Consider the following 63018-nt stretch of genomic DNA (forward strand, 5'->3'; position numbering starts at 1 on the left):
GTTCAAGCCCCACAATCAACAGAAAAGAAAAAAAAGAAAATGAAACCCTCTTGTTTCCATTCCCTCTTGATGGAAACAGATCACGCAGCCCGGGCCCTGCCTGGGAGCTCCGGGCTCCTGGTGGAAAGCTGGCCAAAGCGAATTCCTCCACCAGCTGCCTGGGCTCTGAGGCCAGCTCCCCAAGGCTTTCTCTGCCTCTCCACAGGCCACCGTGGGGAGCTGGGATTTCATTGCCTCGCGTTTTGGCAGCTCCCCCAACCCTGCCGGTGCCTCCACGGACCTCCGTGGGTGAGCAAAACCCTGTCCTCCGTAAAAAGCCAGTGACCCCTCTTTCATGGTAGTTCCTGCCTAGAGCTGACTGCTCAGAGGACAAAGGACTCAGTCTGACTTCCTCTCCCAGCCCGACAGCTTGAGGATGAGACAGGGGGCAGCTAGTCTTGACACCTGTCTGCCCAGTCTCCAAAAAAAAGGGGGGGGCACTGATCCTCGATACTCACCATCCCTCTCCCCAGATAACAGCAGCAGTAGCAGCTCATCCAGAAGAGTCCTGGTGTCTGGGCCAAGATCTGGGCCACCTGGTGTCTAGTCTGATTCCACCCAGAGAGAGCTATGATTCTGGGCACCCTGAGAGTCCTGAGAGCCACCTCCAACTCACAGGCAGGAAAGGGGCTGAAAGGCCCCACGGCCCCCATCCCCTGCCCAAGTCCCTGGCAGAGTTGCCAAGCAACTTGGAATCCACCTGACTCCGTGGCCATGGCCCAAGGTTCTGGGGGTCTCTTGACAAATGCCCTGGGCCCCCAAAGAGCTTCAAGATGGCCAGGATGGTGGGCATATGGGAGGCAGCCCGGTTGGCTGCCCTCTGAGTGGAGGATTTATGGATCTCAGTGCAGCTACAGAACAGTTCACAGCTGGAGAGTTACTAAACAAGAAAGCCCAGTGGGGGGGGGGGGGGGGTCGGTACTGATTTATGAGATGCGTGGAATCACGCCAGGCAAGCCAATCAACGGGCGGACATTTGCATATTAATGAGACCTCATAAATAAGGCAGAGAATGACAATGGAAGTTTATGCTTGCCATCCAGCAGTCCTCTATAAAGGGGGTGGGAAAGGGGTGGGGGGGGGGTGTCTCCAAACAGAGGGAACATCAGAATGGCTCCTCTTAGGAGGTCGGTGGAGAGGGGGTGGCGGCTTCGAGGTTGCATTTATAATCGGTCGCCAGCTGCTGCTGCTGCTGCTGCCGCTGCCCCAGGGACCACACCTCGAACTCACTTCCGCTGCCCCCCCCCTTCCCTGTCCAGCCTCTCCGCCAGGAAGGGCACTGACCATCCGGGATGCCAGCTGGGGTCCCACCAGCTGGGTTGCTCCCAGCAAGTTTCGTAAGCTCTCTGATCCTCAGTTCCCTTGTCCGCAGAGTGAGGGGACAACCACCCCTCACAAGACGCTCTTGAGATGACATGATCCCCCCCCCACAATGTGCCCACTGAGCACGTGAATCGTGACCAGGTGAACCCTAAAGGTCATCCATGTGTCCTTACATAAGAGGAAGGTTATGGTCAGAAAGGATCACGGGGGCAGAGATCGGAGTGACGCTGTCCCAAGCCAAGCAGAAGTGATGCCAGCAGCCACCGTCTGGATTAAACACAAAGACTGCTTAGACCCCAGTGGCGCTGAGAGACACGCACCCTCCTCACCAGACTCTCCAGCCATCATCCGCCACCGCTGCCTGACTCCCGAGACCTGTCATCCAGCGGCCAGATTAGCCAGGAGATGGATGATTCCGTGTCCAGTGCTCTTGAAACCCGTGCCTTATGGAGGACCCAAAAAGACCTGCCTTCCATCATTGTGAGATCTTGAACTCATCCACTAGCAGGATGAGAAGAGAATTCGCTGGCCCCTTGGCCTGCTGGGTAAGGCTCCCGCTGTCCCTGTCTGGTCACCGTCCAAGCTTTCAGTGAAAATTACTCTGCTCTTCCACTAATCTGCTTCAGTGGGCTGTGATTATGGCTGTGCCATCTTCAATCAGTGTTGTGTGCCTAGGGGAAACTGCATATGCAGAGTACCTCACACACAGGTGCTCTGGGCTAAGTACTCCCCAAGAAGCAGTTACATTATCACACATGATCACCACGCCTGCCTAGTTCCAGAGCCCATCCCCCTTATTCCATTAGAACCCAAGGCCTCGGCCAAGGGTTAGCCCCTCTTCTAGGTGTGTGTGTGTGTGTTACTATGGTAACAGGCACAGGGAGTTTCAGGCCATCACCCAGAGTTGCCCAGCTAACAGCGGTGGTTCAGGGCTCGAGTACCACAATCCCTTGCTGTCTGGTCTTGGAGCCCCGCCTTCAATGTTGTGTCTCCAGGTTACCACAGGAAGAACTGAGACCACCAAGGAAATCAACAGAGAGGAAAATTGCTTCTCATGGCTGGAGAAGGAAAAGAGGGAATTATCTGGTCCAGTGCTCCCGGATTCCATCTTGAACATGTCCATCACCCATCACCTCCCTGAGTATGTGCCCACGTGGTCACTGAGATGTGGCTCACGTGAGATACCACAGCCTGCATTTGAGAAATGGAACAATTCACCTGCTAAACTTGTGGGTGTGCAAATCCAGTCCCACATAGGGTCCAGGACTGAAAGAACACTATTCCTCTGACAGATTATGATGAGGCATTTATGTATATATAATATAATATACATGTATATATATTGTGTGTACGTATGCACACAGAAGCACACATACCAGTCCTGGGTCTCCAACTCAGGGCCTGGTTACTGTCCCTGAGCCTTTGTACTCAAAGCTAGTACTCTACTACCTTGAGCTCCATTTCTGGCTTTTTTTTTTTTTTTTGGTAGTTAATTAAAGATTAGAATCTCATGAACTTTCCTGCCAAGGCTGGACTTAAATCTCGATCCTCAGATCTCAGCCTCCTGAGTAGCTAGGATTACAGGCGTGAGCTTATAACACAATGAAAGCCCCACCACCACCACCAGCAGCAGAAATCTAGCAAAGGGAAGACCAGGCATATCAGAGATCTCAAATTCCAATGTCACAGAGGCCAGGCAAATGCATGGAGGAGGACAGACAGGCCCTGCGGTGAACTGGACACCTGCCTGAGCTAAAAGAGAAAGCCACTATTCATGGCCAGTCAATAGTCACCACATGGGTATATGGGCCCAGGATTGCCAGTCCCAGCTCCATCACTTACCAGCTGTGTGGCCTCAGGCAAGTTACTTCACCTCTCTGTTCGTCAATGTTCCATAAGAAGACAATAATACTGTGCATCTCTCAGAGTGGTGGTGAGGGCTAAATGAATCATATATTAGCTGCTCAGAACATTGATGATCTCATTGTAAGAATGCAATAACTGTTAGCTATTATCATGACATCTGTAGTTTGGTGAAAAGTCCCCCCGGAGCCAATGGAGACAAAGATATTTAAATTATTCCCACTTATCAATGGGCTAATGGTATTGGATAAGACCAAATTAACTGCAAAGTCCTCTGCTTTGGTAGGAATGCCGGCATTGTAATTTGTCTGCAGATCACAGCCTTAGTGTCTTTATTAAAAATTGGGACAACTAAACCTTAATTTATGCAGTAGAGATAGCATTTTCAATGAAGGAGTCCTAGGAATAAAAGAAATGGAGTAATGCCAAAACCAGAATGTGCAGGGTGTACGGTTTGTTATCAAATTTGCTTCAATACTTGATCTCATTAGCCTAAGGAAAAGGAAACTGGTTGGCCACAAGGTTTATGTTATAGTCAGCCAGGCACTGGTGGCTCATGCCTATAATCCAAGCTGCTCAGAAGACTGAGCTCTGAGGATCGCGGTTCAAAGCCAGCCCAGGAAGGAAAGTCCATGAGCCTCATCTCCAAGTAACTACCCAAAAGACAGAAATGGTGCTGAGTCAAAGCGATAGAGCACTAGCCATGAGCACAAAGGCCCCGGGCCAGCGCTTAGCTGCTGAGTTTAAACTCCAGAACCCACACTAGGAAAAAGCAAAACAACATCAACAATTCATCAGTGAAAGGAAAGCAGCGGGCAATTATTCTGCCATTTCTAGAAAAACCTGTACAATCAATAGATTTAGGTCCTAGGCCTCAATTGCTTTGACTATCACAAAATGTACACTGCAGGCTATGAAGCAGCCTTCCAAGCAGACATAATGCTCTTAAGTCTGACTAGATCCCGTTGCCAATTTGCAAGAATACAAAGAGCAGAACATTACAGAAACCATGAGAATACAAAAAAGCACAAACTGGAGGGATCCTCCAGGGAAATTGTCCCCATGGTTCAGCAGCGCAGTTATATGTCTACAAATGAGAAGAGAAGGAAGAGAGAAACTCGGTATGACGGGTGGGGGAGGGGGTGGCTGGGAGGGGGGAGCATGGAGGGAGGCACTGGACACAGATAGAGACATGTTAAATTGCCAACCCCCTTGTACAACCATTTAAAAGATGAAAGAATCATTACAGGCTCAGGCCTGTAATCTTAGCTATTCAGGAGGCTGAGATCTGAGGATCGAGGTTCAAAGCCAGCCGGGGCAGGAAAGTCTATGAGATTCTTATCTCCAATTAACTAGCAAAAAAGAGCCAGAAGTGGACCTGGGGCTCAAGTAGGAGAGCACCAGCCTTGAACAAAAAAGCTCAGGGATAGCACCTAGGCCCTAAATTCAAGCCCCAAGACTGGCTCGTGTCTCTGTCTCTCTCTGTCTCTCTCTCTCTCCTCTCTCTCTCTCTCTCACACACACACACACAGAAAGATAAAATAATTTTTTAGAAAAACAGACCTACCAGCCAGATGTCAGAGGCTCACACTTGTAATCCTAGCAATAGAGGAGGCTGAGGTCTGAGGATCATGGTTTGAAGCCAGCCCAGGCGGGAAAGTCTCTGAGGCTCTCATAAACTGTCCAATAAATTACTCAAAAAAGCCAGAAGTAGTGCTGTGGCTCAAGTGGTAGAGTGCTAGCCTTAAGCACAAAGAGGCTCAGGGACAGCATCTAGGCCCTGAGTTCAAGCCCCAGGACCAGAAAAAACAAAAAACCTGCCTATGACTTTTCATAGCTGTATTACTAACTTCTTCTTTCTGACCCCGTTTCCTCCTGTCTAAAACTGAGCACACTCCTTCCGGTCTCTTTAGACTGCAGGAAGGTTTCCAGAGGTCAATGCTGTCCCCAGCTTGACAGAGCATAAATTGGGAAGTGTCAGAGGTCACCTGTGTTTCTCTTATCTCCCCTTCTCAACTGTGAGGAACCATCTGTGTGTCCCCTACACACACACACACACACACACACACACACACACACACACACACACACACACACAGTGTGCCTCCAAAATTCCCAGCCCCTGAGGGTCTCCAACTGTGTCCTTATTCAGAAACAGGGTGTTATGGGCAGCTACCCAGTGAGAATTGGAGCATCTGAATCTGGTGACTCCTGTCCTTAGAAGACACCAATGCATGGGGAACAGGCCCAGAGGTTAAGAGGCAGAAGGTGAAACAGGCCGGTAAGATGTTTGCAGGAGCAGGCCTGGGCCATACTTACCACCAGAAGCTTGTAAGAATAAATCTCTGCTGCTTTAAGCCAACTACTTCATGGTTAAAAAAAAAATAAAAGTTTAGGACAGCCCTGGGAAACCAAGAGAGTGTTTTGTTTAATACAGTACCTTCTACAAGGTTCATTCTCAATCAGCATTTGGCAGGGGAGGGAATAAATGAAGGAATGAATGAACTGGCCTGGCATCTGCTGCTAAATGGCTGCTCCAGCCTTCACCATCCATGGTGAATGCTTCCTGGTCTCCCCTCTTCATTCATTCATTCATTCATTCATTCATTCATTCATCATTGCTCCTGTGTTTTTGTTGAGTTGCTGCTTTGGGCTAGGGCCAGCTACTCACACTGGCTAATAATCTCTTCTGGGCTAGAGAGAGACTTGGGGTGTTGATCTCTTTTTCCGTTCCTCCCGTCCCTACATACCTGTGTTCTGATGGATGTCTTCCCCCTTCCCACAGTTCCGGCATGGTGCTTACTCAATCACAAGAGAGGAAAACAGCCTTCCTTTGAATTCCACTGACTTCCTCCAGGGTGTACGTAGCTCACCCCTGCGGCCCCTTGTCTCTTGCCCTCACCTCCCCCACCTTCTCTTCTAACGAATGAATTCTAGATTGTCATGTACCGGGGGTGGCGTGGAAAGCTTCGTTATTTGCGACTTCCAGCCAGCCAGCCCAGCCCCGCAGAGAGCCCCTGCGTGAGTAACCTGTGATACAGAAACCACGGGGCCGTTCTTCAGCCAACGCTCTGCACCTGCCGCTGAGAATTCCAAAGGTTTTTTTAAAGGCCTTATAAATCAACACAATTCTGCAAGAACTCGACATCATTCGCCAAGGTGCTGGTGAAGCCTTCCCTTTACCTTTGGACCTGGTTTGGTTTTGTGGGGCAGGGGGAGGGAGGAGAGGGGGTTGTTGGGGGGAGGACACCAGGAAGAAGAGGCTGGGGGGAGGGAGTGAAGCAGCAAAAAGAAACTGATTTTTCTCTTTAATCCTAATGACTTGTGACACATCTGCTCGGTGTGTGGATCTCATTTAGCTGTGATTACTTGTCTGGCTTAAATTTCTTTTTCTTTTTTCTTTTTGTTGATCGCCAGGTGATGGTTTCCACGTCTCACCCAGGCAGGCAGAAATGGGGCATGCACCGCTAAGCTTGCCCGGCAGCAGGGACTCCATCCCAGTGGCTAGCAGTTGAACGTCAGGAAGCCCAGGGACCCTGCTTGCCCCGAGACCTTTGAAGCACAACAGTTCATAAACGGAGCTCCCATCTGGGTTCTTCTGCTTCCTCCGCCTGCCATTTTTCTGCCCTGGCTACGACAGGTGAACAGGATTTTCTGTGACATTTCCCTAATGGCCTTGGAATGTCTCCAACATCCATCTCCCTGTTTGCTTCCTGGTGCTGATACAAAATCAACTTTAGACTTTATAAATTGCCTCCGGGGGGGGCAGGGTGAAGACTCACGTCAGCTGGCTGGTGAGCAAAACCTCCGTGTCTGGACAGCAGGGATGATTTCCACTCAACTTTTACTTCTCCATCCCTCGTGGCCTCTCCCCTCAACTCCCCACTTCCTGGAAGCCTTGAGGAGCCAACAGAGCCTCCATCCAACCAACCTAGGATCCCGCTCCTCTTCCCCTTCCCTGCCCTCCTCTTCAGATGAGTCTAGTCCATGCCGAGTCCTAATTTCTCCTCTGCTCTTCTTCCTAAATCTCTCTGCCTGGCGTCACTGCGGCCTCCCCCTAACTGGCCACCCACTTTCCTTCTTGCCTCCCTTCCTCATGCCTGTGTTTAAGATCCTTCCATGCCTTCCATTGATTTAGGGAGGGAGGGCAATTTCCTGATTGCCCATGACGCACCCACAGGCCCACTGGCCCTCCTCTGCAGCCGCACCTGCTTTCCTCCTCTTTCTCGGGCTGTTCCTTCCTCCATCGTAGGCTTTGTACACGCTGTTTCCCTGCCTGGAAGACCCTTGCACGCACACGCACACACACACACACACACACACACATCCTCTTCTCTTCACTCAGCCCTAATTGTCTCTGTCTCTGCTGCATTCCTCTCCTGTTCCCAGATAGCTACGTTCAGGGAATTTATTGGATGGTCTTGAAGAGCTCTGCTTTTTTTTTTTTCTTGTCACACTTATCGAAAATATAAGTAGGCTTTTTTTGGTAGCACTGCTTCTTTACAACCCGATGGTAAGCACCCGGAGGCCGGGCCCATCTCTTGCGATCAGCAGGGGCAGAGATAAGAGCTCACATACAGGTCTATTCGCAGAGTGAGGCGGGCGCTGGCTGCCCCGATGAAGAGCCGCTTCTTCCCAAGCACCGACGGAGCCGTCTCCCAAGTAGAAGGAAGCGGTGAGCAGCTTCCGTGCTGTTCACACCTCTGGGACCCCAGCTGCCTCCGCTTCACCGCATGAAAGGAACCCACAAGGCTTCCTCCACACACCTGGGCGTGGAAAGGAACTGTAGGTTTGAGGGTGGAAGGAAGTGGGAGTGTCCCCAAAAAAAGAAGTCATTTGAGGGTTAGAAAACTCAAGGAAATTCAAATTAAAGCAAAGAAAGGATAGCTCTTTGCCAATCCGATTAGCACAAAGCCAAGTGCCCTCTCTGGACAAGGCAGAGAGTAACAGGAACTCATAACTCATCTCAAGAAAGAACAAACTAGGGTTGGTGCCAGTGGCTCCTGCCCAGAATACTAGCTACTCGGGAGAATGAGATCTGAGGGTTGAGGTTCAAAGCCAGCCCAGGCAGGAAAGTCCGCGAGACTCTTATCTCCAATGAACCACCAGAAAACCAGAAGTGGTGTTGTGGTTCAAGTGGTAGAGTGCTTGCCTTGAGCTGAAATGCTGAGGGACAGCGCCCAGGCCCAGAGTTCAAGCCCCACAACCAACAACTAAAAAAAAAAGAGCTACTGTGAAACTATGGGCAGGGAGAAGGGCCAGATGGTCCTCCAGGATAGCTCTGCTGTGTGACTTAGAAACTCCACTCAACCTTTATGCATCTTCATCTGCTAAGCAGAGATGAGATCTTCCCATATTGAGTCGTTATGATGCTGAGATTGTGTCAATAAAGGTTCAGTTTCACCCAAGTCTGTCTAGATTCTCACTGCTGCATCGGCAGATTAGAAAAGGGATTTAAAAGTTGGGGGGGCGGGGATCTCAAGCTCACTTTTCATTTATTTGCTTGGCTCCTAATACTCATTCTGGTTTGGCTGGCTTCGGTCACATGTCCACCCCGCAGCCAATCCCTGTGTTCAGAGAAGTGGGATATGCTGATGGGCTTGAGCCAATCAAAATGCACCTCTGATGGCTGGGGGTGAAGTAAGCCCTCCCACCCCTTCCCCTTCCACCCCCCCATCCCCCAGCACAGGGGGATACATGGATGGAGTAGAAGGAAAACCAGGCCCTGTAAGGAAAGGGTGAAAGACGGTACTGGAAGCCAGAGTTACCTGCCCCTCTGGACCCATCCAGCCTTTTGTTTTTGTAATGACTTTGTTGTTTTGTTTTTGTATCGGTCCTGGGGCTTGATCTCAAAACCTGGGTGCTGTCTCTTAGGCTCGAGCCCTACCACTTTAGCCACAGCTCCACTTCCAACCTTTTGGTAGTTAATTGTAGATCAGAGTTGCACAGGATTTTCCTGCCTGGGCTGGCCTCAAACTGCGATCCTCATATCTCAGCCTCCCAAGCAGCTAGGATTACAGGTGTGAGCCACCAGCAGCCCAGCTTGTAAATAAGTTTTTTTTTTTGGTCTTGTTTTGTGTTTAAAAATTTTTTAATGCCTTACCTAGGCCTGCTTGAGGGGGTAACTACAAAGCAGAGCATGCGTGCCCCATATCCAGACCTTTCCAGACAACATTGGCAGAGCCTTGGGTACAAGCAAATGTGAACCTCATCGCAAAAGTACCCCAAAACTCCTTCTTCCCATTTCTGCTCTGTGGAGGGGCATCCTGACAGACCAGCAGAGCAGAAGAGTCCTCCCAGAATGCATCAGTGCCCCAGCTCCCACCCTGGACTGCCAGCCAGGAAACACAAAGTCTGAGACTTCGCAGCAGGCCCTGGAGCTGGGCGTTGGCAGCCGCTGAGAGGGGGCACCCAAGGCCCTTCTCACATAGTTCTTTCTCTTCTCCTTACCACCCAGGGGCAGGGTTCCACCTTGGGAGTGGCCTATAGACGCTATTCTCTCCACCCTTCCATTGGTTAGCTCAGGGTCTATTTAAACCACCTGGGCCTGGGTCTGGTGGGATGGCTGCTTTCCAGTTTGTAGCACAGCAGGGATCTTGTAGATCATGCTGTCCTTGCAGATACTAGAAATGCCAGTGTGGGGGATTTAAAAGAAGATTCTGCAGCCATGCTTTGTGCTGCAGCATTCAGAACAGACTGAACAGACTTCAAACTCCAACTCTGCAATTCACCTCTTATGACAGACAAACACCACACATGGGGATAACTTTCAGGTCAAGTGTGGCGGCTGATACCTGTAACAGCCCAGCTATCCAGGGGGTTGAGGATCAAAGACAGCCTGGGAAGGAAAGACCATGAGATTCTTTATCGCCAATAAATCACTAAAAAGCTGGGGGGGGGGGGAGGGTTAATGGCTCAAGGGGTAGAGTGCCAGCCTTAAGCAGAAAAAAGCTATGCAAAAGTGAGAGGCCCTAGCTGGGCGCCAGTGGCTCACCCCTGTCATCCTAGCTACACAGGAGGCTGAGATCTGAGGCTCACAGTTCAAAGGCAGCCCAGGCCGGAAAGTCCATGAGACTCTTATCTCCAATGAACCCCCAGAAAACCAGAAGTGGAGCTGTGGCTCAAAGCAGTAGAGCGCTCTCCTTGAGCTGAAGAGCTACGGGAAAGCGCCCAGGCCCAGAGTTCAAACCCCAGTCAGCAGAAATGTATAATTCAGCTCATGCTGATTATTTCAATCACCTCTGAGTCCTCATCTTGAGCAGATGACCAGAAATTCAACCCTGTGGGTTTGGGGGCTGAGAGGCTTAGTGAGGAGCTTGGGAAGCAGAGGAAGTTTCTTCAGCTCCTGGCAGGGAGACATTCTGTCCAGCTCTGCAGGCTCCGGGGAGGCTGGAGTGCCGGGGGCTAGAACCCAGCTTGCTCCAGTGTACCTCCACCATTCCACTTCCCCATCCAGCAAGGGTCTGGCTTCTCCCCAGCACCCCGGATGCTCTAGATCAAAGCCCCTGCAGACCTCCAACCCCTCCACTGTGGAGGGCTGGCCCTCCCTCACCCTGCCTTCCCGTCCTGGGAAGCACTGTCTCCTTCTCCTCCCCTTTGAGCCATCCGCCACCGGCTGCAGGGTGGACATTGAGGTCAGTTTCCTGACATGACGCAGCACCTGGCTCCAAAGTGCGTGAGCAGTGAGCTAGTATCCTTCAGGGTACACACTGCCAACCTTTAGGTAGGGCCATTCCCACACTCCTGTGGTACCGGCTCCTAGACTGCTGCGTGACTACGGGCTGCACACTGAGGCCAGTAGCCCTGGACAGGGTTTTGATGGACACTGGGAGAATCCTGCTGCTGAAAGTCTACTCTCGGCCCTTGCGATGTTCTAGCAAGAACACCTGCCGCAGGAGAAGAGCGAGAGGATGAAGCAGATGATCACGGGTATCAATGGCAGCTGACCCTGCGTGCTGACCACCGGCATCCCTCCTCCCTTCTTCCTGACCAGCTCCAGCCCAGACGAGCCTTTACAAATCACTCTCATCCGTTCTGACTTCTCTTCCTGTTGCAAAACAAAACACAAATTAATACCTCAATGAATTATGCTGTCACACAAAATTTCACGCTAAATCAACTATCCGCTCATTCCACACTCTAACAGAAAGCCAGAAGCAAGAGCCAATGAGCTACTGGAAAACGGATGGAAGGAAAAGTCATCGATTCTATTCACCCAGGATCTGGTTAAATTCTGCCCCCAGCCCCCACCGCCTTGTCATTGGAAACAACTTAATTGGGGTAGAATGTCTCGCGGCATTTGGTACAAACGCAGCTGCACCACGCTGACGTGCGGGTCTCAAGCCATAAGCACACTTGGAGAAACAGAGTTTGTGATTCTCAAAGGTGGTGGCCAAATGTCTAGCTTCTCAAAAAAAAAAAAACCATCACTTTGGGCTGGGCCCAGTGGCTCATGCCTTTAATCCTAGCTACTTGGGAAGCAGAAAGCTGGAGGGTCTCCTTCAAGGCCAGCTAGCCAAATGTTATCAAGACTGCTCCCCCCAACTCAACGATAAAAATCTAGGTGTGGTGTTGCATACTTATCATCCTATGCAGGAAACACATAAATAAGAGGATTATGGTCCCTGCCAACCCAAACCTACACGCAAGACCCCATTCAAAAAAATAAGGAAAGCAAACAGGACCAGGGGTGTGGCTCAAGTCATACAGCACTTGTTTCTAGAAGCTTCTGCAAGATCATCAGGCACAAGCAACCACCCAGGTATTCCCTAACTCCCTGAGTAACTTACATCTGGTTCAAGCTGGGAGCCACCCCAGGCCTGGAGGTCCCAGCTGTGTCTAGACAGTGACCTGGGCGCCCCCTAGGGGATCTGAGACGCAAAACACAATCATAACCCCCCCCCCCACACACACACACACACAAGGCTGTGCCGTATTTTGTGACACAGGCAATTCCACAGTGCATCAGATAGGTTTTATAGTTAGTATTATCATATGACAACCCAGAGTTTCGGGGTGTGTTTTGTTTTGTTTTTTGCCGGTCCTAGACTTTTCTACCTGGGCTGGCTTTGAACCGCGATCCTCAGCTCTCAGCCTCCTGAGCAGCTAGGATGACAGGTGTGAGCCTGGTGACAGCCCAGGTTTTTGAAGTAACAGTCGTGTAACCGTCGAGGAAGAGGGTCCCCATTACAACTTACTTCCTCCACTGCCCTCCCTAGAGAAGCAGCAATGTCCATGCTCACGTGCTAGAACACCTAAACAGACAAACCAAGTCTGACCCCCCACCGTGACCCAGCACACAACCCATCAGCCAGCCCGGCCTCCTCTACCCACTATGCACCCCATCCAGCACACCTGCACACCTGTGGTCGCTGCTCCCCACTCCCCCACACCCCACACCCACCTGCCACCAGCTACTGGCACGAAGAAGTTAGGGTGTGTGTGTGTGTGTGTGTGTGTGTGTGTGTGTGTGTGTTGTCAGTCATGGGGCCTGAACTCTGGGCCTGGGTGCTGTCCCTCAGCTCTTCAGCTCAAGGCTAGTGCTCTGCCACTTCCGGCTTTTTATTCTTATGTGGTGCTGAGGAATTGAACCAGGGCCTCATGCTTGCAAGGCAAGCACTCTACCACTGAGCCATCTTCCCATCCCAAGTATGTCTTTTAAAATACATATTGGAACCTGTAATCCTAGATACTCAGGAGGCTGAGATCTAAGGATCATGGTTTGAAGCCAGCTAGAGCCAAAAAGTCTGTGAGACTCTTATTTCCAATAAACCACCAGAAAACCCCAAAGTGGAGCTGAGGCTCAATGGTAGAGAGTTAGCCGTAAAAGAAGCTCAGGGACAGTGCCCAGGCCATGAGTTCAAGCCCCAGGACCAGCACCAAAAAGATAAAAATAAAATACAAAAAAGATTATATGTGGGGCTGGGAAGGTGGCTCAGTGGTAGAGCAGTTGCCTTGCATGCTCGAGGCCCTGGGTTCGATTCCTCAGCACCACATAAGAAAAAAGCCGGAAGTGGCGCTGTGGCTCAAGTGGTAGAGTGCTAGCCTTGAGCTGAAGAGCTGAGGGACAGCACCCAGGCCCAGAGTTCAGGCCCCATGACTGACAAAAAAAAAAAAAAAGATTATATGTGTGCCTCCCAGCGTGGTGCCTCTTCAGAATGACTTCTGGCCACACTTGAAATAAAAGCTTTCTTTTTTTTCTTTTTTGCAACAACATTTGTATTTGCATAAATTAAAGATATTTGTATGAGCATAAGTTAGTTACATAAATGGGAGTTTCATTGTGATGTTTGCCCTCACTCACCCTATGTATAAATTTGTATTTCGTGTGTGTGTGTGTGTGTGTGTGTGTGTGTGTGTGTGTGTGTGTGTCTGCCTCGATGTGTTTTGTGTGTTTTGGTGTGTATGTTTGTGTTTCTGGCTGGGCTATGTCTTCCCAGTGTATTTCAATATCCCTTTCCAATGGCCTCTTAGAAGTTTGCAAGCCTCCCTCCCCGCTGTGGTAGAGGGCATCTTCCTTCTCTGAGGTACTTTCTCTCCTGCTGACCACACAGAAAATCCAGGACCGGCCCTAGGCCTCTAGCTGAGGACATAAAAGTCTGTAGTAGAGACACGCTAACAAAGTAAGTTAGATGACCAAGTGCCTGCCGCTGAAGGTAAACGCACTCTTCCTTCTTATTCTTTTGTTTGTTTCTTTCTTTCTTTCCAGTCCTGGGGCTTGAACCCAGGGCTTGAGCTCTGTGATTAATTAGTAAATTAATTCATCAATTACAGATAAGAATCCCACAGACTCTCCTGCCCCAGCTGGCTCCGAACGATGATCTTCAGCTCTCAGCCTTGGGAATAGCTAGGATGGTGGGCCGAAGCCACACCTTGTCCTTTGGCTTTGGACTTGCAGCTGGGTGTGCAGCACTGTCTCCTGAGGTGGCCCTGAGGCCCTCGGCTCTGATTGGCTCCTCCAGTGTGTCACTGTGCTCCGGAGGGGGCGGGGGGGGGGGGTCCCACTGCTGAGAGTTACGGCTTAGACAGCGTTCCAGAAGGCAGGTCCCTTGGAGAGGAGTCCCAGGCACCTGGGCCCCCCCTGCTCAGAGCATTCTGTGGAGGGTCCAAACAGCCACAGAGATCGTAAAATGGGGAGACCCTGCCCTCACCACCGCCACCACTGTGCACTCTCCCCCCCCCCAACCCCCTCCCCGCCATGAGCAGCCCTTCCACCCCATGTCAACCCCTTCCTGGAACTTTGTACTCTTACGGCCAAATGGATTAAAAGGGAAAAAGCGGGTGGAGGGAAACTGTCCAATTTCCAGGGCCCTCAAGGGGACGGCTTTCCACCCCAGCTCTGCTGTCATGGAAACTAGTGTGTTGGCAACCTGACAGGGGAGGAAAACATGGCTGTCTTCCTCTACCAGGCAGAGAGGCTGGGAGCTCGCAGGCAGGAAGAGGAGGCAATCCTGTTCCTTTGTCAGAAACTGTGGGTTGGGGGGCGGGGGGGGGGGGGGGGAGAAATAACCAATTTCAGGACTGTGGACAGTTCCCCACAGACCTAAGGAGAGGAGGGGAGGGGAGGAGGGAGGAGGGGAAAGAAAGAGAGAAGGGGAGGAGGAGAGAAGAGGCAGGAAAGGAGCTGGGTGCTGGTGGCTCACACCTGTAACACTAGCTACTCAGGAGATTGAGATCTAAGCACTTAGTTCTAAGCCAGCTAGCGCAGGAAAGTCTCTGAGACTCTTATCTCTAGTGAGCCACTAGAAAACTGGAAGTGATGCTGTAGCTCCAAGTGGTAGAGTGGTAGCCTTGAGTAAATGAGCTCAGGGATCCAGGCACCGGTGGCTCACGCCTGTCATCCTAGCTACTCAGTAGGATGAGATCTGAGGATTGTGGACCAAAGCCAGCCCAGGCAGGAAAGTCCGTGAGATTCTTACCTCCAAAGAACCACCTGGACACTGGAAGTGGTGCTGTGGCTCAAGTGGTAGAGCTCCCCTTGAGCTGAAGAGCTGAGGGATAGTGCTCAGGCCCAGAGTTTAAGCCCCATACCTACCAAAAAAAAAAGCTCATAGATTGCACCCAAGTGAGTTCAAGAGCCATTACTGACAAGAAAGAAAGAAAGAAAGAAAGAAAGAAAGAAAGAAAGAAAGAAAGAAAGAAAGAAAGAAAGAAAGAAAGAAAGAAAGAAAGAAAGAAAGAAAGAAAGAAAGAAAGAAAGAAGAGAAAGGAGAGAAAGGAGGGAGGGAAGGAAGGAAGGAGGATTGGGTGAGTGGCTATACCATAACTTCAAGTTCTACAGAAACTGTGATATCAGTGCTGGAGCTGTGTTATGTTTGGGTTCTGACATCAGCTGGGCACAGTGGGTCACGTCTGTAATCCTAGCCACTTGTGGATGATGAAGACTGGGGGATCCCAGTTAGCCCAGGACCAAAAGAAAATAAGGTTAACAAAACTCCATTTTGACCATTGACCAGACATAGTAGCACATACTGTCACCCCAAGCTGTGAGGGCAGCTCACTTGCTGGGGGCAGTGGCCCCGCCTGCCATCCCAGGGACACAGGAGAAGCACAAATAGGAGGATCACAGGCCAGGCCAGTTTGGGACTAACCTGAAGCGCTGCCTTGAGAATCACGAAAAGGGCACAAGTGGTAGAGGGCCTGGCTTCACCAGAAAGGCCAAGAGAGAGCGTGAGGCTCTGAGTTCAAGCCCCTGTTTACACACACACACACACACACACACACACACACAATGTTCCTGTTCTAATGTTGGGTAGTGACGAGTTCGAGGAAGGCGCAGTGGGTAAGGGAGTAAGGATGAGCCACTCTGCTGTGCACCAATGGCGGCCAGAATGGCTGATGTCAGAGGCTGGTCCCCAGCAGCAGGCTGGGAAATGAGGTATCAGCCACCCTGCGTGTGCAGCCAACTTGCAGAGCTTGCAAAGTGATTTTCTCCACAGCACTGCTCTTATTCTGTCTTGCTCTTCTTGTTATCACAGAGCCGTCTGTCTGTGGGCAGATGGGAAGAGAGCCTGGGGGCTGGAGGCCATGACAGATACACCCTTCCCTCCTAGCCTGTGCAGCCGGGAGCACAAAGCAAAAAGCCTCATCAGGCTGCAGCAGTAACAGAGGCCTGTCCTGGGACAACTGTATTAGCTGAGACTTCCTGGATGCAGTGCAGTCCCCAAACTAAGATCAGAAACAGAAGGGGAAAGCCGGGTGCCAGTGGCTCAGGCCTGCAATCCTGGCCACCTCGGAGGCTGAGATCTGGTAGACTGTGGTTCAAAGTCAGCCCAGGCAGAAAGTCCATTAGATTCTTATCTCCAATTTAGCACCAAAAAACTGTAAGTGGAGCTCTGGCTCTAGTGGTAGAGCACTAGTCTTGAGCAAAAGGCTTAGGGACAGCCCTTAGGGCCCTAGAACAAGTCCCAGAACTGGCAGGAAAGGAAGAAAGGAAGAGAAAGGAAGAAAGAAAGGAAGAAAGAAAGAAAGAAAGAAAGAAAGAAAGAAAGAAAGAAAGAAAGAAAGAAAGAAAGAAAGAAAGAAAGAAAGAAAGAAAGGAGAAAGAGAGAGAGAGAGAGAAAAGAAAGAGAAGAGAGAGAAAGAGAAAGAGAAATAGAGAAAGAAAGGAGAAAGAGAAAGAGAGAAAGAGGGGGAGGAAGGGAGAGAAGGAAAAAAGGAAGGAAGGAAGGAAGAGCAGGAAGGAGGGAGGGTAGGGAGAGAGGAGAAAGGGATGGAGGAAAGGAGGAGGATGGGGAGGGAAGGAAGAGGAAGGGAAAGAGGGAAGAAGAGCAGAAGGGAGGGCTCTTCTTCATGATGAGGATGCAGTGGTGATCCCAGGACCCTGCTGGGCACAGGAGAGACCTGAACCGACACACAGGGGGTGCTCAGGACGCCCGCGCCCCCCACACCCGCCCCTCAGCTGTGTCTGTGTGCATGGCTGTCCTGCGTGGGTGAAAGTGGGCGTGACTGCCCACGCTCTACACCTGGCATTTTGCTCAGACGCAGTGCACCAGCATTACAGGGCCTCCACCCCAGCCCCCATCTCCAGAGGATAGACACGCCCCCTTTGGCCAGCGCACTGGCTGGGGACGTGGACTCGAGTGACCAGCCGTACACAGGGCCCACGTCCCAGAGTCTCTGTAGACCAGGGCGGGAGGCCGGCAGACAGGGGACGGCTCTTTCCAAGGAGGCAAGGCTCCATGGCAATGACATCTCCTGGGCTCTAAAGCCAGGGCAAGTGCCCCCTCTAAAGGCTGAGAGACCTGATCGAGGGGGCAGGGGGCGTGGGGTCCAGGGCCCGTCCTGCACGGAGCTAGGGTAGAGCTGAGCGTGAATTCAGCTTGTGACTGTTGCAAACCGTCCAGAACCCCCAACAGCCCCTGGGGCAGCCTCCCTGAAAGCACTGAGTCGGAATGATACATCATCATTTTAATGGAGTGAAATTGGCTAGACATTAATATTCATGATTATTAGAGCAGCTAATTTCCCTCTTTATAGAGAGCGAGCGGAGATGTGTCAGCGCTGCTCACTTCCTGTCCCTTCCATTTCTCTGGGGGAAGAGAAGAGGACAAAAGAAAGACTGGACACTCTGAACACTCACTAATTAGCCAGAGCCTTTAAAATCGCTGTGCCCTCTTAAAGAGATCTGGGTAGCAGCTGTCTATGCATATTATAAAAAAAAAAAAAAAACAGAGCTGGGCACTGGTGGCTGATGCATGTAATCCTAGCTACTCAGGAGGCTGAGATCTGAGGATCACAGTTCGAAGCCAGACCAGGCAGGAAAGTCCCAGTGAGACTCTTATCTCCACTGAACCACCAGAAAACCAGAAATGGAACTGTGGCTCAAGTGGTAGAAGTGGGTAGCACTGAGTGGCAAAGCTCAGGGACAGTGCCCAGGCCCCAAGTTCAAGCCTGGGACCAGCAAACATGCAAGCACACACGCACACGCACACACACACACACACACACACACACACACACACAAGAAATAAAGGGAATGGCTGAACCTGCTGGTCCCTGAGTTCCCAAATATTACAGTCAACCCCAAAGACAATTGCGCCACCAGTCATCAGAGCTTGGGCTGTACACAATGAGATGTTTGTTCCCAGCCTCATCCCTATAGGCTGTACTTGCTGCTATAATTACAGATTTTAGTTAAGTAGTGTGTTGTAGGATACAATATTAGGAGGAAAGAAAGTTGTTTCTATAAACAACTAATAGCTAACTCAGGAGACTGAGATCAGAGGATCACCGTTTGTAGCCAGCCCAGGCAAACGAATCTGAGAGACTCTTTATCTCCAAGTAGTCATCAAAAACCAGAAGTGAAGCTATGGCTCAAGTGGTAGAGCATCAGCCTTAAACATGAGAGCTAAGCTGGAGTACAAGGCCCTGAGTTCAAGCCCCAGCAACTGTACAGGTGCCAGTGGCTACACCTGTAATTCTAGTAATTTAGGATTGAAGTTCAAAGCCAGCGCAGGCAGGAAATTCCATGAAACTCTTCTCTCCAATTAACCAACAAAAAGCTGGACATGGGTCAAGTGCTGGAAGTTTATGCTTGTAATCCTAGCTATTCAGGATCTGAGGTTCATGGTTTAAAGCCAGCCCAAGCAGGAAAGTCCTTGAGACTCTTATCTCCATTAAACCACTCAAAAACTAGAAGTGGTGCTGTGGCTCAAAGTGGTAGATCACTAACTTTGGGTAAAAGCACTCAGGGAAAGCCGGGCGCTGGTGGCTCACGCCTGTAATCCTAGCTACTCGGGAGGCTGAGATCTGAAGATCGAGGTTCAAAGCCAGCCCGGGCAGGAGAGACCGTGAGACTCCGATCTCCAATAAACCACCAGAAAACCGGAAGTGGCGCTGTAGCTCAAGTGGTAGAGCGCTCGCCTTGAGCTGAAGAGCTGAGGGACAGCGCCCAGGCCCAGAGTTCAAGCCCCACAGCCGACAAAAAAAAAAGCACTCAGGGATAGTGCCCAGGCCCTGGGTTCAACACTCCCTCCCCTAAAAAAAAAAAAAAAAAAAGCTGGACATGGAGCTGTGGCTCAAGTGGCAAAGTACTTGAGGAAAAAAAAAGTTCAGGGATAGTGTCTAGGCCATGAGTTCAAGCCCTAGGACTAGAAAAAAATTGAAGCCCCAAGAAAAGGAGAAGAAACAAAGGAAGATCAAGCGAGTCACTCTAGAATGTCTTAAAAAAAAAAAAAAAACTTACCTGTTTCTGTTCCTCGTATGCTGCTCAAGCTCCCTATGCCCCGTGGAAGTCAGGGAATATTCTAGAAGTGTATGCATCAGGTACAGTCCCTACAACCAACTCGGCAGCTCTCAGGAGAGCAGAGAGGAGCTTCCCACCTGCCCCTACTACCTAACTCACCCCCAATCCCTTTTGCTGTTTGTCCTGCTCCGTGGCCATCACCTCCTCTCTGATCAGGGCCGCACACATTATCCCGGAAGTTTTTTTAAGTGCACTTCCTCAACACCTGAAATAGACGCTTTGATGTCTGGCCAAGCCCTTCTGGGAATTCTTATCTCTATACAAGAGAGGGATGCGTATGAACAGCTTGGCTTTCTAGGCCAGCCAGGTACCCATGTTCATTTCCAGGGCTCCACGGTTACCATGACAATAGCAAGCTTCCTCCCAGATGCGGGAACAGCAGTCTGGAACCGGGAGGGGTAGGCAGTCCTCCCCCCACCCCCCACCCCACCCCACCCTCCACCTGGTGGCTCTGCCTGGCCGCCTCAAGTCAGGTAAAGCAGAGGGACTGGAGAAGGAGGAGGTTGTTAGACAGGGGTCCTGGGGGGGCCTCGTGGCCAGCCTGAGTCACTGTCCCCGCTGGGAAGTCACATTAGTCACAGCTTTCAGAGGCTGTGATCTCAAACTGCATATTGAGCACCTGGGCTGGTCTCCATGTCAACAGGACCATATTTTTAGGCAGGAGTGGGCGGCTTCTCCAGCTGATCAGGAGAGCTGGGCTGGGAAACTACCATGGCACAGCTGGGGAGGGGCAGATGGGTCTCACGTCTGCATAGCGCCTGCCTCAAAGTCTCTGAAGGCCCCTGAATGCCGGCAGTTAGAAATGTTGAGACTAAGCAGGAAAAGGGGTGCTGTGTATAGGGTTGGGGCCTCCAAGAAGGCTCCAGGGACTCTCTTCTCCTGGCAAGCCTGGGGGGGTGGGGAGGGGGCTTGCCTGCCCACTGTGAGCCAAGGCTGATGTGTGTGGCCAGGAGCACAGCACAGCACAGATGAGGTCTGTGTGACTTTCCTAGAGGGATAGAACACTTGGCACTCTTGAACGGAGCATGGGTGGGAGGAGTCCATTCATGGAAGGAGCCAGCTGCCATATTGTGAGGACACTCAATCAACTGCATGGAGAAACCCACATGGAGAAGAGCTGACATCCCTGGCCAGTAAGACACTGAAGAAAGAGATGCCCCAGCTACCGCCCTCAAACACTACAGCCCACATGTACCACAGCCCTCAGGTACTACAGCCTCAGACACTACAGCCCACACGTACCACAGCCCTCAGCTAGCACAGCCCTCCAGATACAACCCTCACAGCACCTTGACTGAAATCTTAAAAGACACTATAGCTAGACTCACCCATCTAAGCTGTTCTTAAAGACTCTTGACTCAAACCATGATGCCATTTGGCCTTTAATAAACTAATGAGCCAGGCACCACTGACTCACACCTGTAATCCTAGCTACTCAGGAGGCTGAGATCTGATGAGCAAGGCTCAAAGCCAGCCCAGACAGGAAAGTCCATGAGACTTTTATCTACAACTAACCACCAGAAAACCAGAAGTGGCGCTGTGGCTCAAGTGGTAGAATGCTCACCTTGAGCTGAATCTCTCAGGGACAGTGCCCAGGCCTAGAGTTCAAGCCCCAGGTCTGGCCCAAAGAGAAAAAAATGAAAGAACTAAGGAAGGAAGGAAGGAAGGAAGGGAGAGAGGGAGGGAGGGAGGAAAGAAGGGCGGGAAGAGAGAAATAAAGTATTTAAAAAGAAAAAAAGCATTCTGCATCTTTGGGGGGGGCAGTATTGGGGTTTGAATTCAGTGCCTTGCATTTGCTAGGCAGGTCTCTACCACTTGAAGCATATAGATATAGATATATAGATAAACACATGTATGTATGTATGTATGTATTTTAAATACAAAGTACTGTTCCCCCCAAATGACTTGCCCTGGAAATAAGGGGTATTCATGTGTGAATTGTAGCACAGTGGTGAAAATGAATTTGACACCATGAGGCCATCATCAGCCCAGTACACCCACAAGGGGTCCCCCAACCCCTCCAGGAGGCCTGCATGTGTATAAGGGGCAAGTGGTCACAGGGACAAAAAGCTGCAAGGCTGAGCTGGGAGGAGAGGAAGCTGGGGGTGAGGAGAGCATGGACAGGCAGGGCTTGCTTCAAATTGTGGAGTTTGGTTTTTCCGGAGCCATAGATGGAAGGCTCCACCTCTGCCAGCAAGAAACACTGCTGCTGTTTCTTAGAGATGCAGAAGGTGTTTTGTTTTGCTTTGCTGTGCTTTGCATAATGGACACATTTCCCAGGCCAGCCCCTTTCTGGGTTCTTTGTCATGTGTCAAGGCAAGTTGTTTTTTTTTAAGTCCTTGGTAGGCCGTGGGGAGGCAATTTCCATGTAATACAGAATGTTTAGGATGGAAAAAGCTAACTTTTCAATGTCGCTTCAGGGACCATATTTTGTGCATTCAACACAGCTGAATGCAGACGAAGTCAAGGAAGAAATTAAGTGCAATCTCCTGACAAGGGGATTCGCTGGAGGGATGCCAGTGAGCTACTGCCCCCTGGTGTTCAGACACGGTGGCTTGTGGGGTTTCTTCCCAGCGCATCTTAAAAACCCCTAAACCAAAGCTTGCAATCTGGCAGACCCCATCGCCAGCAGGAAGACCTAACTACTGTTTAAAAATCTGGAAGGCAGAACATAAAAAGAGGTTGGCTGTAATGGCGCACACCTGTAATCCCAGACACTCAGAAGAAGCCTCTAGAGTTTGTTCCCGGGGTTTCAAATTCAAGGCAGTGAATTTGAGTACTGGAGACTGAACTTTGGCAGGAACTCTACCGTTTGGGCCATGTCTCCGGTCCCCCCCCCCTTTTTTTTGCCTTGTTATTTTGAGGTTGGGTCCTCCCCCAACACACGCCTCCCCACCTTCCCAGGCCTAGACCACTGCTCCCGGCTATTCAGTGAGACGCCGTCTGGGGGATGCTTGTGCCCTGGCCGGCCCAGAGCCGGGCCGTCCCTATCTCCACCGCCCTGGCGGCCAGGATCACGGGCTGGGGCCACGGCAGGCTGTGCTGCGCGCGCTGGGAGATGAGGCGGCTGGAGGGCCGAAAGCCTCCTGCAGATCCCGAGCTCGAAGACTACAAGTCCGGTGGGCTGGATCTGAGCCCAGGGCCCGCCATGCCACCAGCGTGGAGCACGGCGTTTCCGGGGCACGCCCTCCGCACAGGCCGCGTTTCAGGATGCGTGGGCTTCCACGACGGTGAAGGGCAGCTCTCCCAGAGGGGGTGGAGCTGTGGCTCGAGTGGTACAGCTCCAGCCTTCAGCGAAAAAGCTCAAGGACCAGGGGTTCGGGCCCTGGGCTCAAGCCCCAGGACCGGCGCCAGCGCAGATGCGAGGATCGCGGGCCCGACACCTTGCGCGCCCCCAACTCTGCACCCACAAGGGATTCGCACACCTGCTCCGCCCGCCTGTGACCCGGGCCACGCCCCTCCGCTGTTGATTGGCTGCTGCCGGGCACGAGACCCGCGCCAACGACAACCAATGGGAGTGGCCCACGGCGGGCTTTTCCCGGGTTAGCCGACGCGGACGGCAGAACCCGGAAATGCCGGGGATGGACAGGTGGGGGAAACCAATCCACTGCGACGAGCGTAGCGGATTGTCCAATGGGAAGTCTCCGGGGGCGGAGTCTCCACAAGGCCGGCGGTGTGGAGAAGGTCCTGGTAGTGGCGGGGGGAGAGCCGGCCGGCGCGGAGCCTGCGAGTGTGGGGAGCGCGGCCGGAAGGCCCCGCAGCGGCGCGCGGTGAGGCGGGGGGTGAGGCCCGCGGGGCTCCGAAGGGCGCCGTGGGGCCGCGAGCCCTGGGCGGGGTTCGCTAAGTCCGGGTCTGCTGAGTGGCCTTCCCGCGGTCCCTCCGCCCCTCCTGGCCTCAGTTTCCCCCTCCCGCGCACCCCCGGCACCGGGGAGCCGGCTGTCCTCCGTGCTTTGACGGGCAGGAGAGGCGAAGCCTCCGGGGGCCCCGCCTCAGGATGAATCTGGGACCCCAGACCCCAGATCCTTCCTGCCCTCCGCGCCCCCCTCCCCTTCTCCTGGAACTGAACTTACCGGCCGGGCCTTGATTTCCCTCACCTGCAGCGTGGAGTTATGGGTAGCTCTTCCTCCTCATGGTGGTGTGAGTTAAGATCTGGGGAGACGAGAGGTGTGCCCAGCTCAAGTGTCCAGCACCCCCATAGTTGCCCAATAAATGCTTATTGTTGGCACAATGGTGCTTGAAAACTCTGCCCTCCTCCACCCCCCCTGCCCGTCCCCACACTCCGTGCCTTTGGTCAGTCGTGCTGACCCAAGGCCTGACTTCCTTTCCAGATGCTCCACTGCCTGGTCTCTCAGCAAGATCCCTGAGGGGCAGGCCAGGGAAGGAAGGTTGGAGGGAACAGCACTGTGAGCACCGAGGCTGAATCAGGGTCACGGGAGGAAGACAGCCGCCATGCTGCAGCCACTGCTAATGTCCTAGAGAACCGCCATGGTGGATCTGTGTTATCTGGGCATCAAATGCCAGGTTTTAAGGGCTCAGAGATGGTGGTTGAGGTGCTTTCAAGCTGTAGAATTCCAGAGTTTGTGTCCTCAGGCTCTCTCTTGGTGACTTTGGCAATTCACTTCTGCCAGCCTCAGTTTCCCCTTGTAGAGCATGAAAATCAGATCAGCACCCCCTGCTCAGGCTGTTTAAGGTGGTGAGAGATAATAGGTCTGAGGTGGTACTTAGTGTTTAGTGCCAGACCTGGCACTAGGTACTGCACCTCGCCCACCGCAGCATGAGTTTTCCGTCACACCAGTCCTTGCAGGCTGTGAGAGCTAGGCCTGGTCCCTGAGGAATCAGAAGGCATTGGGGGGGAGGGGGGGTCGTCCAGAGCAGCCCTCCCCACCTGTCCTCTGGAACGGATCCATTTCTGTTTCTGCCTCTACAACTTTCCATTCCTTGCAGGTCCTGCTGTTACCCAGCCCACCTGACATGTGCAGGGGGGCCCACCCCTGAATCCAGATGACGCTCATGCCGATGGCGTCAGTGATGGCGGTGACCGAACCAAAATGGGTCTCGGTCTGGGGCCGTGTCCTGTGGCTGACACTGCTGAGCATGGCCCTGGGGTCGCTGCTGGCCTTGCTGCTGCCGCTGGCGGCAGTGGAGGAGCGCTGCTTGGCTGTGCTCAAAGGCTTCTACCTGCTCAGCAGCAAACTGGACAGGGCGCAGCACGCCACCACCAAGCGCACCAGCCTGTCCACGGAGCTCAGCGTCACCTCCAGGGACTCGGGGCTGTTAGTGGTCAAAACCAAGGCATCTCCAGGTAAGGCAGAATGCTTTTTTCTTTTGTGCTATTGCTGGGGCTTGAACTCGGGGCCTTGTGCTCTCACTTGGCTTTTTCACTCAAGGCTGCCGCTCTCCCACTTGAGCCACAGCTATACTTCCAGCTTTTTGGTGGTTAATTAAAAGTAACAGTGTTGCCGGGCGCTGGTAGCTCACCCCTGTAATCCCAGCTACTCAGGAGGCTGAGATCTGAGGATTGCAGTTCAGAGCCAGCTTGGGCAAGAAAGTCTGTGAACCACCAGAAAACTAGAAGTGGTACTGTGGCTCAAGTTGTAGAGCATTAGCCTTGAGTTGAAAAGCTCAGGGACAACAAACAGCCCGAGAGTCCAAGCCCCACCACCGACCAAAACATATAATAATAACAGTGTCTTGGATAGCTTCTAAGATCCTCAAATCTCAGCATCCTGAGTAGCTAGGATTACAGGCAGGAGCCAGGGGTACCCAGCGTAATGCTTATTAAGAAGAAAGATGTTTGCAGAGGTCCTGCTGGGTCCTGTGAGCAGGGCCCAGGGGAATTGTGGTGAATAAGTCAGCCCTGAGCTCCCAGCTGAGACGAGCTGAATGGTGAGCAAGCCATAGATAGCATCACGGGGGTAGGGGAAGCACAAAGGACCGGAGGTGGCGTATGCATTGGGTCCCTGCCATGAGTGGGCATGGTGCAGGGTGAAAGGCCGCAGAGTCCTCAAGATGTGGATATGTGGATGACCCGCTGTGAAAAGAGGGCTGCATCCATAGCCAGGTGCCTCCAACCCCTACATCCTGAAAGAGGGGGGGCCTGAGGCACCCCTGCCTCAGCCCTCAGATGCTCAGCACGCACCTCCCCCAGTGTAACAAGCAAGCGCGACCGCAGACCACCAGAGGACACCTTCCCACTGTGCACAAAATGCAACCATTGAAACAAACAGCCCAGACAGCCAGGTGCTTATGACTCACGCCTGTCATCCTAGCTACTCAGGAGGCTGCGATCTGAGGATCACAGTTCAAAGTCAGCCTGGGAAGAAAGGCCTGTGACATTCTTGTTTCCAACTAACCAGCAAAAAGCTGGACGTAGAGGTGTAGCTCAGGTGATGAGAGTGACAGCCTTGAGCAAAAAAGCTAAAGGACAGTGCCTAGGCCCGGGGTTCAAGCCCTAGTATTGGCACACCAAGGAAAGGAACAAAGGGAGGGAGGGAAGAATAGGAAGGGGAGACAGAGAGAAAGATAGAATGTCCAGGGATGGTGACCCAGACACTAGGCTGAATAGCAGCACCCCTAGGCCCGGGATGGGATGAGCAGCCGAGGTAGGAGAGCTCACCTGTTGGAGCTATGGGCCTGGGACAGTAACACAGTGGGAAAGGGACAGGACACTTAATGCCAAGCCCTCGGCATGGTCCCAGCGGAAGACAGGCCCACTGGGTTCCCACCGGTGTGCAGGGAATGGCTGGGGCCGTGGGAGCGTGGCTGGGATGTGGACTGACCAGGCCTCTGGCTGTCTCCTAGCAGGCAAGCTAGAAGCCAGAGCAGCTCTGAACCAAGCGCTGGAGATGAAGCGTCAGGGCAAGCGGGACAAAGCACGCAAGCTCTTCCTGCACGCCCTCAAGATGGACCCGCATTACGTGGATGCCCTCAACGAGCTGGGCATCTTCTCAGAAGAGGACAAAGACATCATCCAGGCGGATTACCTGTACACCCGGGCTCTGACCCTCTCCCCCTTCCACGAGAAGGCGCTGGTCAACCGGGAGCGGATGCTGCCGCTGGTGGAGGAGATCGACCAGCGGTATTTCAGCACCATCGACGGCAAGGTCAAGAAGCTCTTGTCTATCCCCAAGGACAGCTCTGCGCTGCGCCGTGTCCTGGAGGAGACGTACTACCATCACATCTACCACACGGTGGCCATCGAGGGCAACACCCTCACGCTGTCGGAGATCAGACACATTCTGGAGACCCGCTACGCCGTGCCGGGCAAGAGCCTGGAGGAGCAGAACGAGGTGATCGGCATGCATGCCGCCATGAAGTACGTCAACACCACACTGGTGTCACGCATCGGATCCGTCACGGTGGACGATGTGCTGGAGATCCACCGACGGGTGCTGGGGTACGTGGACCCGGTGGAAGCCGGCAGGTTTCGGAGGACCCAGGTATTGGTGGGACATCACGTGCCTCCCCATCCGCGCGAGGTGGAGAAGCAGATGCACGAGTTCCTGCAGTGGCTCAACTCGGAAGACGCCATGAACCTGCACCCGGTGGAGTTCGCCGCCTTGGCTCACTACAAGCTGGTGTACATCCACCCGTTCATCGACGGCAACGGCAGGACCTCTCGGCTGCTGATGAACCTCATCCTCATGCAGGCCGGCTACCCGCCCATCACCATCCGCAAGGAGCAGCGCTCCGAGTACTACCACGTGCTGGAGGTCGCCAACGAGGGCGACGTGCGTCCCTTCATCCGCTTCATCGCCAAGTGTGCCGAGAGCACCCTGGACACGCTGCTCCTCGCCACCACCGACTACTCCGTGGCACTGCCGGAAGCCACGCCCAACCATTCGGGGTTCAAGGAGACACTCCCCATCCGGCCCTGACCCTCAACGTCGTTTTTTTCTCCCTAGGTGAAGAGGGAACCAAAGAAAATGCCATTTCTAGAAAACCTAGTTCTGCAAAAACAGACCTTTAAATAATCTTTATCTCCAGATGGTTTTTTCTGTTGTTGGTGGGTTTTGTGTTTTTAAGTTAAAAAAAAGTTAAGTTATATATGTCCTCTAAGGTAATTTATAATCCAGTGATGTTATTTATTTGCTTCTTTGGAGTGAGCTACCTATGGGAGGGGGGGGGCCTTTGTGGCCATGCTGGTAGCAGCTGTGGGTGATCAGGACACAGGTTGTGGGCAGAATTTGCACTAAGGACAGGGCGGGAGGCAGAGCCGTGGAGTGGAAGGAACCCCAGGTTTCTGTCTGAAATGGTCCTGTGGTGGTTAGAACCAGAAAGCAAGCCGTGCTGGGGAGAAGCGAGCTCATCTGCTCGCCGAGATTTCTGCCTCCCCATCCAGATGGCTCTGGTGGCTTTCCCGCCTCTCCAGACCGGAAGTGAATGCAAACATTTGCATTCGATGCCTTACTCATTTCCTAGGAGACCTTTGAGCCATGTGAGTGCCAGAAGCTATTATTTTCATAATGAGACTATTTTTCTAATTCAGAGGAAGGCGGCAGCTTTGGTTTTGTTTCCCTTACATTTCATTTGTAGTAGCTCAAACCAGAAGCTTCTTTTAGTGTAAAAGTTCTCTGGGCTGGTTCCCCAGTAACTGCAGTGGGTTCTTGACCTACAAATGGAAGGATCTGGCAGGCAGGGGGCTGGGATCAAGGCCCTGGATCTCATCCCCAGCACTTCCAAGAAAAAAAAAAGGCAGGGGGTGGGAGGGTTGAATTGTGGCTCAGTGGTATTGTCCCTGCCTGGCAAGTTCAAAGTCTAGTACCACTGCCCATGGCTCACATATAGTTCCAGCCAAGCAAACCAAACAAGTGGAAGGTCCTAAGTAACTTCTTGTTCCTAAATTAGAGCCCAGGAAGTATCTGTGACCAGAGGCAGAGTGTGTGTGTGTCCCTTCGGACCCCATAGTTACTCTTCTTACCCCAGCTACTCTACTGTCCCAGCATCCCCTGGGGGCAGCAGACAGGGCCTCAGCCAGCCTTGCTTTTCTAGTAACTTTTCTTGCTAAACAACACAGTGTCCTGTGTCAATGTGTCCTGTGTCACCTTAGGACAGTCGTATGGCACACGTGTCAACTGGCTGCTACTTAGACCTGGAAATTACAGAGTCCTTCCCCACGGGCCAAGTGGCGGTGTCTGCACCAGGCTGGTCTTCCGTCAGCACTGGGTGCTGCCATACTTGGTTTGAGATATGCTGTTGACAGTCAAGCGGTCCTGCCCTGACGAAGCAAGTGTTTGTAAAGTGAATTGTGCCACTGACACACTCAGCCTGTTTGTGATGTTCCTCAGTGCTGTCAGCCTGTTGTCTGAAGATCAGGAAAGGTGAGAAGAGGTGGGCCCTCGAAGCTGGAAGGAAGCACTGTGCCTCGGTCTCCTGTGCAGGAAGCGGGATTTGTCTTGGTTTCTCACACCAAGAGGGCTTGGGGCTTGCTCGCCGAGTCCCGGTGAGAATCTGCACTTTAGCTATGTGTGAAGGGTATTGTTTTAACAAATTACTGATTCTAATAAAGTATTTTATTATGTACACGTCTGAGATTTGTCGTCTTACTTGAGCATTTGTCCCAAGGGAGATGTGGAACTGTCAATCAAGCGGACAGCTTGCACCCGGCGTGGAGGCCCACTCGTGAGCTCCGCTGAGGCAGGCCAGACCGCGCTGGCGGGAGGCAGTGCTCCCGGCTCCCCTGGGTCTGGGCCACCGCCCACTTGCCAGCAGACACAGCCCCTGAGGAGCGGGTGGCACGGCCAGGTGGCTGCTGCCCACAGCTGCTGTTTACTTTTCTAGGTCTTCACAGAGCTAAGGCCTAGGAAAGTTTCTTCCTGCGCACTTTGAAGGATTCACAGGGAGGAAAAGTGGCGGCGTGGCCAGCAGCTGAGGACAGGAAGGCACTGGTGTGTCCACGGGCGACGTGACCTATGACCTTTGCATGCTGACACCTGTGCCCCCTGTGCAGTGAGGGGGGAAGGGTGGGCAGAAGCAGGGTGGGCTGTGAGCCACAGCTCAAGGATAGGCATGGAAGACTTATTTTTACAGTTCAGTAAACTTGTTTAATCTGCTCAAATTTTTCCATTAAAAAACAGTTAAGTGGCTAGGCGTGGAGGCTCACTCCTGCTGGGCTATCACAGGACAAATACAAGTTTGAGGCTAGCCTGGACCACACAGTGAGACTATCTTAAAAAAAATAAATACAAATAAGATTTAGGTTAAGAGTGTAGGCTGGGTTGAGTATGGTGGCTCACGCCTGTAGTCCCAGCTACTCAGGAAGCAGAGGTAGGAAGATTGCAGTCTGAAGGTCAGCCAGGGCAAAGTGGGAGAACCTCTCTGAAAAACATGAAAAGCAGAAGAACTAAGGTCATAGAGGTAGAAAGACGCTCTTGCTAGCAAGGCCTTGAGTTCAAACCCCAACACTGGCAAAAAAAAGTCAGCTCAGGACGGAGTGCTTGCGTAGCTGGGCCCTGGGTCCCCGCCCTGGGTCCCCGCCCGGCCCTGCACATCACAGGAAATCTGACGGCTGTGCAGGTAAGGAAGCCGATTCCCACTACACGGCCGTCTCCACAGCGGCACCGTTATAACCATGGCCCCGCTGTGCGGCCGGCGCTGCCTGAGAGCCACACAAGCTCGATAGGAGGCGGGGAGAGCTGCCCTGGCACTGCTGGAGGGCTGTGCGGAGAGGAAGACAGCTGACGGCTGAAATGACTTAAATCAGACACACAGAGTGACTTAGAAAAGTTCTATTTACACAGCGAGGTGGGCAGAGCAGAGACCCCACCCCAGGACCGCTGGCATGGCTTTGGATGAACAGGATGGGGGGGGGGGGGGGCTGTGAACGAGAGCGAAGGACTGAAACTCGCCGCTGAGCTGAGAAGACGGTCCCCAGAAGCGGGTCCCCAGAAGCGGGACGCAGAATTCCCACAGAAAACAATCGCTACAAGGACTCAGCTTTCAGAGACACAACAGGTTGCCTGTCCTTTACAAATACAGAACAGAAAATCCCCCCGGCCCCTCGGACCGAACACCAGCCAATGTGTGTGACGTCACCGGAACAGGTCATGGCAGCGTGGTGCTGGTGACGGCTGAGGGCACACAGCCCCAGGCCGTGACAGGCCAGCACCGGCCGGGGTGGCGGAAGCACCGGGGCGAGGGTCTCCAGAGCCATGTTCCCGTGTCCCTTCTGCTCTTGATCCGTGCCCAGCACGTGGGCCGGCCCTCAATGTGAGGGAGCACTCCAGTGTCCGCGTGGAGCACATGCTCCCGTTCTGCTCAGCAGGGTCTGGGCGCAAAGCGCCGTGCTCGGCCCTCTGTCCCCAGTGCCGGCACGATTAAGGCATTTCCAGTCTCAGAGTCCCGCTCACTTTCTCAGAAACAACTTGGCAAAGTCGGCATTGGACATCTTGGGCGTCTCGGAGGCGGGGGCGGGGGCGCTGGGGCGCGGGGCCGGGCCGTTCTCCGCTGGAGGGGCCGCCGCGCTCGGGCGCTGCAGGGCGCGAGGCAGCAGGGCCAGCTGAGTCCTCCCCTTCCCGCGCCTGGAAAGCAAACACAGTGCACCCTGCTCACGCGAGGCTCCTGGCCCGAGCTCACCGAAAACAACCCAGACTTCTAAGAGCTGGCGTAGCTGGAGGCTCACGCCTGTAATCCTACCTACTCAGGAGACTGAGACCCAAGGATCCCAGTTCAAAGTCAGCCTGGGCAGAAAAGTCCATGAGACTCTTAGCTCCTATAAACTATCAAAAAGCTAGAAATGGAACTATGTATGGTTCAAGTGGTAGAGCACAAGCCTTGTGCAAAAAACCTCAGCAGCAGTGCCCCCAGGCCCCGAATTTAAGCAGAAAGGCAGGGAGGGGGAAAGTGGGTGTGTGGCTCAAGTGTTGCGCGCTGCCTAGCATGTGCAAGGAATTGGCTTCAATCCCCACCACCCCGAGAATAAAGAGTATAATAAAGAGTATATGGGTTGGGACGGTGGCTCAGTGGTAGAGTGCTTGCCTAGCATGCATGAAGCCCTGGGTTCGATTCCTCAGTACCATATAAACAGAAAAAGCCAGAAATGGCACTGTAGCTCAAGTCGTAGAGTGCTAGCCTTGAGCAAAAGTAGCTCAGGGACAGTGCCCAGGCCAAGTTCAAGCCCCAGGATTAGCAAAAAAAAAAAGTATATGTTTTATACATGTCTACCTATACTTTATATTATACATATACGTATACTATATATACGTGCATATGCATGCATAGTTTATGTACACGTGTATGTATATGTATAGATAAAGCATAGGTATGTATGTCTCAGGAACAATAAGCCTTAACCACCAGTCTCTCTCTGATTCTGCACCACTCTGCCTTGCTCCCCGTCCTGGCCAGGCCCTGAGTAGTCACGCAGGCAGACAGACAGGCCTGTCCTCCCTCAGCTTCAGGAAAAGGCCAGGCTGCTTTGCCATCGGTCCCCATCAACTGTGGCGGGACAAGCTCCAGCAAAAGCAACCAAGGCGATGACAATAATCACTGCGTAACGAGGTGTGACTTTAGGGAACTGTGGGTACGGGGGTGACCACTCCCTGGCCCCAGTGAACTAGGGGGAACTAACAGAGAGCAGGCCTGGCTCCCGTCCTAACCCCGCCCCACCCATCTGCAACTTACGCTCCGTAGATCTGCCTCAGCACCGTGGGGCCGTGGGACGCCTTCCCCACCTCCGGCTTCTCTGGAACTTTCCTCTGAGGGGGGTTGCTGATGGCCACCTTGATGGTGTTCTCTCGGATGGTCATGCCGTTCATCTTCATGACCGCCTGGGACGCCTGGGACTCGTTCTCATACTCCACATAGGCCAGGCCCTGAGAGGTAAGGGCAGACCCGCTCAGATGCCGCAGCCCGACGGCACACAGGCCGGGCCTCAACCACACTGAGAGTAATGCCGCTCCAAGTGAAGGCAAGGCTCTAAGCAGACAGAGGGTGAGGGAGGCAGGAGGTGGTGGGGGAGGCCCAGCCAGGAGGAGGCTGGGCCCGGCCTGCTGGAGGCATCCCGGGGGTCCCAGGCCCCGCCGTGGGACCCTGGCTCCTGTGTGGAGCCAGGTCAGATGACCCCGTCCAACAGGCCATGGGGGCCACCCCAGCGCTACCCAGCCCTGAGACCCTGTAGACAGCGACGCGGAGCGTGCCGATGCTGACCTTGGGCTTGCCGGCCCGGTTGGTGACCAGCCTGAGGTCCTTCACAGCGCCGTGCTCCTTGCAGATGTCTGCCAGCTCCTCCTTGGTGCAGGAGAAGGGCAGGCCCGAGATGAAGAGCTTGTGTTTCTCCAGGGCGGTGCTGTACCTGAACACCTGCAGGGGGCAGTATGGAGTGTGGGGCTCAGAGGCACCAGTGACTTGCCAACCCAGCCCTGCACGCGGCCCCGGGGCCCAGGAGAGCCTCCCAGCCTCCACCAGCCATGTCAATCCAAGGGCAAATGCAGGGCAGGCTAGGCTGTCCCTTGGTCGCCGGTACGTGACGTTATTCCCGAGTGTGATCACCCCGTGGCCTCCAGGAAAGGCAAGCTTCCTCCACACATCTACCTTAAAGTCGGGGTGCTTGCTCTTGTCCACGCAGGGGGACACAAACATGGGCCTCCCATCCACGCTGGTGCGGTCCAGTCGCAGGGCCTGCAGGGCGGCCGTCTCGTCGGGAAACTCCACGTAGCAGTACCCGCGGAAGTCCCCACGGTTGCTGAAGACGGGGCGCACCTCCACCACCTCCCCGCACGCCTCGAAGAGCGGCCTGAGCCTGGCAGCCGGCTCGTCCAGGGAGTAGGGCAGGTTGCTGACGAACACCGTGACGCTGTCCTTGCTGCTGTCATGGGCCACCCTGGGCAGGTCACGCCGCGCAGCGACCGCCTTCTCCTTCTGCTTTGCTGGAGGACCCACGTCTCCGGCCGCCCATTTCCCCGACTTCCCTGCTTCTCCTTCCGCATGCGGCGGCACGCTGTCCTCCACCCTCCGGCGCTTGGAGGGCTGCTCGGCTCCGCCTCGAAAGAAGCAGCAAGTGAGGTGTGAGTGCTCACGGCGGCTCAGGGGCCCGCCCTGCACACACTGGACAGCGCGGGCTCTGCCCTCTCTCACGGCCCGCCTCACCTGTCCCACGACTTCCTGTGTGTGGAGGGGCCACAGGAAGGGAAGTGGTAGCACAGACCTGCACTGTCCGCCCACTCAACCATGAGAAAGGTCAGAGGGCCCCAAACGTGGGTGGACATAGCACAGGATCCATCTCCCTCTGCCCTGCAGTGGCTCCCGCCAGCCAGGGCGGTGGACAGGCTCCATGGAGTCCGTCTGTTTACTACAACACTCAATACTATCCCGTGACCTCCAAGAATCTTAACCTGCTCTTCTCCAGCCTGCCTCCCGAAGCTTCCACCAGTGGCAGCATCCTGCAGAGCGTCACCCCTCCGTTCCCATCTAGTCGAAGCCCTCCGGCTGCACCAAGAGTCCAGGACCAGGCCCAGCTGGCCCGTGTCCCCCGCGCCAGCCACCTCCCCGCTGCCCCGTCCCTCTCCTGGGCAGCTGAGCGCACATCCGACGCTGCTGCTCACAGAACGTATTAGTGGCCCATGAAGGCACAGGAGGGCCGCCTAGTCCTTTCCCAAGTGTCCAGCCAAAAGATGACTCAAGCCACGGGACAGGGGCATATGCCACTCGGTCCTGGCCTGGACCCTTGTGTGAGGGACACTCCCGGGACGATGGCACCTGGCGGGCAGGGCCTGGGGACTAAGGGCAGGATGGCTGTGACTGCAGCCAACAGAGATGGACATGAGGCTGGCTAACTCTTCAGGGAAGGAAACACTGCACTGCCTTTGCGTCTTTTCCACAAGTCTGAAATGTCTGCAGATAAAACAAACCCGGGGGTTTTCACCTTCCTCCTGGCCGCGCCACTGACCCTCGGCCCCCTCCTCCCCCGCCTCGCGCGTGTCGGCGCCGCGGGGCTTTTTCTTCTTCTGTGCCCTCTTCTCAGCCCGCATCTTCTTCCGTTGTTCCGCCTTCTCTTCCTCCTGCTGTGCGAGGCTGGCCTCCTTTTCCGCAGCCTGGAGAGGGGCCCAGAAAACCAACTTAGGATGACGTGGGGGGGGGGGGGGGCGGACAGAAAGGACAAGGAGGGACCCAGCACCCGCCGGGGCCTCACTCAAGTCCACGGGAGCTTTACTGTCAGCCATCACTGCAGCAGGACAAGAATCGTCCGTCTACAAAACCGGGGCGCTTCTAAGGCAGCCTGGGTATTCATGTTCTACTCCTTTCCATCTGCTCTAGGAAATTTTAGGACCAGAACCGCCCCCCCCACCCCACCATGCCCCGTCCATGAAAAAAGTCAAAAGAGCCAAAGTTCTAAACTAAAAAAATGGCTCAAGTGTCAATATTACTCCAGTATTTTCTAAGTAATACTCTGAGTCAAACACTTTTTATGAAAACCTAAAAAAGGTCCTGGGGAGAAACAGCATCCCGTGTGGCCAGGAGAGGGCGCTGCACCAACGTCCTACCTTCATCCTCTGCTCAGAGACCCGGGCCAAGCGAGTCTCAGTCTTCTGAACAGCCGTGTCCCAGTCTTCTAAAGTACCTGGACAGGAAAGGGGCAGAACGGTGTCACCGCAGTCTTTGAGGAGTGACATTTCACCATCTGCCACACATCCAGGAGACTACTCCTTGGGGTAGCAAGTGCAGGGTCGGCGCCTCACTTTAAGGAAATGGAACTCATGCAGGCAGGCTTGCAGTGGGACTCAAGAAGGCCTGGGGGTGCTGTGTGCCCTCCTCTCAGGAGTGGCAAGAAGCTGATCTGAAGAGCTCAGGGTGCGCCATGCGGGGAGGCGCTCGTGTTACACTGGGCCCCCGGGCTGGGCACCAGCTGGGCAAGAACGGGGGGCGGGGCGGGTGTGTGGGAGCAGAGGTCTTTGTGGGGCTCCACCCAAGGGACACCATCAGCACTGTGCGGAGACGTTGGGGGTCAGGTGTGGCTGACGGGAGGGAGGGGTGGCGCTCAGTCCTCTCAGGAGGCCGGGTGCAGGGCATCATGGGAAAGCTCCCTGGCCGGGGCTCACACCAGGCGCCTCTGAGGGCGGTGGCCATGGCCGCCATCTGACCTACTTGCACCCAGCCGCCGTCATTGGGGTACAGGGCCGCACCTTCCGTCCTCTCCATGGTGAGCAGCACATCGCAGACGTGCTCCGGGTAGTCGCTGGTGCACTGGACGGCGCGATGCAGCGCCTTCCGGCAGTGCTGCGTGTCACCGTGCGCCCTGGGGAGGAGAACAAGCGTCTCGGTCGCCGGCGCACAAAGCACAGGCTCAGCAGGGAGGGCCTTCCCTGGAGCTGAGGAGCCCCGGCCGTCACAACCACCCGTGGGGTCTCCTTGCTCCGTGAGCCTCGGCAGCCGCACAGGCCGCGCTGTCCCTGGGCCTGGCAGCGGCTTGGAAATCAGGCCTGGTCAGCAGCAAATGCCAGCTTCAGTTTCAAAGCCAGAAGCAGGTTCTGTGACACACAGCAGGGCACTGCCCGCCAACTCCACAGAACCAGAAGGCCCGGAAGAGATGCTGTGTGGTGTGCAAGAGGAAAGCTAACTAGGCCAGGAGGGGGTCAGCATTCACTCCAGGGACAGAGCCTATGTCCCTGTCCCTACACGCTGCTCACCGCACCACCACCACACACACACACAACCACATACAACTCAGTTTTTAAGGTTTGTAACATATATGTTATAACTGTTTTCTTTTGTTCGTCGTGGGGCTTAAACTCTAGTCCTGGTCACTGACCCTGAGCTCTTCAGCTCAAGGCAAGCACTCTGCCACTTGAGCCACAGAGCCACTTCTGGTTTTCTGGTGGTTGTCTTACAGACTTTCCTTTCCAGGCTGGCTTTGAACCACGAGCCTCAGATCTTAGCCTCCTGAGTAGCTAGGATTACAGGCATAAGCCACCAGCATCTGGCTTCTAATTGCATTTTTATTTTCTAGATTTTAGCATCAAAAAGTCTCAAGCCACAGATTAGCAATAATTAAGTATGGGTCAGGGGTTTCAAGTAAAGTTTTCTTCTCTTTGCTTTTTAGTATTTTCTAATTTCTTGCAAAAGCAAATACAGAAGAAATAAAAACACCTACAACAAGTCTAACAAAAAAAAAAAAACACTCATGTCCAAAAATAAGAGCCCCAGGCATAAAATCCTGTCTGGTCCTGTGGCCTGGTGCAACTATGAGCAATGGAGGGAGGGAGAGAGGGAGGAGTGGGAGTAACAGTGCCCACCCCGCCACCCCGGGCCACCTACCTTTCCAGGTTGTAATATTCAAGCCACATGTTGGCGTATTTGGCGTTTCCTTTGGTCATGATGCTGTCCCAGAGTTCCCGAGCTTTCTGCATATTATTGCAAAGTCTAGCCTAAAATGGATTGGCAAGCTCTATAAGGACCAGACCAGAACCTTCTGACATGGTACCAAGCACAAAACCCGCTTCACAGACACGCACCCAATGCCCTCCACCAGTCAGCCAAGTCCCCTGGCATCAGCAGGTGTGCCTTCAGGGCTGGGGGTGTGGCGCAGTGGCAGAACCCCCGAATGTGGGCAGGGCCTGATCCCCGCAGTGCTGGGAGGGAAGCCAGAGGTCTGCCTGTGTCTGTGAACAAGGAGCAGCCTGGGCTCATTGTTTTTTTATCAAACTTAACTACTACTGTTTGATTTGAGAGCATTGCAGAGAGACAGTATCAGTGTGACCCGGGCAAGTGATGTTTCCCAACCTCCTGAGCCTCAGTTTCCTCATCCTACAGCCGCTTTGAACCGCGATCCTCAGATCTCAGCCTCCTGAGTAGCTAGGTTTCTGGTGTGAGACACCAGCGCCCGGCTTCTAATTGCATTTTTATTTTCTAAATTTTGGCATCAAAAAGTCTCAAGCCACAGATTAGCAATAATTAAATATGGGTCAGCGGTTTCAAGTAAAATTTTCTTCTCTTTGATTTTTAGTATTTTCTAATTTCTTACAAAAGCAAACACAACACAAGCATCCCATTAAGAAACTACCTCACAGATGTCAGCTTCAGCCCCTCCCCCCCCCCCCCGACCCCTCACCTCCCTTCCCAACCCCGGTAGAGCATGCTCAGTGGAAAAGCTGGCCAAGGGCAGGTCCACGTCCACTCAGCTCGGTGTCTCTGACAGGCTTACATCTTCTGTGTGTCCAATCCATCCTCTGCCCCAGTCAGAGTCTCAGCAGGAAGATAACATGTCCTGCTTCCCCAGAGGCTGGCGCATACTCATGAGTAGAGCAGGGAAGGAGACTGGAGCAAGTACACACAAAGCTGCTCTAGGCTGCATACTGCCAGCTTCTGGCGCCCCACTGAGTAAGAAACACCAATGTGCAGAGCTAGACCTCCATGGGGACGGTGGCTGTGTCAGTCAGTGGTTCACGGAACACCAGCAGCAGGCATTCACGAAGAGCACTTACCTCAATCCTAGCCCAGTTCTGCATGACCACGCAGCTAGGATCTCCGTTCTCATTAAACCCTTCAGGAAGAGGATGATAAAAATTAGAAAAAAAATGGAGGCCACTTGCCCTTGGCTGTAAAGTTTCACCAACCAAGGCCAGGCCAGACTTACGCTCTTCCACCTCCTGCTGCAGATATTCCAAAGCACGGGCAAATGTGGCACGCAGCTCTTCCAGTTCCTTGCTAGAGTCTATCAGAAACACACAGGAGACTTTACAAAGTTGCACAGCCTTGAATCCCACACTAAAAGGGCCTGAAGACCCACTGGGAGCTCGGCGTAGTGTGGAAGGCACAGCGCTGTCTCATGCAGAGGGGAGGGGAGGGGACAGCTGGACAGCAAGGGACAGAGATGAACGTTGAGCACAGGGGTGCCAGAGCACACAGCAGGGGCGTGGCGAGCAGCAGGCCGGCTGAAGGCCTCCTGCATGAAGCGGCAGAGTGTGCAGACACCAGCTAGTGTTTGGCTGGCTGGCTTTCAGGGGAGGGGAGGGGAGGGGAGGCAATCTTGCAGATATTCAGAGATCTAAAGAAACCAACAGTCTTATTTATAAGCAGGGCAGAAGAAGAGGTGAGGCCAGAGAAATTGGCAGAGGTAGAACTGAATATCCAATGTGAGGGCAGCATCTCCTTCCCCACAGCTGGACTTGGGAAAGCTAGAAACCTCATGGGGAGATGGGGCTGTGAAGGGGGTTGTGACATCTGGGGAACTGGGACATCACAGGCCCCTCAGTACCTTGTTTGAAGTCAACCCGCCTCCGCAGGTAATCTAGGTAGGTCTGCCAAATCTCCACGTAGTCTGTGGCCTGGATGAAGCCAGCACTCAAAGCTTTCTCAAAGGTTGCTGGAGTTTGGAGAAAAAAGTCAGGACTCACTCCATTCAGAGAGAAGCTCCTATAGTTACCAAACTCTGCAACTACAAAGCCCTACAGGACTTTAGTAAAATGGTCACAATAATGATCATAATAAATGCACCTGGGTTGGATCCCCAGCACCACACAAGTAATGACTGTAATATAACAGCGATAGGATGCAACAGGTGGAAGAAAAAGAGCAAAGCATCTAAAACCTAAGTTCCCTGTTCCAGAGATCACACTGTGTATTACACACATGCTGCAGTAAGGGTCCCTATCAAATGAATCTAGAGAAAAGACCCCAACTTCGAAAGTCACAATGAGAATCAAAATGTGACAAACTCCAGAAAACCAATTCTAAGCTTTCATCTACCATAAAGAGCCCTCTTTATCTTTTTTTTTTTTTTTTTTTTTTTTTGGGGGGGGGGGGGGGGGTCTGGTCGTGGGCCTGAACTCTGGGCCTGGGCACTGTCCCTCAGCTCTTCAGCTCAAGGCTGGCGCTCTACCACTTGAGCCACAGCGCCACTTCTGGCTTTTTTTTTTCTGCTTATGTGGTGCTGAGGAATCGAACCCAGGGCCTCATGCATGCAAGGCACGCGTTCTACCACTGAGCCACCTTCCCAGCCCCCTTTATCTTTAGTACTCAATATTTCAAATAAAAACTGGGTAATGTTGGTTACTGACTTCAATACAGTTCTCTCTCACTTAAAAGTAGATGAGCACAGTAGTGCACACCTGGAGTTCCAGCACTCAGGAAGCTGAGTCAGCTGCGCAACTGTGTCTCCCCCTCACCCCCACCCAAAAAAAAAAAAGCAGTTTAGACATTTTCCCACAAAAACATTCACACCAGAAATGTCTTGATGGTCAACTCCATGTCTCTCCATGGCCAAGAGGTACCGAGCCCACAGGGCAGCTGTCCAGGGGCAGTTTCTAACAGCGCGGCTGTGCACAGACAAAACCACGTCCTTCACTTTCAGCTGCCGGTCCTACGATACATAATTCCAGGGGAGAAGATAAAACTTCACTGGTAAGACATCCACATCAACGAGACATTGCCAGCAAAACCAGCTAAAGGAAATTTCTCCTTAAAATGTCTCTGGTGATCTAGTTTCTTTAAGGAAGAAAATGGCCAAGGGGTGGAGGAGAGATGGGGGGGGGCGGGCCCTCAGGTTAAAACCATCTTGATTAAAAAAGCCAGCCCTTGTGTGGGTCCTATTGCAGGCGTCTTTCCACAAACGTAGATCTCTCACACATCCACACTGAAATGTGCACAGTGCAATACGCCTTCTGCATTTTGCTCTAAAATAACAGGCAGGAAGGACTGACATGGATAGCAGCAGGAGCAGACTAAAGCCAACAATGCTCTTCAGCGTGGAAGAAGAGGCTCTACTTTACCTGCCTTTGTATGTTTACTGTGCTTAAAAATAACAACAACAACAAAAAGAATCTGTGATAAAGGCCTTGACTATAAGTCTATAAGCAAAATGTTTGTAGAGTTAGCAATCAATTTAAAATAACTTCAAATCAGAAGAAAACCCCAAGCAAGTTGGCAAAGAGGAGAAAAAGAGGCTGGAAGAAAAAGGAGAGACAGAAGGGCATTCTAAGGGATGTCCTTTAAAGAGATTCTAAGTTGGCAAGACCAAAATAAAAGCAGAGCAGTCATCTTACTAGGTACTGACTGTAACGGATCCATAAGTCTGGGACAAGGCAGTTTTCAACCAGGGCGCGCTCAAAGATCAACTGGATGCGAGCAGGGTCACCAGTTTTCATCTCAAAGTCAATGTACGATTGGTACTCTGCCAGCCTCGGGGCCTCTGCTTGCAACTGGAGCATAGAACAAGTGCACTCAAGTTAAGCTAAGTTACTTGATACTGTCAGAGCACAAGCATCTTCAAATCAAGTGAAGGTTGGCGAGAGGTGTGGACCCAAGATCGGCATCACCAAATCCCCGCTCGTACTACAACATGGCAGGCACAGCATTCTCTGATGAGCGCGCTTTGCCTAACTTACAGTAACTGTAACCCCTCTTCGTACATTACCTTTATGATAACAATTTAAAAATAAAAATAAAGTAAGAAGGCAAACCATCAACTTGGGAGGGGAGAGGGCTGTCATACAACCAAAAATAAGATTAAAACTCAGGACTCCCAAGAAGCAATTAGAAAAGAGACAAAAAACTTTTTTTTGTGTTGGTCATGGGGCTTGAACTCTGGGCCTGGGCGCTGTCCCTCAGCTCTTCAACTCGAGGCGAGCGCTCTACCGCTTGAACCACAGCACCACTTCTGGTTTTCTAGTGGTTTATTGGCAATAAGAGTCTCAAGGACTTTCCTGGCCAGGGCTGGCTTTGAATGGCAATCCTCAGATCTCAGCCTCCTGAGTAGCTAGGATTACAGGCGTGAGTCACCGGCGCCCGGCTAAGAGACAAAAAACTTTTATTACTTTTATAGACTAAGATTTCAGCAAGCACATCACACACACACACACACACACAAAAGCAATCCAACTGAACAGCTGTTCTGCCTCATTAATAAATAAAGAATACCCACATTAAAACTAGCACCTCCAACTCATCACACTGGCTAGAATTCAGGTCTGTCGATGGCAGGCGGGCGCGCCCTGGCCTGGCCACACTCAGCAGTGCTCAGAGCTCCACCACTTCCCAGCAAGGCTGTGATTGTCCATCTGTCTATCCAACCCCAGGAAGACAATGCTACTTATAAACAGCAGTAAAACTAAACCCATGAGTCTGTTATGTACAAGCTCAGCACCGAGCAAAATGGAACCATACGTCAACCGAGGCTAGCTCACAGTTGTGAAACTACAAAGAAAAGCCAGGGAAGAGAGGCATCCCGGGTACTGGCAGTGTTCTGCTCCTTAAGCTGGGGGGCAGGTGCAAGGATGTGCATTTATTTATTATTGGGAAGCACAGAATACTGTATTACATGTTTACACAGTCTGCACATTCACAGTACAACAAGCTTGCTGGAGGAGAGAAGTTTCTAGAAAGCAGCACACTCACCAGGGCTTCCTCATAGGGCTTGTATTTCTCCAGCTGCTGCAACGCTTTGTTATAGCTCTGGATCACTGACTCCGGAATGGCGTCTTCTGACCACTCTTCATACTCGGCAAACGTGGCCTCCATATCTGTTGAAAGACAGATGTGGCTCCTGTGGATCTGGCCATTGGGTTTTAACCAACCCAACATGGAAGCAGGGCCTCTGAGCTGCCAGCCCCTCCCACACCTGTGGTATGGCAGCTCTTACTAACCACATTCTGAGTTCTTCTGCCCAGCCTGACCTGGCCTTAGAACTCATCCATAAAGGGGGGGAGGGGGGAGGCTGGGAAGGGATGTGAAAGGTAAACAAAGGAGGAGGCTGCAATGCTTCGTAAGAAATGTACGCATTATCTTGCCCATGTAATTGTAACCCCTCTGTACAGTATGTTCACAAATAAAACAAAATTAAATTAAAAAAAAAGAACTCGTCCATAAACAAATACAGCACACCAGGCCCAGAAAGACCAGGTGCTTCAAGCTAGATCCGAATGCCTCACATTGGGGCCTTCCTAAGACTCTATCACTCTGCCAGGGGCTACTCTGTGGTCCTCACTGTGCAGCTGAGGACGTGGGGGTTGAGGGGGATCCCGTGCAGAGCGTCTCATCTGGGCATGGGAGGGGGCCCCACAGCGCAGCTCTGGACTCTGCAGCCAGAACTGCTGTCACCCAGCAAGTCCCACACAGCCACTTCCCCGTAACTCCCCATGAACTCACATCCAAACAAGCCATGACGAGAAGAGGGAGTAACGACTATGGGCAAACCGGGACCATGCCCTGGGGACACTCACACAGGAAGCCTGGCAAACTGTGCTTTCCAACCCCATCACCCACACAGGACAGACATGCATACATGAGAAACCCCACTGAACGGCCTACAGATATCCAACAACCAAACTCCTGTTCCACAGCATCCCTATTTCTCCTTACTGAGACCCTGGCTTCCCCTTTCCAACTATGTCTTAAAGTAGGAAAAGGACTCGAATGGGAGCCAGGCGCGGGGCTGTGGAGCCACCTGCCTGCCTGCCCTGCAGTGCTCTTGCGCATGAACAGCTGAAGGCTAATTCTTCCTAAGGACCCAATGGCACGGCCCAATGAGAGCACCAGCCCCACCCGCCGCACAGGACGCTGGACTCGGACCTGCGCTGGCACGGCTCAGAGCCACAAAGGGCCACTACTGACCCATCTGTCTCTTACCGTAGAGCGGGATCGCCAACTGTCGCCGGAAGAGACTGTGCACTTTCTCAAGCTGTGAATCAAAGGTTTGTTCCCGGTCAGAAGGGAAAAGGAAGCCAGCTATGGGCTAAAGAAGCAAATCAGTAGTAAATGACAAACTTTGGTTCTTTCTACTTCAGCAAAAGCTGAACTAATTTTCAACTCAGCCAAAAAAAAAGAAGAAAACAACAGCCATACATCATGTGGGAGGGAGGTATCCTGACAGACGCTGGAGGACACTGAAAGAAATGCCACCTGTGACCTTAGGGCTCCTGACAGGGAGCAGCAGAGTGAAAAACACACAGATAAACACTGCAGCCACAGAAGCATGCAGCAGGATGTGAAGCACTCTCTGCTGGCTTGGGGGGAAGGAAGAGGGGTGCTATGGAAGGAGAAAGCCTCCTGCAAGAGCAAGGAGTTGGGAGCAGCTGGGGGGCTCAGTGACTTCCATGTGAAGAATGGCGTAAGTGGCAGCAAATGCAATGTGTGAGGCAGCTGATACAGGGCAGACACCTGGGACCTCAGCACTCCGGAGTTCCAAGACAGCTTGAACTACAAAGGGAGATCTTGTCTCAAAACACAAAAAGCAACAACAAACAGGTTTAAGGGAGTCCACCCTGGGGTTACAAAGGTTGGACAGAGGTGCTAGCTCTGATACCGCTATCCAGGTTCACTGAAGGCTCTACAGTCTTCTGGACAGAGATGTGATCAAGAAGCTACAGGTAGCTGGATGCTAGTGCCTATGCCTGTAATCCCAACTACTCAGGAAACTGAAATCTGAGGTCTGTGGTCTGAAGCTAGCCCAGGCAGGAAACTGTCAGACTTAACTCCAATTAACCATACCACCACCACCACCCCCAAAAAAAGACCAGATATAGAGCTGTGGCTCAAGTTGGTAGAGTACCAGCCTTAAGCAAAAGAGCTCAGAGACTGAGCCCAGGCTCTGTCTTCAAGCCCCAGAACTTGCAAAAAAAAAAAAAAGCAGCAGTACTAGCGTCACTGGAATGGCTGTGGGTGAACTGTGTAATTTCTCAGGCTTTACAATCTGTGTGCCTCCCTTGGGGAAGGGAACCAGGGCAAACATGCCCTTCACAGCTGCTCCACACCTCCCAGCCGGGTGCCGGTCTCACTGCATTTTTTTTTAGCCTGAGGCACTTTGAATATAAGCCACAGCACAGGAGATCCAAAACAATTTTTTTTCATGGGTGATTTTGGATTTATGAGCGTTTTGGATATCAATTTTCAGACTAGGAATGCTCAATCTATAATGAAATAGTAAAGGGATCCTCTGTGTACCAATGCACACTGAACATTTGTACATTGATTAGAAAGAGGACAGATCGGTAAAATTCTACACATCTCATACACAAACACATGCACTCACACTTAAAGAAACATGTGTGTACCTGTATCCACTCATGTACCTATATCTATGTGCACACCTACAGGCACACCTAGGTTCTAGGATGCCCACTTGGAACCATGTAACCAAGGCAGGAGTGTTTTAAAACAGCAGAAAAAAGGCCATCATCTACTCTTAAGGCAAAGATTTCCTTCTTGTTACTCCACGGAGATCACTGATTGTATTTATTTACTGGCCATCCTTTAATGGACTATCCAGTTAGCTAAGCTAACCCAAGACCCATCTTGGTCATCTGTTTCAAAATAGCACTTCCAGACACTACCACAATGGCCCCTCAGCACACAAAGGCAGGCTTGGAGGCAGAGGCATGGCACTTACCCGAGCAGCTTCCACGATGGCGCTTTCAAACTCTCGATAAGCCTCCCAGATGGCCAGCCCCTTGGTCATGTGCAAACCAACAGACGACAGAGCTCTTTCAAACACAGAGCGAACTTTCTCAAGGCCACCTTTCTGACCAATGCCACCAACTGAGTACTGGCCATACTCTAGCCAAATGTTAGGACCTAAGAATGAGAAGCACAGTGTAAGTTCTAGACATAACGTAGTACCCAAAAGAGCATCAACAGCCAGCTACCCAATTGGCTATATTAACGCACTAAAGCCAAGTATGTTTATTCTCATACAGGCAGGTCCCTCATGCCTGTAATCCCTCCTACCCAGAGAGCAGGGCCATCAAGGGCTGCAGAGAAGAGGTCAAACCACACAAAAAGTGCACTTGAGCCCCACTCCAGCCAGTCAGCCGGGTCTTATTTTGTCCTGTATTATAAGATATGAGGTAGAGAAACTAGATGAAATAAGAACTTCTCTGTGCTATTTTTGAAACTTCCTATGAAACTACAATCATTCCCAGACCTCTCCTTTGAGAGGTCTCAATTGAGCAGAGACTGAAAACCTTGGAAAGCTGAACTTCAATCATTCTAACTACAAGGCTAAGGCTCTGCTTTCTGAGACTGGCGAAGATGAGGCAGTGAGCGCCAGGCCTGGGCTGGCGTCTGAGAACTCACAGATGTAGTCCTGCACGGCTCTCTCGAACAGCTGGTACACGTGCTCGCGGTCCTGGCCATCCGCTGCCATGCTGACTTCGTCCTGCAGCCACTCCAGCCAGAGCTCTAGGAGACAGGGGCGCCTGCATCACACCGCCCTCCCCAGAGGGCAGCGGAGGGTGGGCTTACCACACACAGCCTGGCACCAACACCTCGTCCATTTCTGCACAACCTCCACCCAGACACACAAACAAGCACACAGGCTTATGCTTCCAAGTAGCATGAAATCGCTGAAACCCCACAGCCCACACCTGTGCTGCACTGAGTTTTTGCACAGTTTACCTATGCATCTGCACATTCAACCTTTACCTGCAAGCTATCTTAAGAGCTGCAAGCGATCGCTAACACCACCAGTATAGCAGGAGACAGAATCCATCTAAGGCATTGCTACCTGCAGCAGGTACTAGGTGTGTGCACTAGAGCACTCAACCTGCTCTGTCATGACTACTGTCATCCTCACATTACTCAAGGACAACTGAGTCAGACTGCAGCCATGAGGAGCTGAGGGTCTCAGAGCTGGTGAGGGAGGGAGGAGCGAACCTGTGCAGTGCCCCTGAAATCAGTAGCTGTACCTTGCAGGAGAAGGGAGGGGACAGACCCAGCTGGCCCAAAGCAGGGTTTTCCACCTCCTGCTCCAGACACCACTTACGAATATTTGTGAATATGGCTGTGTCCGGCAATCCCAGCTCCTTGGGAAGTGGGCACAGGGAAGGTCACTGGCAGGGCTGCCATACGCAAAAAGTTAGCAAGACCCCATCTCAACAAAAGAGCTGGGCATGGTGGCACATACCCATCATCCTAGCTAAGTGGGAGGTGTAGGTGGGAGGATCTAGGCCAATTAAAGAAAAAAAAAAAAAAGCCAAAGTGGTAGTGTGCCTCAAGCAATAGAGTGCCATCCTTGAGCACAGAAAGGGTCAGGGCAGAGCCCAGGCCCTGAGTTCAAGTCCCAGGACCAGTAAAAATAATAATAATAATAATAGTGAAAAGTAATTAAAGCAAAAATGGCTGATACCTTCAAAAATAAAATAACTAGAATGTTGCCCAAGTGCAAGGATGTTCTAATAAGCAAATATGTCAAAATGACCTGGGCACACAGATACCGGGGCTCAACGAAGGGATGGAACATTTGCATTCAACTGGGTAAAAGTTCAACCGTATTTACAATGCACGGGTGCTGAGTACGGACTAAGTACACACACAGCCCTCACTAACACTGAATAGAAAAACACTGCGTCACGGCATTCCATAAATACATCAGGACTGACCATGTGGCCATAAAACTAGCAGGGGACAAGGTCAGCAGCTGCCTGGGTGAGGGCGCTGTCCTCCTTTGGGGAGCGCCCACAGCCGGCACTAGGCAGGGCCCACCCCGCCAGGCCAGGAGGGCAGCCTTACCTTCAGTCAGGGGGAAGAGCTCGCTCATCTTCTGGCGGGCCGCCCTCACTTTGTCCAGCTCCCCCTCCAGCCGGAGCACCTTGATGAGGTCCACGTGGCAGTTGTAGTCGTAGACATTGATGGACAGCTGGAGGAAAGCAACCCCAGTGGAACTGTACATGTCAGCCTCAGAGCAACAGCCCTTGTCCCCTCTGCTGACAATGCACCCGCCTGCTACGAATCAGATAAACACGGTCATGCCGCCACTGCCACAGAGCACAAGGTCAGCACAATGCTCCCTCTGTGTCTTTCAACTCCTGCCAGGAACCACCTGGGTCCTCTAAGTAAAGGAGAGGTTGATTCCAATAAAACAACCAAGTGTGCGTCCTCAGGCACTTGGCCAGCCTTCCAAGCCTCCATTTCCTCCTCTATATATTGGAGATATGCCTCTTTTCTAGCCCTGAAGAGCTTGTGAGAAATTAATATTTAAAACGTAACAGCACTATAAGACCTCTTACTTTACTAAACAAAGAATGAAAATCCCCTTTAAAGAAATAAGAATGGCAAAAGTGGTGCCTCATACCTGTAGTAATCCTAGCTACTCAGGAGGTAGAGGTAAGAGGATCACAGTCCAAAGCCCTCTCTTTTGCAAAGGCAAAACAAGATAGTAGCTTGGCACAAGCAAGTCGAAGGTCCTGAGTTCAAACCCCAATACTGCAACACCTTAGTATATTGGTTTAAAGGTACATGACTATGGCCATCCTGGCAGCAACTACCATTTTGCCTACACCAAGTAACCAGGGCACACATCCCCCGTGCCACAAGCCAGCACATTGTGCCAGCACTGACGCCTGAGCCTGGCCATGTTATCACACAACTCATTTACACAATCATGAAACCTCACCTCACACTCAAAGGCTTGGGCAGTTAGGTCCACAGTAAAAGGACAAAGACATCCATGCAAGCACTGGTTATAAAGAGGGCAACACAGCCGCATTAGCATCACATACAGTGACTTCAAAGCAAAGACTAGCAGACAAAGGGAATCATGTGGTGACCACAGGGGCGATCTACCAAGAAGACGTCACCAACCACTACACCTCCCAGGACACAAAGACAATCCAGAGAGCTGAAGGAGGAGACACAGCTTGGGAGCTGTAACATCTCTCCAGCAACTACTGGACAGAAATCATCCCGAATCTAGAACCCAGTACCATCAAATAGCATGACCCACCTTGTACACACAGAACGCTTCACCTAACAAGAACAGAACACGGATTTTTTTTTCAGGTGCGCGTGGAGCAGGCCTTGAGACCGAATCCTAGGCCATGGCACAAACCTCCATATCACAAGAAGAAATGATACCATATAGCCCACAATGGAATCCAACTGGAAAGCAATACAGTAGGAAAACCTCCAAACATTCAGAAATGAAGCAATGCACTTCCAAATAATGTACAGAGCCACAGTGATGTCCCAAAGGAAATTTAAAATTACACAAAACTGAATGAAAACTACAGCAAATTGAAATCAATGGGAGGCAGCAAAAACAACACAGAACAGCAAACACTGTGAGAACTAAAGCCAGCACATAAATGTACAAAAGCAAGTGAGACTCATTCCAGGCTTGCAAAACAAACCCATTATTTGAAAACCAATCACGGTAATTCACTGTAGCAGCTGCCAAAGCAGACAAGCTATAGTATCAATGATGCCAAAAATGCACCTGACAAGAGCCCTCTGCAAGGCAGGACCAGCTGGGAACTATCTTAACCTGAGAACAAAAAATTAAGACCTGCAGCCAACATCTTTATAATGGGAAAAGGATTACTTCTCTCCTAAAACCAGGAACAAGACAAGAATGTCCACTCGACACTTTTTTCAAGAGTTCTACAAATTCTAAACCAAGAAATAAAAGATACACGGGTGTAAAGAAGAAAGAAAAATGTCCTGATTGGTAGGTGACATGACCAATAAATAGAAAAGCCCAAACAAGAAACCCTCCAAAAACAAGTGAGTTATAAGCAAAGTCACAGAACACAAGTAAACACACAAAGCAACAATTAACATGCAGACACTAAAACCACAATACCATTTACAATCATTCCAAAAAGCCAAACCCTTCAATAGAAACCTAAGATGTAACAGAACCCATGTGCTGAAAGTAATCAACAGATGAGAGAAATCACAGATGTTAACAACATGGAGAAAAGTTCCGTGCTCAAGGATAGAAACACTGAACAGAGCCCAAAAGTAATTCTCAGGCTGGGGATGGAAGCTGGGTGGTAGAGCACACACTCAGCCTGTGGTGTGTGATACCTGCATTCAACACCCAGCAACACCCAGAAAAAAAAAAAAGATTAAATGCTTCTCCAGTTGATATAAAACCCCAAGCACAATCCCAACAAGCTCATTTTGCAGACAAGTTCATTCTAAAATGCAGTTGGAATAGCCCAGACTTAGAGCTGCTACTGGTCTGGAAGAAATCAATTGCTAAGAATCATTCTACTGCCACTAATACTTCCCAGGCAGCCACAGAGACCCACAAGGTGTGACACTGGCAGAAAGCCACCCAAACAAGCATACACAATTCTTGATAAAGATGCAAATGTACTTGAATGAAGAGTCTTTTCGGCAAAAAGACCCTAGAGTAATTAGATACTTAGCTACAGGTAAAAAATAAACTTTAGCCGGGCACTGGTGGCTCATGTCTATAATTCAACATTAAGAAGGAGGACCTCAAGTTGGAAGCCAGCAAGGGCTATACACAGTGGAAGAGGGAAGGAAGGAAGAGAGGAGGAAGGAAGAGGGAAGGAGGGAAGAAGGGAGGGAGGGAGGGAGGAGGGAGGGAGGGCTCAGAGCACCTTTAATCCTAGCAGTCGGAATTGGAAAGCTCCCAGCTGCCTTTCAAAGATGACTGGTTAAGCAGAGAATGAGCTGACAATACACTAAAGAACCAGGGAAGCACAGGGGAAAAGCACATCCCAAAAGGCAACAGACACCTGTTAGATTCAGCGCCCAAGTTATTCCTGAACCGCAAGGTGGTTTCACATCAGAAAAGCAAGCAGTGTCATGTTCCACTCTAGCAGACGAAGGAACAATGTGGTGATCTCAATGAAGAAAAGGCATTTGGTACAAATGACTGTTCATGATTTTAAATGTTTTAATTTTAAAACACACCTGAAGGGAAAAGTATCAAGTGGGACAATTTGTCCTGTAAGTTAGCCAGCCTCAAGCTGGGCACCAGTGGCTCACATTTCTAACCCTAGCTGCTCAGAGGCTGACAGCTGGAGGTCAGCTCCACAAACCACCCAGAGATGAGCAGCAGCAGCCACAGCCCCGACAGGGCCAGGTCTATCTGGAAGTCCCATCAGGAGGCTTCAACAGAAGGGCAGCGAGGGACAGGATGGAGTGGAAGAGAGGCTGAGAACATCAAACTGAAAAACCTCTAGCTAGACCCAAGACAAACAGGGTAAGGCTGTAGGCTCTCAGTTCTCTTTCACGTGCTGCGTGACACCCGGTGAAATCATCTTTGAGATCCATCCCACCCCAGTGAGTGCACGTGTAGCTGAGGTAGAGCAGACAACTGGGCACCAAGCTAGAACTCTGCTCTGACCCAGGCCCACCCCAGGACTCCAGCCTCCCTTCCTTCTAGAACAGGGGATCCTGTTTCCTCTACCTCACAGAACAGTGAGCTCATCCAAAAGCCCAGGCTAGCAGCCTGAAGAAACGATTTCAGTTAGGGCAGGGGCACAGTCTGGCACCCCACGCCATCCTGTATTTGCACATGCCCTGATAGAAATGGTAACCAGCAGGCTGCCCCAGACAATCAGACCAGATGAGAGGCGGGACAAACTATGCCCAATTGTCCTGCCACCCAAATGTGCTGTGGTGACCCCAACCCCTCCCCCACCTGCCTCAGAAAGTGCATAGACACACAAGAGATACAGAAGATTCTGTCAAGGGATTTTACATTTTACTTCTGTACTCTCTCCCAAGAGCTGCAGAGGCACACCAGGTGGGGGGGTGCTCTGCTCCATTTTTATTCTAACCTGGGAGTGACCTTGTCCCTTCTCCTTGTTGCTAAGGAGCTCATCTTTTCTTTACAATTGGCTACCAGGGGCATGAGATAATACAAGGAAGTTAGGAAGCACTGTAACCATCAGTGAAAGGTTCCTAACTGGGGCAGCAGGAGGGCGGGGCTGTCCTTTTTGGAGGCAAAGGCTGAACTGGCAACAGTTGAAGGAGGTTGGTAAAGTCAGTGGAAAGCTCCCACTCTCGGAGGGGGGAGGAGGGTCAATTCTTTAACTCCACGGACAAAGATTTATATACCAGGCATGACTGGCTGGTCACCAACACCACACTTAGGGGAACTTTTTTTTTTTTTAAGAGCACATTTTAGGCTTCTGGTTCTCTGGCTTCCAAGTGGCTCTGAGGCACCAGCAGGTGTCTAGAGAGAGGAAAGGAGGGAGGTCAATCTCCAATTGGGAATTCCTCCCTGATTCTTGACCAAATTCAACAGTTGGGGTAACAAATCGCTCTCTTCATCCCTTCAGGACCGAGTAAAGGTGGACACGAGGACCCTGGCCATGCCTGTATAAGCACGGTCATCTCTTTATTGGCCACGGTATCCTCATAGGAATTTACCAACTTCCGACGAGGTCTCTAGATTGTTTCCACGGGAGGTTAATACCGCTGCCACCTTCAAAAAGTGCAAGCTGAGAATCCACGCTACCAGCAGGTGCCAAGCACAGGGTTAGATTTACGACCTCATTCCGCAGGGATGAGGAAGCCACGGCTCAGTGAAGGTCAGAAACGTGCCCCAAGAGCGAATGAATCAGCTAGCAAACCATCCATCCACCTTCGGCTACGGAAACCCTGACCTTTCCGTTTCTCTCTCTCTCTCTCCCTCAGTCTCCTTTCCTGCCACGCCATTATTTGATCAGCGTCCTTGTGCCTAACGAGGAAAACAAATCCCTCACGAATGTCAGACTTTTATTCATTTCGACTGTTCGGACACGGTGTGCTGAAGGGTGGGAACTCTGGGGGGTGGGGGGGAAGTAGTTAGTGAGGCCCCCCCCCCCATCTCAGCAGATGCAACAGTGGGCGTGGTGAGGACACTCTACAGATCCCAAGAGAGGCCAGGGACAGCAGGGTCGCAGTTCGGATCCAGCCCTGAAAACCTGAGGCCTTAACTCCGGACCTGCTGCGGGCGCGGCCCGCGTGGGGAGCGCCCGCCCCGCAAGCGCGCGGACACCCGTGTGCCCCCCCCCCGCGCCCACCTGCTCCTCCAGCCTCTCGATCTCCAGCTGGTTCTTCTCCTCCTCTTCCTCCAACTCCCACTCCCCGGGAGAGTTCTCCCCGTCGCCATCGCTCTCGCTCTCGCCTTCCTCCGGCTCGTCCCAGGCCAGCTCCAGCGTCATCAGGTCGCTTCTCTTCCTGGCCGCCTTCGCTTCGTTCACGTCCTCCTCCTCCTCCTCGGCCTCGGGCTCAGCCTTAGGCTCGGCCTCGGGCTCCGCAGCGGCGGTAGCATGGGCCGCCGTCGCCATCTTGCGTCTACAGCGACTGCCAGGGTCCTTCCCCTTCCAGCGAGGACCCGCGGACGGCAGGCTGCCCGCGGCGCGCGCCTGACCCAAAACCCGCCCCCGACGCCCGGAGGGAGGCCGGAGATCGGCTCACTGGGAAATCACCAATGTCACGCGGTCCCTAATATGTTTACATACTTCGAAAGGCCTCAGTCAGGGGGGAAAAATAGCTCCTTAACACAGCGTGTGTTCAGGCACAGCCTCGGACAGAGGTCGGGTCTTTGCACCGGAAGTGGAGGCCAAAAGAGGAAGTCGTGCAGTAAACGGGATGTCTGCAGGAAAGGGCTTTACGCCATCTTGGGAAGGTCAACGTGATTCTTGGAAAACAACGTACAGAGGCCTGCAGGGGCCTTAAGTGTGTGGTTCCGTTTCCCAGCTACCGAGCTCCCGTAGACGGAGCAAAGTGCAAGTCCCCGGGGAAGGAGCGAACGCTCGAGTCCTGGGAAAACGCTGCTTCCCGATCGGCTGCCTCTGCAGTTGCTACCTAGACGTCCAGCGCACGCAGTTTCCCCGGCTTTATGGGACCATATTCCCAGGCGAATACTGTCCTCAATGATACTACGTAAGCCTTGCTTTAGGAATTCGTGACGTCGTGCGTTGACGCGCACGTTTCCTAAATGGCTTGCGGCTGCCTGTTGAAGAATGACTCCAGACCAGGGCATGCAAAACAAATCGCTGCTACAACAAGAAGCATGGCGCTCGCTTTCTCGGTTATTGTTTTGGTGGGAAAGCATCGTGGCGTCGGCCTCCTGCCTTCCTCCCTCGGCCGCGGGGTTGTGTCCGCTTTGCCTCCCGCGGGCCCCGGGAGGCCGGTGGGGGCCGTGTTTGCTCCGCGGGTGAACCCTCGCCGGGTCCGACCTCCGCTCTCAACTCCAGCTTCCACCACTGCAAAGTCGTCACGAAAGGCGGCCCCGGCATTTCAGGCCTAGCGGACGCGACCCCGGGTCCTGCGGCTCCCAGGCAGGACCCAACGCGCAGGACAAACCCTCCCGCCCTTTGAAGACTGTCCCGCTCGGCGCCCCCCCCCCCCCCCGCCACGCCACGCGTGGGGGCGTGGTCAAGGCCGGACCCGAAGGCACGCAGCCCTGAGGCCAGAGTGCGCAGGCGCAGCGCTCCGGTGACGTCAGAGAGACTCGCCGGTCCGCCCCTCCCGACGAGGTCGCTCGAAACTGACGACGCAGGTGCGGGCCGGCAAGATGGCGGCGGCGGGAGCGGGCCGGCTGCGGCGGGCGGCGTCCGCGCTGCTGCTCCGCAGTCCGCGCCTGCCGACCCGAGAGCTCTCCGCTCCGGCCCGGCTGTATCACAAGAAGGTACGGGCAGGCCAGGGGTGCGCGGGACGCTGAGGCGGCCAGACCCCGGGCGGGCCCCTGGGCCGGGAGAGGCGGCCGGCTCCCCCCGGTCCCCGGTGCCCGCATAACGGCGACCGCAGACGCGGGCGGCGAGCGCCGCCGGCCCTGCCGCCGTCCGCCGCCCGGTGGTGCTGACTCGGGACCCGCTGGCCGCCAGGGGGGAGGTCCCGTGACACTTGTCACCCCGGGTCCGGCGACCTTCGCCGCCGCCACCGCCCCGCGGCCCCGGCGAAGTGAGCCGGGCCGGCCACGCCGCCTCCCTAGGCCTGTCTGCCCTCCCCCCCGTGTGAAAGCGGGGTTCAGCCGCTCCTGGGCCTGTTCCCCATCCCCCCCCTGTGAAAGCGGGGTTCAGCCACGGCCACCACCCCCCCCCCCAGGCCTATCCCGGACCTCCGTGTGAAAATTGAGTCCGGCTGTCTGTCCCCTGCAAGAGATACGGCGCGGTGCCCGTCACACTCTTAGCCCCTTGTGGAAGCCCTTTTGTGGCAATGTGATCGTTTTAGGAGCGCAGAGCCCCCGAGAGGATTCAGACACACCAACAACAGGCATAAAGTTTGGATTTTCCTCTTGTTTGCGGGGGTGGGGGGGGGGGTGGGGAGGGGGGGGGAACAAGAGTGATAGGTAGTTTGTGGCCCCTTGCCTACCGGGGCCGTTAAAGTCAATAGATGGGGAAATCCACTTGGGCAGCAGTTAAAAATGAAGTGAATCAGCTATTAGTAAAAACTACAGGGTTGGGAAGGTGGCTCAGTGGTGGAGCGCTTGCCTAGCATGCATGAAGCCCTGGGTTCTATTCCTCCGCACCACATACACAGAAAAGTTGGAAGTGGCTCAAGTGGTAGCGTGCCAGCCTTGAGCAAAAGAAGCTCAGGGACAGTGCCCAGGCCCTGAGCTCAAACCCCAGGACTGGCAAAAAAAACGACAACAACTACAGATAGCACATTGTAAGTGCCTAAGAGAGGCTGATCTGTGGTCAGTTGGGGAGAGGGAAGCTCACTTCTGATAGATGGGCAAACCCCAGGGTTATTAGAGCCTTGCCTGTGTCTGTTTTCATGGTGTTTATTCAGTGCTGGCTGTTGTTGACCTGACAACGCCAAGGGAACCTGGACTTCCAGGCTTTGAACACCAGGGGGCGCTGCAATGCAGCAGTGGTGCTGTTTGTTTTCAGAGCCTGATTGCCTAGAATTGCTTGTTTTGTAACAGTCACCTTGAAGCTTCTAAGAAAGCCTTCTGTTCCTGGGACATACTGACTCATGGGATTCTTTAGATAATCATTCTTTTCTGAGAATGGATTTGATCTGGAAATAACACAAATGGTGTTGGAGCCAAATCTGGTGAGGTAGGTGTTTTTTAAAAAGTCAAGTGATTGTTTCTGGTTGACAGCTCTGAACCATAACACAAATGGTGTTGGAGCCAAATCTGGTGAGGTAGGTGTTTTTTAAAAAGTCAAGTGATTGTTTCTGGTTGACAGCTCTGAACCGAGACAGGCTTTCCCTGATGGTTTGAGGATTTGTTTTGGCCCTGATCTCAAGAAGCGCCTCCAGTCTCTGAAGTAGTTGGAGGAGTCCAGAAAGAGTTAGGGGTCACCACGGTTCTCTGCCATGAATGTAGGCCTCCCTGCCCTGCCAAGTTCAGGGTGTTGACTTCAAGGAAAGCCAGAGTGGTAATCATGAATTCTCTTCACCCCGTGGTTTCAGGTTGTGGATCATTATGAAAACCCTAGAAATGTGGGCTCCCTGGACAAGACATCTAAAAATGTCGGCACAGGCTTGGTGGGTGCTCCGGCATGTGGAGACGTCATGAAATTACAGGTGCAGCCCATTCATCTGTTTTATCTTCAGTGGTGGTAACAGTGGTCCCTCTCCCACCCAGTGCTTCCTAATGGTCTTGCACGTAAAGCATTTCACTCCATCTCCCAGCTCTGTTCCCCTGAAGTGGAATGAGTCAGTGTAAGATACTAGCCTCAGTACCAAGGCCCAGCTCTGTGCTGGCTTCCCAGTTTCAATTCCTCCTTCAAAGGAAATCTCCAAATGGAACAAGATAAAACAGGACCTCTCTCAGACTTGAAGTGATTGAAGGTAGAGAAGAGTGGTTTGTGTAAGCCAGAACTGTATATGCACAGTCTCCTTTATGGTATGTGGGCAGCTCACCAGAGGAGGTCCTTGTACCTACTTTGGACAATAGAAATAGGGCAGAAGTGCAGTTTGGTGCCCAAGAGAAAAGAACTCACCAGAGCCCTTGCTTGCAGGCTCTCGCAGTTTGCCGCAGCAGCTATGAGGAGACCTCCTCAGAATTCACCCAAACAGCAACGGGGCCACAATCAGAACAGGGGGTGGGGAGGGGCCATGTTATTTTCCAGCTGATCTTACCTCTGTGGTTCTAGGTTTCATTTCTCATCACTGAGCTCTTTAGAGAAAGCAACAGAATTGAATGCGTACTTTATAGTGGGAACAGCCAGCCTAGAACTCATATGGGTGTGCCCATATGTGTGCCAGGCTCCTGGCTTCCAGGAGGCAGCCCCAGGAACAACCACTCAACGTGTATCTCTCTTCTAGATTCCCCTTAACGCTTGTCTGTCTTCTAGATTCAAGTGGATGAAGACGGCAAGATTGTGGATGCCAGGTTTAAAACATTTGGCTGCGGTTCTGCAATTGCCTCCAGCTCCTTAGCCACAGAATGGGTGAAAGGGAAGACGGTAAGGTTATTCATGAGGATGATGGAGCTAAATGGCCTTCTTGGCAGTCTCACTGCCTCTCAGAGAGGCTTGTGAGAAAAACACCAACCTAAAAGGTCGAGGCAGGAGGACTGTAAGTTGAAAGCCAACTCAGGCTCCACAGCAAGATCCTCTCTCAAAAAAGAAAAATAGGAGCCAGGCACCAGTGGTTCACACCTGTAATCCTAGCTACTCAGGAGGCTGAGATCTGAGGATCACAGTTCGAAGCCAGCTGAGGTAGGAAAGTTAGTGAGACTCTTATCTCCAATAAACCACCAGAAAACCACAAGTGGTGCTATGGCTCAAAGTGGAAGAGTCGGGGCTGGGAAGGTGGCTCAGTGGTGGAGCACTTGCCTTGCATGCATGAGGCCCTGGGTTCGATTCCTCAGCACCACGTAAGCAAAAAGAAAAAAGCTGGAAGTGGCACTGTGGCTCAAGTGGTAGAGCGCTAGCTTTGAGCTGAAGAGCCGAGGGACAGCTCCTAGGCCTAGAGTTCAAGCCCCACGACCCAACCCAAAAAAAAAAAGTGGAAGAGCCTTGAGCAAAAGAGCTCAGGGACAGTGCCCAGGCCCTGAGTTCAAGCTCCACAACCAACAAAAGGAAAATAGTAACCATGACTTCTTCAAAATACTGTTTAAAACATTTTAATTTCTCCCTACTCAGATGAGTTATGTCTTTCCCCTTTAAAAGTTTTTGGGTTTTTTTACCCAGGTGTTGATGCTGTTTCTCACATCAGAATTATGGACCAGCTTGATGTTGTTTCTCACATCAGAATTATGGACCAGCTTGTTAGGTGTTGCTGCAGCTTTTGATTGGTCATTTTCATTTGTTCAGGGGTTGGACAGTGTTTTACCAATTACACAGGAAAAAGATCCTTGCATGTCCCTCTGACAAAACAGAATAGAAAAGAAACCCTGGCATTCTTTAAGTTGTTGATGTTCTTGAAGTTTCTCAAGAGTCCAAGTGTGGCCCTCGAGAGAGAAAGCCTCCCCCAAGGGCTCCTCTTCCCTGTCTCTTCCCCCTATCCAACAGGTGGAGGAAGCCTTGACCATCAAAAACACGGATATCGCCAAGGAGCTCTGCCTGCCCCCCGTGAAACTGCACTGCTCCAGTGAGTGCCCCCCCCCCCCAGCCGCCAGTAACACAAATCACAGGGTCCTTGTAGTTATGTGGCGTTTGTAACCCGTATCACCGGGAGAGAAGTCAGTCTTGATAGCCATCTGCAGGGTAGAGCCCCGTGGTATCAAGCCAGGGACGCATAGAGTCCTGCTGGGAGGGGGGTGTGCCAACTGACTAGATGATATCCCCTGGGAGGCTTGGCGGTGGCCTATGACCCCCCCCCCCATGGGGGGTGGAGGAGCAGGTGTTCAGGTAAAGGCACTGTATCACACAGCTGATAAGTAGGGGAGGCAACAAGCCCAGCATGGACATGACTCCACGTCCCCACAGCTGACGAGAACTGGCTTTTCTTCCATTCCTGCTCAAGATCCTTTCCCTGTCCCAGCAGGAAAAGCAGGACCATCTGGTTGTTAGGAGAGACAGTATTATATCCCAAGATACAGAACTAGCCAGAACCCCAGCCCCAGCCTGTGCCCCCAAAGCCACCCAGCCAGGTTAGGCCCTGGCACAGGTGTACCTCCAAGTGGAACAAGATAAAACAGGAGGTTCACAAGAAACCTCCCTGGGCCACACCCCTAGAATCTAAGCCTAGGCTGTCTTCTGTTCCTTTCAGTGCTGGCAGAAGATGCAATCAAAGCTGCCTTGGCTGATTACAAACTGAAACAGGAAGGCCAAGGAGAGACAGAGAAGAAGTGAGCGGGTGGGGCTCCGGCCAGTCAGGCAGCCACACCCCACCCTGCACACCCACCTAGACGGGCATTCACCCAGATGCCCTCGGAAGCTGAGACGCACACAGTATCTGCCATTCACATTGTCACTGATGCTAGCAAAATACACTCTCAATTATTCTGAATCCCATGGTTTCTTTCAGCATATTCGGATGGCCTTAATGCACTTGGTGTATATTTTGAATTCTGTATATGGGTTCAGAACTAGAATCAGTACTGGAGTCATAAATTTTGATAACCTGAAAAGTGCATAAATATTTAATCTAACCTCAGTCTATTTGAGGGAAGATTATCAGCAGAATGCCTTGGTTTGATTGTTTGATAGGACTAGTTGTACATAGAGCAGATCTGCATATATATATATACACACACACACATATATATATATAATAATAAAAGAATGTAATGTAAGATGGCGGCTTCTGTCTCTTGCCCCCCTCACTCACCTCCAAGTGCTGCCCGCCCTCCCCTCCCCCCAGGTGAACCTGGCGACCTGCGTGGCTTTCCATGAGGATTTTCACACCGATGGCGAAAGGCAGAGGTCACTGCGCACTCCACTGGAGTCCTGAAGGTTTTTGTTGTCATTTCACCAGTGTGTGTGAGATCTCCAAAACACTGGCTGAGATGATGCCACAAACCTGGGGACCAAACACCAGGAGTCCTTAGAGGATGGGGAATGCAGAGGCACAGGCCCTGGGCTTTGCCTTGGTCTGGGTGGGTGGTGGTGCTACCCCAACTTCAGAGAGCCTCCTGGGTTTGGTGCAGTTGCAGGTGAGCCAAGCCGCCACAAAGAGGAAGCAATCTGTTCTCCTGCTACATACACAGTGCCCAAGAAAATTTTGTTGTTGTGGTTTGGTTTTTGTTTTGTTTTTGTCAGTCACGGGGCTTGAACTCTGGGCCTGGGTGCTGTCCCTCAGCTCTTCAGCTCAAGGCTAGCGCTCTACTTGAGCCACAGTGCCACTCCCGGTTTTCTGGGTGTTAATTGGAGATAAGAGTCTCAGGGACTTTCCTGCCCAGGCTGGCTTTGAACTGTGATCCTCAGATCTCAGCCTCCTGAGTAGCTAGGATTACGGGCATGAGCCACCAGCACCTGGCCCAAGGAAGTTGCTTAACCTTCATGGCTGCCTCTGGCCTACAACCATGTGTTCTATGGTAACTCGGCCTGCAAAAGCCCCTAGCATTCCAAGCTCCCACATCAAATCTCACCAAAGGAGGCCATTTCCCAGTGAAAAAACCATAGTGAACCTCAAAAGTATGTTTGTGTGTTCTGGCAGTGGCTTTTTTGTTCAAGCACAAGCTTCTAAAATATACCTCCTTTGTTTAAAAAATACTTTTTTTTTCCTTAATGCTCTGAGTGCTGGTTGAAAAACACCAGACTTCAAAGGCCGCTGTCCCCAGTGTGGGGGACCACAGACCAAGGCAGCTCAGAATCTCAAATTAGAAGCTTGGGTGGACCCATGGCAAATGGTCCCGCGTGGTGTCTGCTTTGTAATTCACGGGCCGGCCTCCACACTGGGCCCATCCCGTGACGTGTGGCAGCACCGCAAGTCCCCACTTGGCCTTGTCATTTGAGAACAAGACATTTCTGTCCTGCCTAAGGTTCCTGAAAGTTGGACTGAATTCCCCAGTGTAGTCCTCCCTCGCGCACACTGGTGTGAGGGCAGCTGGGAAGAAGGGCTGTTTTTTTTCTTTTAACTCATATTAGACTTTTTCTGGGTAGGTCCACTGCGGGCCATGCAAGGGCCAGGTGCCTTTCACTGAGCTCAAATTGGGATTTTTGCCGTCACCCAGGGGGCGGGTCTTGGCACCTCCATGTGGAACCCCCGTGGGGGGTCTGGGCAGATGGGCTGTCAGGGGCCCGTGCACAGCCCTGTGCTGTGCCAGGCCCTGACATTTATAATCTCTTACTTCTCACAGCTGCCCTCTGAGGTGGACAAAATTCCAAACTAGGCTCCAGCTGAGGGCTAAGAGTGGGCTAGGAGCCCACCCTTCTGCCCTTCCCATGTGCTCTGGGCACAGAACACAGTCCAGCCTTGCCCTGAACATTGTCATGAAGGTGGGGAGCCCTCCCCCACAGGGGGAGGTCCGCACCCCAACCACGGACCCTTCAATCTGACCCTCATCCCCAGAGGGGTGGGTGGTTTATAGGGAGATGGACAGACAAGAAACGGGCTCACAGAGATGAAATGACTCCCTGCACATGCAGCTAGGGTGGGGCCCCGCTGAGATGGCTCTGCCCGCCTCCCCCACCCCACTCGCTTCACCTTCCCCGGCTGTCAAGCCTCAAGTTAGGATCACATCAAAGCGCATGGCTTTAGAGGCCCACATGCAGCCACACTGTGCACAAGCTGTCTCCCGGGCATCACCCCTATAATCCTAGCTACTCAGGAGGCAGAGGACCATGATTTGAAGCCAGCAGGGCAGAAAAGACCACAAGATTTCATTTTAATTAGCAAAAAGGCTGGTGGCGTGGCTCAAAGTGGTAATGTGCCAGCCAAGCAGGTCCCAGGTCAAGGCAAGCAGGAAGGGGTGGTGGCAGATCCTCCCAGGTGAGAGGCAGAGCCCCAGGCTCTCCCTGCTGCCCTCCTGCAGCCCTCCTGCAGGGAGGCTGGGCCTCTGAACGCTGGCGGTTGCCAGAAACCATGGCGGCTACACTGCTACTGAACAACCATCAGGCGAGTTTCAGCATGGAACACGTCACAGGCCTCCACAACTAGGCAAATCCATGGCCCGGCTACACCCATCCCAGAGACACCCGAGTGACTTGTGTCACGCATACCTTCACAGGCATACTTGCTCCATGACTCACCATGGGGCACAGCTACTCGCCAGGTCCAGTCTTAAACACGGCCACCCAACTACCTTCGTCATGCTAGCCACCAGGCCTCACTCCGGAGAAACCCAGCTCCCAGAAGAGCTGCAGCAGGCTCCCGTGAGGACAGCCTGGGCTAGCCTGGGGTCGTGGATGGAAGAATTTCCAGGCGCCTCAGAAGCAAGGCCTGTTTGAAACACGTCATCTCTGCAGCCCTGTGCAGCCCCTTGCAGCAGAGACAGAGGACATGAGGGAGCTCTGGGTGAGAGCCTAGGAGCTCATGTTCTAGTCCCTGCTCTGACATGGCAGATATTTAGGCAGATATTTAACCTCTCTGAATCTATTTCCCCTTTGGAAATCAGCATGCTAGCTCCTAAGTGACAGGATTTTTATGAGAACAAAGTTAATAGTACCTGTGAAGTGAAAAAAAGCCAAGTGCCAGGGATGTGGTAAGTGCCCAGTAAATGGCAGTTATCAACACGATCATCACCACCATCAACACCACCACCGTCACCACCATCACCATCTTAATCAACACCATCATCAGCATTCTCTTGAGCGGGCTCCTGGGACGCACAAGGCCCATGGAAGGGGATTGCGGCAGCAGGATTGGGTAGAGGGGAAAGGACAGCCGTGGAGCCCGGTAAGAGTCTGGGTCCACTTGCTAGAAGGTGCTCAGCTTGTCATTCTGCTGTTTTGCTGGGGCCTCTTTCCCATGGAGTCTCTACAGCCCAGCTCTTGTTAGGGCTGGGACCTCATCTTCTCACTCTGCCTCACACGCAGAGGAGCTGAGGCTGGTGCTCTCCACCAATGAGGAGCTGAGGCTGGTGCTCTCCACCAATGAGGAGCTGAGGCTGGTGCTCTCCACCAATGAGGAGCTGAGGCTGGTGCTCTCCGCCAATGAGGAGCTGAGGCTGGTGCTCTCCGCCAATGAGGAGCTGAGGCCAGTGCTCTCCGCCAATGAGGAGCTGAGGCCGGTGCTCTCCACCAATGAGGAGCTGAGGCTGGTGCTCTCCACCAATGAAGAGCAGAGGGTGATGCTCTCCACCAATGAGGAGCTGAGGCTGGTACTCTCCACCAACGAGGAGTTGAGGGTGATGCTCTCCACCAGTGAGGAGCTGAGGTCAGTGCTCTCCACCAATGAGGAGCTGAGGCAGGTGGTCTCACCCATGGTTCAGCCCCTGGAGTCCCAGGCATCCACTGGGCTTGCTGCTGAGGGCAAAGGGCGTGAGGGAAGCACCTCACACCGCTGGCCCTGGCCCTGGAGCCCCAGAATCCTCCTCACTTTCCCACGAGAGCAGGGCCCCTAGGGGACCATCCCTCATCACTCCCAGAGGTGCTGATCTCCCACCCCCAGGGTCTGAATCATTGTTTTCAAGAGAGGACAGTCACTAGTTAGAGAGGCAAGTCCTTTTCTGTTCCAGCTGAGCTGAGGGCCTCCTGGCTGGAAGAGTGGCCTGTGCCACCATGGAGTCACCAGGAACAGACATGGGCTCTCATTTTGTTCTCCTCATCTGACCACTCAAGAGGTTGTTTATGGGACTAAATGGAGCAAGTGCCCAGCCAGCTAAGTGTGAGACACTCGCCAATAATCTCTCTCCACAGAGCCGAGGAGATGCTGGGAGATCAACCCCAGACTTACACCAAGCAACAGCCCCCCTCCCCTCTGGCCTCTGAGCCTCTCCTATCCCTCCCTCAAACGCACCCAGCTCATTCTGCCTCAGGACATTTGCCCTTGCCCAGAGCCCTCTTTCCCCAGAACTCAGGAGGGCTTCCTCCCCTCCAGCTGGGTGTCTTATAAATGTCATCTCCCAGATGGGCTCCCTGGCC

General features: G+C 52.6%; 3 protein-coding genes across 6 annotated transcripts; 2 read left to right on the forward strand and 1 right to left on the reverse strand.

Annotated features, from left to right (window-relative positions):
• Positions 1-23150: 23150 nt before the first annotated feature.
• Positions 23151-29002, forward strand: Ficd (FIC domain protein adenylyltransferase). 3 transcript variants are annotated; one of them, XM_042673432.1, is made up of 4 exons: positions 23171-23241; positions 23800-23897; positions 24416-24773; positions 26276-29002. In XM_042673432.1, exons 3-4 carry the CDS (start codon positions 24473-24475, stop codon positions 27346-27348), a joined length of 1374 nt encoding a protein of 457 aa, XP_042529366.1. In that variant the 5' UTR covers positions 23171-23241; positions 23800-23897; positions 24416-24472; the 3' UTR covers positions 27349-29002. The 3 variants fall into 3 exon arrangements, with proteins under 3 accessions (XP_042529365.1, XP_042529366.1, XP_042529364.1); XM_042673430.1 differs by having other exon boundaries at positions 23172-23241; positions 26273-29002; XM_042673431.1 differs by lacking the exon at positions 23800-23897 and having other exon boundaries at positions 23151-23241; positions 26273-29002.
• A 1181-nt stretch (positions 29003-30183) lies between these two features.
• Sart3 (spliceosome associated factor 3, U4/U6 recycling protein) lies at positions 30184-52446 on the reverse strand. Its single transcript, XM_042673409.1, has 19 exons — positions 52168-52446; positions 46907-47033; positions 45473-45577; positions 44787-44971; positions 43028-43079; positions 41798-41922; positions 40447-40602; positions 39626-39764; positions 38661-38768; positions 38040-38117; positions 37888-37946; positions 36722-36831; positions 35590-35702; positions 34951-35027; positions 34332-34500; positions 33002-33450; positions 32618-32770; positions 32093-32283; positions 30184-30990 (listed from the first exon to the last, which is right to left on the reverse strand). Exons 1-19 carry the CDS (start codon positions 52432-52434, stop codon positions 30816-30818), a joined length of 2838 nt encoding a protein of 945 aa, XP_042529343.1. The 5' UTR covers positions 52435-52446; the 3' UTR covers positions 30184-30815.
• A 1179-nt stretch (positions 52447-53625) lies between these two features.
• Iscu (iron-sulfur cluster assembly enzyme) lies at positions 53626-59144 on the forward strand. Of its 2 annotated transcripts, none has more exons than XM_042673422.1 (5): positions 53626-53780; positions 55514-55627; positions 56401-56511; positions 57562-57640; positions 58856-59144. In XM_042673422.1, the coding sequence occupies exons 1-5, from the start codon at positions 53667-53669 to the stop codon at positions 58885-58887; spliced, it is 450 nt and encodes a 149-aa protein (XP_042529356.1). In that variant the 5' UTR covers positions 53626-53666; the 3' UTR covers positions 58888-59144. The 2 variants fall into 2 exon arrangements, with proteins under 2 accessions (XP_042529356.1, XP_042529355.1); XM_042673421.1 differs by lacking the exon at positions 58856-59144 and adding an exon at positions 58262-58787 and having other exon boundaries at positions 53627-53780.
• Positions 59145-63018: the final 3874 nt, after the last annotated feature.

Source organism: Dipodomys spectabilis, unplaced genomic scaffold (assembly GCF_019054845.1).
Source record: "Dipodomys spectabilis isolate Male_0828 unplaced genomic scaffold, ASM1905484v1 ptg000826l, whole genome shotgun sequence".
Lineage (NCBI taxonomy): Eukaryota > Metazoa > Chordata > Mammalia > Rodentia > Heteromyidae > Dipodomys > Dipodomys spectabilis.

Excerpts from the sequence above, each read along its gene's own strand:
- Ficd (XM_042673431.1), top strand. The coding sequence starts at position 24,473 with ATGACGCTCATGCCGATGGCGTCAGTGATGGCGGTGACCGAACCAAAA. Across the intron at positions 24,774-26,272 it reads CAAAACCAAGGCATCTCCAG|CAGGCAAGCTAGAAGCCAGA; the intron begins GTAAGGCAGAAT and ends GCTGTCTCCTAG.
- Iscu (XM_042673421.1), top strand. The coding sequence starts at position 53,667 with ATGGCGGCGGCGGGAGCGGGCCGGCTGCGGCGGGCGGCGTCCGCGCTG. Across the intron at positions 55,628-56,400 it reads GAGACGTCATGAAATTACAG|ATTCAAGTGGATGAAGACGG; the intron begins GTGCAGCCCATT and ends TCTGTCTTCTAG. Across the intron at positions 57,641-58,261 it reads CGTGAAACTGCACTGCTCCA|TGCTGGCAGAAGATGCAATC; the intron begins GTGAGTGCCCCC and ends TGTTCCTTTCAG.
- Sart3 (XM_042673409.1), bottom strand. The coding sequence starts at position 52,434 with ATGGCGACGGCGGCCCATGCTACCGCCGCTGCGGAGCCCGAGGCCGAG. Across the intron at positions 47,034-52,167 it reads TCGAGAGGCTGGAGGAGCAG|CTGTCCATCAATGTCTACGA; the intron begins GTGGGCGCGGGG and ends GCTTTCCTCCAG. Across the intron at positions 38,769-39,625 it reads TGACCATCAAGACATTTCTG|CAACCTTTGAGAAAGCTTTG; the intron begins GTGTGAATGTTT and ends TCCAAACTCCAG.